The 72,089-nt window shown below is 33.5% G+C and overlaps 2 protein-coding genes across 4 annotated transcripts; both read right to left on the bottom strand.

The window, feature by feature from the left end:
- Nucleotides 1-23,405: 23,405 nt before the first annotated feature.
- LOC128546115 (uncharacterized) lies at nt 23,406-40,428 on the bottom strand. Of its 2 annotated transcripts, none has more exons than XM_053524834.1 (6): nt 40,330-40,428; nt 35,534-35,584; nt 34,344-34,468; nt 26,941-27,123; nt 23,801-23,850; nt 23,406-23,470 (listed from the first exon to the last, which is right to left on the bottom strand). In XM_053524834.1, exons 2-6 carry the CDS (start codon nt 35,581-35,583, stop codon nt 23,441-23,443), a joined length of 438 nt encoding a protein of 145 aa, XP_053380809.1. In that variant the 5' UTR covers nt 35,584; nt 40,330-40,428; the 3' UTR covers nt 23,406-23,440. The 2 variants fall into 2 exon arrangements, with proteins under 2 accessions (XP_053380809.1, XP_053380808.1); XM_053524833.1 differs by lacking the exon at nt 40,330-40,428 and adding an exon at nt 40,233-40,258.
- Nucleotides 40,429-44,749: 4,321 nt separating this feature from the next.
- LOC123549249 (NPC intracellular cholesterol transporter 1 homolog 1b-like) lies at nt 44,750-55,506 on the bottom strand. Of its 2 annotated transcripts, XM_053524831.1 has the most exons (8): nt 55,365-55,506; nt 53,203-53,358; nt 51,690-51,815; nt 51,112-51,256; nt 50,285-50,400; nt 49,261-49,404; nt 48,834-48,884; nt 44,750-45,334 (listed from the first exon to the last, which is right to left on the bottom strand). In XM_053524831.1, the coding sequence occupies exons 1-8, from the start codon at nt 55,392-55,394 to the stop codon at nt 45,179-45,181; spliced, it is 924 nt and encodes a 307-aa protein (XP_053380806.1). In that variant the 5' UTR covers nt 55,395-55,506; the 3' UTR covers nt 44,750-45,178. The 2 variants fall into 2 exon arrangements, with proteins under 2 accessions (XP_053380806.1, XP_053380807.1); XM_053524832.1 differs by lacking the exon at nt 48,834-48,884 and having other exon boundaries at nt 55,365-55,505.
- Between the last annotated feature and the right edge of the window lie 16,583 nt (nt 55,507-72,089).

Genomic DNA, 72,089 nt, shown 5'->3' with positions numbered 1-72,089 from the left:
TATATAAAATTACATTATTTTATATAATATTACATTATTTTACATTATTTTACATTATCTTACATTATTATATAAATGCAATCAAAACTTAATGAAATAAGAATAAGAAAAAACTTAGTCGGGCAAAAGATGAGAGCTCTTAGAGAGGAAATAATGAGAGAAAAAATAAGAAAAGCTACAAATCGGGATATGTATACTGAAATTTATAAACCAATTACTGAAAAAATAGAAAGTCAAAAAGAACAATTATCAAGTCAGTTAAAAGCATTACCTGGAATAAAACAACAATTAGCGTTATTAGGTGATGAAATGAAAGACATACAAACATATCAGGGTTTACCACAGCTATTCCAAGAACCACCACCATTATTACCATCAAAACCGGCTCCCTATACACCAATAGATTGGGGAGATGAACCTGTTGGATGGGTTCCTCAAGATGAACTTAAAAGATTAGAAGATTACGGAAGAGAAACGATGGGAATAACTGAAGAATCAGAAGAATTTCCTGAAGAATCAGAAGAATTAGAAGAATTTGGGGCAAATTTAGATATAAATATCGATAAAGATGTATTGTCAGATTGGGACTTACCTGTATTATCAGAGTTAGCAATAAACAAAGATAAAGATGATTGGATAAAAACAAGAAAAGAGGTTACCGAAAAATTAAAGAAATGTACTCGTAGAATAAATGAACACAGGAAAAAAAATCCAGATGAAATAGTTGAATTTAAAGATGCAGAACCTATGGCTGCAGGTGAGTATGTTTCGGAGTTAAAAACAGACAAAGAAAATCTTAAAAGATATGGTGAACGCTTATCAAAAATGATTAATGACTCAGAGGTATTTGGAAAAGGAATAAGATATCATAACCCATATAAAGTTTCACCAAATGGACAATATGGTAATTTAATTATTAACTTAAATAAACTTTATGGTCAAAATAAATTAATTGCTAAGGATAGAATAACTGGAAAGGAAGTAATTAACACTAAAGTAGATGATGATTTAATTGATCTAATTAATAAAAGATATAACAATAATAAAAAACATTCAATTCATTCAAGAAAAATATTCAAAGAATTAACAGAAAAATCAGGATTACCTATCAATAAAAGATCTATGAAATTTAAAAAAGTAATTAGGGGACAAGGTCATGACGTTTGTCCATGTAATCCAAAAGAATTGGTTGATGACTTGGAGTTAATTTGTGGTTCAATTGATGCTGGAAATAATAATGAAGAACTAAAAAATGAAGGTATTAGAATAATTGATGAACTATTAAAAATGAATTCACTCTTACCAAAACAACATGAAAAGTTATATAAAAATTATTTTTCTTGAATATATAAATGGAACAAAAAATAGTATTAAGTTCTGAAACAGTTAAAGATAATAAAAATAAACCGAGTGATTTTACAATCAGATTTAGTCGTTCTTTAATTTTAGATAAAAATAAAACTTATGTTGTTGGTTTGGATAGTATTAACACTATGACCTATTCTTGGCATAATATTAATGATGAATATGACAATAAAAGAATTCGTTACAATAATGGTAAAGAGTGGAAAGATATTATATTTACAAATGGTTCTTACAGTTACACAGATATTAATAATTATATTAGGGAAACATTAATAAGTAATGATGATTTTGAATTTAATAAATCAGACATTGCTCCAATAAGTTTGGAATTTGATTTAAGTAGTTTTAAGATTTTGATTTCAATTACAGATAATTTTATGTTGGATTTTAGAATGTCAAATTTTCATACATTGCTTGGATTTGAGAAAAAAGCTTTAAGAAATACTGAATGGGGAACTAAAACACCAAATATAACTAACTCTGTGGATACAATTTACATTCATTGCGATCTTATTGATAATTCACTTGTTGATGGTAATTTCAGTGATATTATCTATGCTTCAAGTACTGCAGATTTAACAAGAGCTTATCCTTTTACAAAAGAACCACAAAGAGTTGGATATTCTGAAATTAATAAATATATTATAAATTCAATTAGAATACATATTACAGATGTATTTGGTAGAATAATTAATTTTAATGAGGTTGAAACAAGTTTTACACTAATTTTAAAAGAAATTAATTAAAACTAAAGTTTTAAAACTTTTATTATGAAATTATAAATTTTAGTTTTATATAATGTTCAAAAAAGTTTATGACAAAAATAAAGGAATATTTATTTATGTTGATGCTCACACGGGAAAAGAAATCATACACGGAACAGGTATCTTTGACACTTTAACGAAATTGTTTTCAAGCGGAGTTGCATCTTCAATTAGCACAGCTGGAAAAAAAGCTTTGGAAACAGCAGGAAAAGCAGCACTTGAAAGTGGAACAAAAAAGGTTGGAACAGAAGTTGGAAATTTAGCTGCAGCTAAAATTGTTGAAAAACTTAAAAAGAAACCTGCTCCAGCAGTTGGTAATTTAATTGCCAAGGAATTACAAGAAAAGAATAACAGTAAAAATAATAAGGAGGAGGATATTCATATGAGAATAAATAGAATATTGTCAGGATCTGGACATAATGCTCGTGCTGGAACTTCAGCTCAACAAAAACGTATTAACAGATTAATTTATAAAAACTAAAGTTTTAACTTCAATAAAAACTAAAATAAAAAATAAAATAATATATAATATATACATGTTTAGAACAAAAGAATATTGTGAAAGATATGAATTAACTCCTATTCAATTAGATACAGCTTTAATATCTGTCCTGGGAAATAATGTTAAGCAACAAAAAAACGGTTATCACTTTACAATTAATGATAGAAGTTCATATTTTGATTGGTTTAATGGTTATTTTGAAGTAAGCTTTAAAGTAAATAAGCTTGCTAATGGTAATAATTACGGTGATGGAGATCAAATTGCTTTAATTAATAATGCAGCTTCATTAATTGATCAGTTAGTGGTTAAACAAAATGGAAAAATTGTTTATGATTGTAATAATTTATATAAGGTAGTAAATGTAAAGAGTTTGGTTGAACTATCTGAAGATTATGCAAAATCAACTGGAACAAATGGGTTTATTTATTTAGATACTACTGCTACTGCTGCCGCTGATAATAAATCGGGTTTTGCTTCTAGGAAGTTATTAATCCAAGGTGGTGCTGAGGTAAATGCTAAGATTCCATTAAATAATTATTCATTTTTTCAGGGTTTAGAAACTAATATTTTACCTCCAAGTCAAATTCAAATAACACTACAGCTGACAGATGATGATGAATTAATTTTTAGAGCTAATGCTGCTGATCCAGGTAGAGTAATTGTAACTAAATTAATTCTATGGGTTCCACGTTTGGTTTTTAATGAATTTGGACTTAATCTAATTTCTGAAAGATTTACAAAAGCAAGATGGTCATACCTTAGGGAAATGGTGACACAATCAACTGATACACGACAGACGAACATAACTTTTAGAATAACAGCTGGTGTAACAAAACCACAACATGTATTTGTTTATTTACAACGACCTGATAAAAGTAATGCACAAAGACGGAATCCACATTTATTAGATACATTTAAAGTTGATGCAGCAGATGATAATGTTTGTATTTTGAGTTCTTGTCGTCTTGAAGTTGGTAATGGTGTTTTTTATCCAGAAACAGAATACACAAGTATATCAAGAATATATGATGATGTAATTAATTATTATTATAAACAAAATAATAAGACTACTGGAAGTCTCTTAAATCGATCAAATTTTAAGTTTGTTTGGATTTGTTCATTTTAACTTGGAATATAAAAAGGAAGTAACTACAGAAGATCCTAAGCATATTACATTAACAGCTAAATTAAATATTCCACCAGCAGCTAATATTCGTGTTTACGCAATTGTATTGTATGAAGAAACAGTTGAAATAAATACTATTGGAAATGAACTTGTTATTGTTTAAATAAAATAAATATAATTTATATATAATGAGTATTAAAAACACTGGGGTTGTAAACAACCACACATCAAATTATATTGAATATAAAATTAACATTACAGATGGACAAAAGAAAAATTTAGTACAAGCTTATAATAATAAAATTCCACATACTTTTAGATTAAAACATGAACAATTACGTGGAAACTTCCCTTTACTTTTAACAAAAACACAAATTAATCAAATTAAAAAAGCTGTTGCAAATAAGAAGGGATTAGAAATTACAATTTCAAAAAAACAAATGTCCAGTCAAGGTCAAAATGGTGGATTTTTAGGAGCTTTGGCTGGTTTGTTAGGAAAAACAATTCTTCCAATGGCAGCAAAAATAGCTCCAAAAATATTAGCCCCACTAGGCATTGGTGCTTTGTCTGGGCTAGCCAGTACTGGTGTCAGTAAGTTACTTGGAAATGGTATGATTTCAGTAGCTAATGATAAGAGAAATATAATATCACCATATCTTACACCTAATCAAAGAAAACAACTAGTAGGATCTGGAGTGATTAAATTAACACAAAAACAAAAACAAGACGGTGGGTTTTTAGGTATGTTGGCTGCTAGTCTAGGAATACCTTTGATTACATCTTTGTTGAGTGGAAAAGGATTACAGATTGATTCACAACGGAGACCTTACAGACGAATTCCTATAGTAAAAAAAAATAAAATTTATAAACAAACCTATTTCTAACTTTGAAATTGAACAATGGGTAAAACAATTAAAAATTAAAAACTTTAGGGGTGTATTTAGTAGAAATAATTTATTAAAATTAAAAGAAAAGGTTGAATGTGGAATTATAAATTTGGACGACTCTGTTGGTCCTGGAACACATTGGGTTTGTTACTTTAATACTTTGTATTTCGATCCATTTGGACTTCCTCCACCAAAAGAAGTAATTAAGTATATACCAAATGTAAAATACAACAATGTTCAATATCAAGACAAAACAAGTATGCTTTGCGGATATTATTGTTTATTTTTCATTAAAATGTTACAAGATAAAGTACCGTTGTATGATTTATTGTATAAAATACTAAAAATTAATAATCAAAGAGTAAATGAACAAACTATTATAAATTATTTTAACTAATAAGGACATTTATTTAACTGGAATAATTAATATAATGGGAATATTCAATAATATAAATGAAAAAGTAAATAAAATAGAAAAACAAATAGAAAGGCAATTAATAAGAAAACCTCCATTGTTTTTAACAAGTTATACCCAAGATACCGATGGTGGATTATTTCAATGGAAAACTGTAAATGCTAGTCCTGGTTTAGTTCAAAATGGTAATAATGTAACAATTAAACAAAATTGCATCTTAATTATTCTTGTTGATGCAATAAAATTAGATAAAGGAGAAGCTAAATTACAAATAAAAAATAAAGAAAATGTAATTCTTCAAAGTTACAATGCAAAAAATAATAGAAAAAATGAATCTATTTCTATTAATTATGCTAATAAATTTAAAATAAATGATGTTATTTATATTAATTCTTTAAACGTTAAAAATATTCAGTTAACAATTTATGGTTCTATAATTTAAGAGTTAATTTAAGAGTTAATTTAAGAATTAATTTAAGTTTTAATTTAAGAATAAGCTAATGTATCAATACCATTATCAAGAATATATCTTTTATCGTCATAACATGATAAAGATGTTTTATTTATAACATAACTGGAAAGATTGTGTTTATCAGAGCGAATAACTTTAAAGGTGTGATTACTTTGGGTTGAATTAAACAAAGTATCTTTATAATTTTTATGAACTATTGTTTTCTTAACAACAAGTTTTTTAATTCCTTTACATTTTTTTAATGTTAACTTCATTTTCTAATAAATAAGAATACATTTTACTTCTTAATCCGACAAATTCAACAATGGGAATGCCGGCAGCTTCATCTTTAAATTTTTCAATTACTTTTTTATTATTATCAAAATAAAATTTTGAGTTGTTATCGTAATCACTATTATCAAATAAATCTTTGTCCTTATAAAAATCCTCATATGCATCTTTGGTTTTTATTTCATAACATAATGAATCAGTGTCAGTGAATAGTAATTTACAATTATCCTCGTACTTTTCCTTAATATAATTATAATGAAAATCATACATTAAATATTTTGATAAATCTAGAATGCACATTCCAACATAACAAGGTCTGTTTAATAACAAACTTTTTTTTATTCTATGAATACCAAACAAATTCTTGTTAAACATCGTTGAACTAACAAATGAAGGTTTGGCTATGTATTTTAATAAAATATTTTCATCATGTGTTAATTTAATATTAACCCTTTTGCGTAAATTCTCCATCGTCTTACCGAATACAGAATTGTTCATTAACTTAAAAAAAGTCCTTTTCAAATGAATTTTTTGCTTTAGATCTTTTTGAGTATTAAAATCAATATACTTTTTTAACCAAGGACTTTCGTCAAAAGTTAATATTTTATGTATTTTTGTTACTTTTAACCCTAATTGTGTATATAGTTCAAGATTTTTATAATGAACTACATAATTTTGTTTTTTCATTAAAGTTGGAACTAATTTTTTTACATTATTTTTCCTATTTCAAATTCTGTTTTAATATTTTTACTATAATCAGAAAGCCATTGATCTGGTATTTTAATTTTTCAGGAACTAAAGGATAATCATTGTGGGTTTTATGTAATTCTTTTGGATATTCAAGATCACATTCAACTATAAAGTTAGTTTTACCTTTTGCAATTAATTTCTTAAATTGTTTTTCGGATATAATTTAAAGTTTCCAGAGGGTAAAGGTTGACACATAGCCCAACCGTAAAGGTTATTGGCGTCGAGGTACATAATGTATTTGCTTTCTTCTTTTGAATTATAATCCTTCATATATTTATTGTTTGCTTTACTGTATCTGTTTGAAATATAACTTATTCCTCCTCTCAGTCCCTTTTCAATAAAAAGATACATATCAATATCAGTTATTAAATCTAACTTAATTCCAGTCATTTTTAACATTGCATCCCAAGCTAAACCAGGACTACTAAAATAATGACAAGGATCTAATTTGTAGTACTCTAAACATAGTTTTCTAAAATTTTCAAATACATCAGCTAAAAGTAATACGTCAGTTTTTAAATATAGATCATGATATTCTCCCATTGTTTTAATTTTAAATTTATTCCAAACATTTTTAGCATGTTCATATTCGTTGTCAGATATATGTGTTTCATTTAAAATTGAATAAAACTCTTCTTTAGAAGGTAATTCTGTTTCTTTGAATTTTTTAAATGAATCCATGTAATCATATGGATAAACACCTTTTGTCTTTAATAATTCAACATTTTCACAATTAAATTCAGTTGATGTGTATTTAAATTCTGGAATATTTTTTACTAAGTTATCCAATGATTGAGACATAAATTGGAATGAATCAATAAAGACCAAGTCATAAATGTCATATATCTTTCCATATTGTTAGGAATAACATTAATTTCTTTTTTAAATTTCCCTATTTGTTGCATAATAAAATGACCGTCATAACCTCTTAAATTATGAAAAATAACAGGAATTTTATGTGTTAGTTTAAAATTAATATTACATTCTGAGTAAGCACTTCCTCTGAATTTTCCTGTTATATGACAATGATCCCGGACAGGATTTTCATTTTCCTTATATTCTTTTTCACAGATATGACAAAACTTTTGTTTTTTAAATTCACTTTCATCTTTTTTAGACATTCTTAGTTCTTTGTTAAAGTTAACACTAAATATTTCTTTACAATATTCCTCTTCCTCAAGCATTTTTTCAATAAAACTTATAAAACTGCATTAGGGCCTCTATAAATCTGGGTTGGTTTAGTATATTTATCGTCATAACAACAAACAACTTTATAGCCGTAACCACAATCTATATGATTTTGATATGGTTCAGTAAATGAAGATTCAGTTGATGGTAAAAGCAGTTAAAACTTTTTTAGTTATTGTTTTCAAAATCAGCATAAATTACAAAAGGTACTGCTAAACCTTTATGATAATTTTTTAAATTGTACTTTATTTCCCCTCTTTTGGCATTTTACACCTTGGATACCATTAATAGCTAAACAATTTGGAATATGTTCATTTAATATTCTTTTTTGAGTAAAATGTTGCAGGCAAGATCTACAAAAATGTTTCTTGTTTGTATTTTTGTTTTTGTTATTCATTAATCTATTAAAGTCTTTTATCCAAACATAATGTTGGACTACAGTTCTTGAGGGCTTACAGTCATCATCAGTTATTTTTAATCATTATTTTATCATTAGTAATTAGCAACATGTCACAGTGTTCTTCGTATTGATATTTTGATGATAGTACAATGGATAAATTCCCGTAGGTTCTTCATATCCAAATATATTAAATGATATTTCATTTAAAAACCCTTCTATTTTAGGTATTTGATTTAAATGTAACAGGAAATTTTAATTCCAGTATAATCAAGATCGTTTATATGTTTTTTATATTTTGAAATTTTTTGAGGTTTTTTTTTCAACAGGAAATTTGTAAGCTAAATGACACCATCTAAAACATTCGTTATCATCATTCTTTATATTTATTAATCCTTTCATTGAATTTTGTAATGGTTTTGGTAATTCTAAATAACTCGAAGCAGCCAATGGACTATACTTATATCTATTTATATAACGAGAATCAACTGACTCTATTCTCCAGCCACTTCCTTCAGAAATCCAATTACCAATTCTATTTATTATTTCATCAAAAGCTTGATGTAAAGTTTTTTTATTTCGTTTGTGTTAATAATTTCTAAAGCCTTTGATTGAAAATAAGCTGATTTATATATTGTATCATTTTTTATCCATTTTTGCAAAGTTATTTTTAAAACAACGTTTATTTTTATACCTTTTAAAGTTTTAAGTTCAGATTTAAGTATTTCATAAGAGTCGTTTTATAGTTAAATATAATTGATTCTTTGGATTTGTCTATATGTAATTTTAATTTCAAATTTCTTATAAAATTGTTTTGTAGATCTCTCGATTTCCATCTATATATTATATTTAGAAAAAAAATCTTCAGGCAAAAAAGAATTAAAAAAATAATTAAAAAAAGTAATAAAATAAATAAAGTTTTAGATTATCTTTAAGAAGAAATAAAATATTTAAATTTATATCTTTTTCCGTTAACTTTTGATATTCCACATTTTACTCGGTTTGTCCCTTCACAACACATTTTTATTAACCCAGCATTAATACCAAATTCTTTAGATGCTTTGTAAGTGCTTCTATATATTTTTTCTTCATTAGTATCACAATCGGTTACAATAACATTTTTAGGATTGTTTCGATAATTATTTGGTCTGGGACAATCACATAATCTTTCATCATTTTCTTCTTCAGTTAATAGACAACCACAGTCCCATTCAAATAAAGTTCTTTTACGAAGATAAGGATCTATAACATTTTGTAATTTATCAATGACATGATTTTTATATTCATCGCTAACTATTTGATCAAGTTTTGATTTAATAACATTTCTTCTTTTAAGAACTTTCTTATATGAATTTTTGTCGGGAAATTCATTATTTCTCCTAAAGTGCTAGATAATTTTGGCATAATCATTCTATCTACCTTTCTATTAACCATCTATATAAATATACTTATAGAAAAAAAAATCTTTAAAAACGCACCTAATGAAATTATATTGATTTGAGAAATTTGTTTATATTATCTATATCTTTTGAATAAGATTTTAAAGTCATTTTTTTCTAAATTGTTATCAACTGTTAAAATTTAATACCTTCTTGAAACATTCTGTTTAACCATTCTTCGTGTAATTTGTGTAGTTTTTCTAAATAATCTAAACCAACTTTGTTTTCTTCCGTTCTATTTCTTTTTTGAAGTCTTTTAAAACATATTTCTGGGTCGGTTTTAACATAAACAAATCCATCAATTGGATTTTTTCCGTATGGTTTTATAATATGATCAGTTAAGAAAAGATTGTATACTGCCCACTCGGGGTCATTTTAACACCATTGTCGTGATGTTGTTTTGTAAAAACGTTACTGTTAGTTAAATAAAAAACGTTCAAGGACAGAAACACCATCAAACTGTTTAGCAGAAGATAACATTTTTATATGACTGTTTAAAGTTGTTAACTGAAAAGGAAATAAATATTTGGAAGGTTCTTGAGCAGCAAGTTCAAAAAGGTTATATGAATTATAACTTGCGAAGCTGGAACCTTCGGTTGCACGTGGATCCATAACATTTTGCCATTCGTGAATTGGTTCTGGAATTATATTAAAATTAGGATTATATTCTTTAATAATATCTAAAAACGTACTTTTTCCTGATGCAATATTACCTTCAACTGATATAATTTTTCTCATTTATATAAAATACTTATAGAAAAATCTTTAATTAAAGTTAATACAACTCTTTTCTTTTTTACTTTTATATCCGTTAAGTTTAAATTCCTTCAAAGTGCATTTCAAGAGGTGTTGATAATTTTTTTCTTTCTGCATTTTTAATAGTATTGTAAAAATATCCTGAATAACTTTATTTGGATCTTCTTTATTTACTTTTCCAATCCGTGCTTTTGTTATAAGTTGTTTTATTTGTGATGATGTGTTTTTAAAATAAATTTCTTGTCGTCAAGTTTTAGTCTGTTAGTAAATATGGTAATTACTGATGGAACAGCACCAGCAACTGCTACAAATACAGGGAAAAGCTGGAACAAGTACTAATGCAGCTGAACAACCAAAGACACCTGCTGTAATATATAATCCGGTACTTACCTCCCACAAAATTTATAACTTTTTCTGTAAGCAGCAGCTAGTTTAGTTAAGTGAATAATTAATTGATCTATTGTTTCTATTCCATTATTATTAGAAATAAGATTTTTATTACTCATTTATATAATTAACTTTTTATTTTCTAAATTAAATTTGTTCAAGATCGCTAAACGGAACCCAACTATTAAATTTTTCATTGTAAACCTTTCCATTTTACTAAAGCTTGTTTTTTCTTATAGTCTCGTCTAATAACTTTTTCTATTCTAAAAACTTCTTGTGTAGTAGGTAAAAGTTCTTGTTCATAAAATGAACCTTGAATTATTTCATCATTTAAATCTTTAATAGTGTATGTTCTGGGATTTGTATTATTAATTTTATAAATTATAAATATTTCCTCTGTCCAATTTGGTGTATATCCTTTTTCAAAATGTCTTTTAAGTTTACTTAAGCGAACTCGATCACCAATTTTAAATTTTAAATTTACTCTTTGGTATCTTTAAATCACCATATAAATTTAAAGTAAACAGTACCTTTATTTAAGTTTTTACTAGCTTTGGTTGGTGTCATTTTTATACTAGAATGTTTTGTTTTGTTATATTTATCAACCATATCCTGCAAAAATTTTTTAAATAAGTAAAAAGTATTATTTGCTGTAAAATATTTCCACATTATTCTTTTTAAACTTCTATTAAATCTTTCTATTACTACAGCCTTTCCTTCATTAAATGTATGATACATATTAATCTTATTTTTATTCAAGAATGATTCAAACTTTTTATTATAAGATTCTTTTCTTCATCTACCCAATAAATTTTGTGGAATCCTTGCAGTCTCGGGGCTTTTGTCCTGAATTCTACTTCTAAAATTATTTTTTCAAATGCTTCAGTAACAGATTCTCCCAGTTTTTATTCTTTAATGGAATAACCCAAGCATATTTACTAAATATATCAATAACGGTTAACAAGTATTTTACTCCTTTATTATATTTTGAAAAAGCTTGCATGTCAACTAAATCAGCTGACCAAGTATCATCAATATCATTAACTATCACTCTTCGTTTCCTAAATTTCCTTTTAATTGGTTTGTGTAATTTTTTCTGCTAATTCATCGCTCCAGCGGTAGCTTGGTACAGTGATTCCGGGGTATACTCTACCCCCTTTTCCTGTTTTTTGACTTTTGTTTTTGTCCGAGACCAAGTGTGTATTTCGTTTTAATTATAGGTTTTACAACTAAATGTTTTGCAATCTTTTCTCCAAATGTTTTTGATTTAGTGTTATTTAAATTGGAAAGCATTTGCTTATCACATGTACTCTTTTTTACATCACTATCATAGCAAAAATCATGGTCCATACATACTGCATCCAGTTCGTTGACAGGAGGTCCGTTATCTAAAGGATTTCCTGGTCCACAATAGTTATATCCTGGAAGTGTTAAACCTTTCTTAGGTAATAAAGGTAACATTGCTTTGTGAATATCTAAATTACCTGCTTTGATAGTACTTTTAACAAATTTTGATTTCGTTTTTCCGCAAGATTTACATTTTGCTTTTATCATTAACCTCCTGTTTTTTGTTGTAACATAGTGAGGATTTACATTATCTGTAAATTTTCTTTCTTTCAAACAATATATTTTATTTTGTAAACTCATCTTATATTATATATGTTTAAAACTTTTTAGTCTGTTTAAAACCCATAGGTTTTAAATTGTCCGACATTGGTCAGTCCTGACCAAGGGTCAAAAGGTCAAGTGGGGTCGAATGCTCGCACAAACAATTACTATACTACTATAGTCGATACGATTCAAAAGTAGTACAACTATTTTGTCACGGATAATGGTTTCGCTACCCGATTCCCATTTTCTCAAAAACAACATAAGCATGTTATTGTTACAAATACCGTGCGCGAGTAGTAACAATAAAAACAAGCAAGCCTTAGAGTGGTTTGTTGTCTTAATTCATCACGGTTTAGAGTTCAGATGCGCAGGAATTGAATCACGAGGGCGTTAACGTATACATTATTAACATCGCATTAGTGTTTTTTTTTCTTTTTATATGGTATTATTTATACTTGTTTATTTTTCATCTAACATGATCCATGTTGTATAAAGCAAATTTCAAACATATATTTATAACATTTTTCAGAAACGGAATGAAGTTTATGAAGTAATATATATAGATCTAATTCAACTTGTAATAACATGAAAATGTTGTGTACAATATATGAAGATACATCTGGATAGTATAAACTGAAATGATTGTTTGCGTATACTCCATTACATGTTGGTGCGGCTTTCAGCATTTAAAACTCCTTACTCATTACATGGTGATTATAAATTCGGTCGAGAGTGAATAATATATATAAGTTATAGAACTTGTTTCACAATCGACCTAAAATAAATTAGTATACACTAGTTTGCATCAATGATACTCACACTCGATACATAAAAACGAACTAAAATGTTACCTTCAAAAGATATTTCAATGTGATAAGCTTTTCATGTTCATAATTTTCAGTTCAATTATGTAAAGATAGATTAAGTTATCGTGTTTTTATCTGATGAAAAGTTTGCATCGTTCTATAACTGGCGAACGCTTATCCTTAAAACAGTCAATTTTTATAGGACATTTGCCTATGGTACGTATAGATGACCCCCTATTGTTTTGTAAGTCAGATTTCAGTGACCTGTAAACTGAAATCGGTTTCGGGTAAATATGTGGCGAACGAGTATGCTTACGGATCTCAGCCAGCACGGGATGATTGTCTTTGTTCAGATGGCTCTAGTTACACCTATTTTGGGGGTCAATATAAAAGAGGTCAATGTACTTTCTCCCTGTCGAATAAGACATAACAATAACTTGTTTAAAATACAGTTAAATTGTCTGTTACGAGGTTGTTTACAAATACTGAATTCACAGAGGTAAAATATTAAGTTGTCACGTGACTATGACGAACAAACGCATAATTACAAATATATAATGTCTTAAATCACACAGAGTTGTACGCTAAATCTTTATCTTCAAAACAAAGTTTTTCTTCGTCATCTGCTTTTACAAATATAACTCCACAATCGTCCACTTTGATCTTTTTACAATTTTCAGGTAAGCCGACAACACGAGCCAAACGCCAGCCAAATCTGAAGAAAACAGTTAATGAATAAAAACATTATTACATCAATGCCGCCTTATTTTTCTCTCACTTCACGCCCGTCATAAAATATAGGGACATTATAACAAAAACAAATGTGTACGAAGCATAAAATGTTTGAGTTTACCAGCTGCTTGACAGAAGAAAGATGGAACATTTTGCTACACATTAGAATGTTATGCTGTAATAACAAAAGCCATGTTTAACATGGCAATCCCCGTGCCAAAACAATTTTTCGTTTTAAAGACGGAAAGTGGGAAATATTTTGAAACAATGAATTGTATGTAGTTAAACTACTGTGTTCAATATGTGTGCAATATTGGTAGATTTGGGACATTTCAATAATTCAAACGTTTAAAAATATTAAGATATTTTTCCATATTGTTGTTGGATAACTGTGTCGGCATCTTGTTCAGGGAGCAAATATCTATTTCCCTGTTAGTTCTTGTTAGAAATATGTGTATACGTACTCGCAGACTGACATTCCAGTTTGAAAGCAGGTGATGTTCAAACAGGACGGTGTCTGTATGTTCGATCCAACTTTCACCCTGTATCCTGGAAATTCCGGATGCTCACAAGTTTCCTCCTCATCTAAATACATAAGTTATAGTTAATTTAATATTCTAGGAAAATACAGCTTTTTAATTATTTTTATAGTTTTAACGTATAGAAATACGTTGTCTTGAAACTGTTATATAGTTACGGCCCTGCAAATCACTTGCCCCTCACCGATGTGGGTTCAAACATCCATTCTTCATATGAGGGAGCCGTGTACTTGGCTAACGGAACATAATTGTTGAACATAATTGTAACAAAAAAGTTTCTTTCATTTCTTGGAAGAAAATTTAACCTCATAAACATGTACTGCACTTAATTGTGGAGGCCTTGGGTTAAATCTCTTGTCCCTCATTGATATATAAACTGATTTAATAGGCAGCTATACATAGTGACGTTCAGGTATATTTTTCATGTGTTGTGGCATTTCGTCTTTTCCAGATATGCCATTTAGTTTCTTGTATTATAATATTTCAGGTTTTTATACATAATGGGAGAATAACATAGCCCAAAATAAAACTGTTATCTCATTGCTTTGGATTTTTCTTTGTTTTTTATTGTTTATCACTGGAATTATTTTTGTCCATACTAATTGTGTACGAGGAGCGTTCACATAAGAATGCAATTCGGTACATTTTGATTAGTAGTAAAAAACAACGCCAGAATGATTATATCATTCCTTCAGAACATTCACCACCATGTGATATATACATTTGTATATACATGTAATTTCAGTCTTCTAATCCAATTTTTAAAGACGTTTTCTTAATCTTTTCTAAGAAAACTGTGCAGACACTGGCAAAAATCTGAACTGAGATTTTTACGTGTTTGATACTTTCTTCCGGCAAGGTAATTTTGAGTCTTGGAAACAGAGAAAAGGTCAAAAGGGGCAAGGTCGGGCAAATCCGGAGGGTAGAGAAGCTCAACAGTTTTTCCCCGTTTCAGAAAGTCGTGTTCAATGGCCGCCTTGTGTGAAAACGCGTTGTCATGCAATAGCCCGATACCCCGCAAACTCGTTGCTGGTCTGTGTTTGTTAAAGTATTTCTACAATTTGTGAAAGAGCTTGCGTTTTTAAACTGGACATTTACGCATTTTCCTTTTGGTACGGCAATTTGAATGGCAGGACCTTGATTTGAAAACACAACGGCATACATAACCTTTCTGATGCTCAATGCAAGGCCTTTTGCTTTCTTTGGTAACCAATATATTTTGTTCTGGATATTTCGCATGGGCTCATAAAAATGAACCCAAGTCTCATCGCCGGGAACGACATTTGCAAAAGATCGACTGTCGTATTTGGGCAACTGTTTCTACAATTTTTGGCCATTTTCACACGGGCAAGTTTCTGGTCTTTTCTAAGCAGATGGGGTATCCACCTTGCACTTATCTTCCTCATTTTTAAATCTCGCTTGGGAATTATATGAGCAGGTCCTACTGATCGAGATGTAAGGGCATTTAGCTATTTGCCTAATTGTAAATCTTGCATCAGTAGCTACAATTTCTTTGACATTTGCAACCATTTTTGAGGTTGTTTTGCAGTTAAGGACGGCGTGCATGAAGCGCATCTTCAAATGAAATTACACAACTTTTAAATTTCTTACACCATCGAGAAACTGATGAATAAGACATTTCATTATCTCCGTAAATGATAAATAGTATACTCATGAAATATGCCCTTTGCACCTATACCAAGAATACAACGGTTCTTTATATACGACCGTATTTGGTAAGTAAAAATTGACCTTTTCCCTTTTCCCAACCATTTCAGCATCAGTGTACACAAGTAGACAGTGTTAATCGAGCTACTGAACGGATTCTTACACAAGCTATTTATGTTGTAAAAATCGTGGATACAAACGAGATATAACCCCAGTTGTATTCATACCGTATTTAAACGCTCGTATATTTACACTCCTTAAAACATACCTTAAGTCTCCTTTTTTTCTAACAATAGCTGAAAAACCGTTCGACATTCTCGTTAAATCTGACTTGTGTTCAGTGAAAATAGTACAATGGAGAAACTCAATGAAATTGCTTTGCTTTAGAAAAGCGCAGAATTTGTAAATAGTGATCCATTTTTCATTGAAAATTTGTGTCAAATATGGCATCCCATTTGCACGATATGATTGCTTGAAATTGTATTTTGAGTTAAAGAAGGCGTAATGGGCGGGAATTTCAAAGGCAAGTTGCATCCTTGATAACATGTTTAAATAATAGCAAAAACTGATCACCCGATGTACAATTATTGAATAGGTCAAATGCACACTTTTTATGCAAATAGCGTCAAAAATCAAGTTTTAACCTAGCCCTTAATAGTTGTGACGTTGCCGTTTTTACGGCGATTAATTTAGTTTCGGGGCACCCATTCAATCCATTCAATCCAAACAGTTTTTGTTTTTCATTTAATATAACAGGCCAGTTGAAACCTTTACGGTGATGTCATTTTCAAATATGTAATCCGACTATTCGCTGAAGGAATGCTTACTTTATGCAAAAATGTTGCCAAAATCTTTCTACGAATTTATTGTTTCCGAGCGGAATGACTAAGTAGTGTGTAAAAACTTGTCCACAGATTTAAAAAAAAAAAAAAAAAAAAAAAAAAAAAAAAAAAAAAACTAAAATTATCATATGAATTTATTTATCTGTAATTGAGCGAAAGATTTCACGCGTATATTTTGTGCATCAAAATTTCAGAAAGAACTTTTGTATTTTAGGGAAAAATAAGTTAATCACAAAAAATAGCCTTGTTTAAACTTATTTTCAAATTTCCCAAAAAATGTTCATTTTCAGATACTTCTTCCTACGAATTGGTACAATTTTCTTACATTCTGCCCAACGATCAATCGATTTTAAATGAAAATTAGACGTTTTAAGGCTTACATGTTTCAAAGAGGAACAACTCCATAAAATATTATTATGAACAACTTTCAATTCGCTATATTGTTTTGACACATACTTTTTTGCTTACACGTATTTCTTGAATACTAAAGTCAAATCGTATTTTATCTGTACTAGAGGCTTTTTATTATTCCACATAATCGTTTCTATTCCATAGCCGATTTTGAAACAAGATAACATGTAATATCAGTACTTTAACTTAAATTTCTCATTATCTATACGCTTAAACATGCTTTTATTTTTTTCCATCCATCCATGCTGCATCATCATCAATGTTGTATCCGCTGCAAGTTTAGTCCTATTAATATTTTTTAATCAGGTTTTTTATTCTGACGTGGGGAAAATTGAATTAAAAATTTGATCTATTACTCAAAGCTTAAACAAAATTTACTAATGTAAACTTCCCTTAGAAAATTATTCTGTAATAAACTTACCACTCTCTTGCCTTGCAGAGTAATGGCACGCAGACTTCACAACAGCAAAAACTCCGAGCAAACACACAAACTGTATGGCATGCATTTTCCTTTGGTGCTGTCTAGTTAACTGAGATAATAGCATATACATTTCAATACCATTTATAAGGCAAATGTAACATTTGGAACCGCCTCCAGATATTTTGAACGCCTCTGCCATACCTGTCTACAGCCAGGCGCGTGTAGCCGTCACACCTGTCTACAGCTAGGCGCATGTAGCGATACGGCATACGTGTCACCGGTGATTAATCACTTGGTCAGTCTGTTGTCATACGTACATTTTAGCTAGTCGCAAACTTTGGCTGCTAGAGTTTCTATTTTTTTAGCTCACCTGAGCACGAAGTGCTCAAAGGTGAGCTTTTGTGATCGCCCTGTGTCAGTCGTCCGTCGTCGTCGTCGGCATCGGCGTCAACAATTTGACTTTTAACACTCTAGAGATCACAAATTTGAGCCAATCTTAATGAAACTTGGTCAGAATGTTACCCTCAATAAAATCTTGGATGAGTTCGATATCGGATCATCTTGGGTCAAAAACTAGGTCACCACGTCAAATCAAAGGAAAAGCTTGTTAACACTCTAGAGGTCACAGTTTTGGTCCAATCTTAATGAAACTTGGTCAGAATGTTACCCTCAATAAAATCTTGGACAAGCTTGATATTGGGTCATCTGGGGTTAAAAACTAGGTCACGAGGTCAAATCAAAGGAAAAGCTTGTTAACACTCTAGAGGATACATTTTTGGCCCAATCTTAATGAAACTTGGTCAGAATGTAACCCTCAATAAAATATTGGACGAGTTCGATATTGGATCATCTGGGATGAAAAACTAGGTCACCAGTTCAAATCAAAGAAAAAGCTTGTTAACACTCTAGAGGTCACAATTTGAGCCCAGTCTTAATGAAACTTGGTCAGAATGTTACCCTTAATAAAGTCTTGGGCGAGTTTGATATTGGGTCATCTGGGGTAAAAAACTAGGTTACCAGGACAAATCAAATGAAAAGCTTATTAACACTGTAGAGGCCACAGTTTTGGTCCAATCTTAATGAAACTTGGTCAGAATGTTACCCTCAATAAAATCTTGGACAAGCTTGATATTGGGTCATCTGGGGTTAAAAACTAGGTCACGAGGTCAAATCAAAGGAAAAGCTTGTTAACACTCTAGAGGATACATTTTTGGCCCAATCTTAATGAAACTTGGTCAGAATGTAACCCTCAATAAAATATTGGATGAGTTCGATATTGGATCATCTGGGATGAAAAACTAGGTCACCAGTTCAAATCAAAGAAAAAGCTTGTTAACACCCTAGACGTCACAATTTGAGCCCAGTCTTAATGAAACTTGGTCAGAATGTTACCCTTAATAAAGTCTTGGGCGAGTTTGATATTGGGTCATCTGGGGTAAAAAACTAGGTTACCAGGACAAATCAAATGAAAAGCTTATTAACACTGTAGAGGCCACATTTATGATTGTATCTTCATGAAACTTGGTCAGAATGTTAATCTTGATGATCTCAAGATCCAGTTTGAATCTGGGTCATCTGGGGTCAAAAACTAGGTCAACAGGTCAAACCAAAGGAAAAGCTTGTTAACACCCTAGAGGATACATTTTTGGTCCAATCTTAATGAAACTTGGTCAAAATGTAACCCTCAATAAAATATTGGACGAGTTCGATATTGGATCATCTGGGGTCAAAAACTAGGTCACCAGTTCAAATCAAAGAAAAAGCTTGTTAACACTCTAGAGGTCACAATTTGAGCCCAGTCTTAATGAAACTTGGTCAGAATGTTACCCTCAATAAAGTCTTGGACGAGTTTGATATTGGGTCATCTGGGGTCAAAAACTAGGTCACCAGGTCAAATAAAAGGAAAAGCTTGTTTACACTGTAGAGGCCACAATTATGACTGTATCTTTATGAATCTTGGTCAAAATGTTAATCTTGATGATTTCAAGGTCCAGTTTGAATTTGCGTCATGTGGCATTAAAAACTAGGTCACCAGGTCAAATCAAAGGAAAAGCTAGTTTACACTGTAGAGGCCACATTTATGATCATATCTTAATGAAACTTGGGCAGAATGTTCGTCTTGAGGCTGTATAGTTTGAATCTGGGTCAGGTGGGGTAAAAAACTAGGTCACTAGGTTAAATCAAAGGAAAAGCTTGTTAACACTCTAGATGCCACATTTATGACTGTGTCTTTATGAAACTTAGTCAGAATGTTAATCTTGTTAATCTTTAGGTCAAGGTCGAACTTGGGTCATGTCAGGTCAAAAACTAGGTCACCGAGTCAAATCAAAGGTAAAGCTTGTTAACACTGTAGAGGCCTCATTTATGACTGTAACTTTATGAAACTTGGTCAAAAATGGTAATCTTGATATTTTCAAGATCTTGTTTGAATCTAGTTTGAATATGGGTTATGTAGGATCAAAAACTTGGTCACCAGGTCAAATCAAAGGAAAAGCTAGTTTACATTGTAGAGGCCACATTTATGATCATATCTTAATGAAACTAGGTCAGAACGTTAATCTTGATGATCTATAGGTCAAGTTCAAATCTGGGTCAGGTGGGGTCAAAAACTAGGTCACTAGGTCAAATCAAAGGAAAAGCTTGTTAACACTCCAGAGGCCACATTTATGACGGTATCTTCATGAAACTTGGTCAAAATGGTAATCTTGATAATTTCAAGGTTCAGTTTGAATCTGGGTCATGTCGGGTCAAAAAATAGGTAACTAGGTCAAATTAAAAGAAAAGCTAGTTTACACTTTAGAGGCCACATTTATACCATATCTTTATGAAACTTGGTCAGAATGTTAATCCTGATGGTCTTTAGGTCAATAGGTCAGGTGAGCGATACATGGCCTTCATGGCCCTCTTGTTTAAAGTAGATGTAGAATCACAACGCTATTCTCAAAAATCTTTCGAAAGAAAATTGTATGAAAACACATTCTTTATTAGAATAATCTTGGCATTTACACTTGACCAAAAAAAATGTGTTTTGAGCAACCCAACTCTACCTAGCGAATACATCCGACCAGAGTTTTTGAAGAAAATTGAGAAAAGGGAAGAAAATTTGAATGCTTACAAAGAATTGTTTTAGGCCTTATTGGAGAGAGATTAAAAAAAAAGATCTTTTGCAGTGACAACATATCAAATTATTAGTAAACAATAAAGAATTAATACTTAATATGTTCACATATACATCTTTTGCCATAACACAAAATATTTATTTATGTTGAAAAAGAAGGTAAAGATATTAAAAATGGACTTGTTGCACTTCAGCAGTTGTCGGTAAAGATCAAACTACAGATATGTTCACCGTCTGCATTCCGTTATTAAAAGTAGAATCTGACATGTTTTTGTTTGTTTTGGATTTAACGCCGTTTGTCAACAGTATTTCGGTTAAGTAACGGCGGGGGAACGCCTACATTCCGTCATTCGAGGTAGTATCTGACATGTTCACCGCCTGTATTCCGTCATAAGAAGCAGAATTTGACATTTTCAAGGGGGCCTCCGTGGCCGAGTGGTTAAGGCCACTGACTTCAAATCACTTGTCCCTCACCGATGTGGGTTCGAGAGCCTCACTCGAGGCGTTAAATTCTTCATGTGAGAAAGCTTACGGAAGGTCGGTGGTTCTACCCAGGTGCCCGCTCGTGATGAAATAATGCACGGAGAGGCACCTGGGGTCTTCCTCCACCATCAAAGCTGGAAAGTCGCCGTATGACCTATAATTATGTCGGTGCGACGTTAAACCCAACAAATTAAAATAAATATATTGACATTTTCAAAGTCTGATTCTGTCATATGAAGTAGAATTTGACATGTTCACCGCCTGCATTCCTTAATTTGAGGTTCGTCGCCTGTATTCTGTCATCGCCTGAATCCAACATTTGCTATAGGAAAATTCCACCCTCTAGGTTTCAGTCAGATTGCCTGAGTATGAAAAGATTTAAGACCCTTTGTACATGTATATATGCTACAAACGAGGGTTGATCCAAAAGTATAGTGTTTCCTTTCTGTTTTGTTGTCCGTCCGGAGTCTAGTCTCAGACAAGGTTCAAGGACTTCAATAAAACACGGTATTAATGTAAACTGTTGTCGGAAAATACGATTTTTTTTCGGAAATTGCCTGAGGAACACTTTTGGCATAGGCCTAATCTTATTGCGGGAAATACGACCAAGCATGCTGCGGAAGAGGAATACCAAATTTGGTCGAAGGTCGCGTACTTCAAATCACTTGTCTCTCACCGATGTGAGTTCGAGCCTCACTCGGAGTGTGTCGAAATCTTCATGTGAGTAAGCCATCAAGCCGGCTTACGAAAAGTCGTTCTTTCCAGGTGCCCGCTCCTGGTGAGATAATGCACGAAGGAGCACATGGCTCTTCGTCAACCATTAAAGTTGGAAAGTCGCCATATGACCTATAATTGTGTCGGTGCGACTTTAATTTTAACAAAACCAACAAATAAAGAAGTAAAGATCTAGGCCATAGGTTATTAAAATAGAACAATCTTTTTTGTTAGTAACTTCAGGCATAAAGCTTTACACTAAACTTGCTACTTAGGTGCCTTTCACAGCGACCGAGACTCAGTTGCATCATAGTTTGCTTGAGTCAAGGTCATTAATACACATGTAATCAAAATGAAATATAAAATGTGTTTTGCAGAATAATTTCTGTTACAAATTATGTACTTTAATTAAATATACACGAGTTGTTTCTGCTTAACAACTTTAGTAAGGAATGAGGCATCGGAGTCGTCAAACAGACATCCGTTTTGAAGTGCTTTTATAGCGCTTTTTCAAAGGTGAAACTTTTATCACATTCGACGGGGGATACCAATTTACTGCATTTTCTTGTTAAGCAGGGTTCGAAGAACACTTCAAAACGCAAAGCGAGGTTTTTTATGACAATATTCCACAGTAACCACTTAATGTTTGCTTGTAAAATACTTATCCAGTATTTCTGCAAGCCTTTGTCAAAATTATTACCCGAGTACCAAGCAGGAATAGAGCAGATCAATACTTTTAATTCATTATTCTACTGGTTCCAGGTGCAGATGGGAATGTCTGTTTCGATGGCTACTGTTCCTGAAGCGTTTCGGGTGACCGCGTAAACAGTTATCTAAGCAGAATTTTCAGCAAACTACAAAACAAAATACTTGCAAACTCTTACATTATTTTGAAACTTTTGAAATAATCTCTCACAGTACGATAGATAGATAGATTTATTTCAACATAAAATGTACAATTTACATGGCGACTTACAAAGGTATTGCAAAAAGGACTTTTATGGAGAACTACATTTTAAGCTTATTTACATTTTAAATGTAAATACCGATCAGCATAACGTAAAGTGATTCCCTGCAAACTATATTCATACACTTTAGTATGTCTAAAGGTTTTATTACTGCGTAAGACTGAAAGCAGTTAAAATGTAAATAAGCTTAAAATGTAGTTCTCCATAAAAAGTCCTTTTTGCAATACCTTTGTAAGTCGCCATGTAAAGGCTCTCATGATAAGGCTATGTAGTGGTCGCTCACTAGCTTAGTATATATTACCGATTGTTGCAAGATAGTGGCCGTTTAAGCAGACATGTGAAAAGGTAAAAGGGATGCAGCAACTGAATGAAAATATGTGGAACATATTTATTGTGTATTTATGATACATCAAGCTTGAGCCAATGCTTCTGAATATAGCTGAAAAATAGAAAAATAAATTTCTGTGAGAAAAAAAGAATATAACATTATGTAGATCTATTACTTTTAAGTTTCAAACAAAAGGATGTATCCATATGTTTTTATTGTTGTTGTTGTAATTAGTGTTTTCATTATTGTTGTTTTTTGTTTTGAGTTTTAACAATATGATTTTACATGAACTCGATCAGCATAACGTAAAGTGATTCCCTGCAAACTATATTCATACAACTTAGTATGTCTAAAGGTTTTATTACTGCGTAAGACTGAAAGCAGTTAAAATGTAAATAAGCTTAAAATGTAGTTCTCCATAAAAAGTTCTTTTTGCAATACCTTTGTAAAATATGGATGCCACTCGGTGAAGAGGTCAATAAATCCTACAGCTGGAAGAGTAAGAATCAATGCAAGGCATTTTTGTAATTAACTTGCTAAGAATTCGTAATAACTTTTTTTTATTCATATTTATTTTTATTTCGTAATGACGCTACGTATTTAATTTCAGTGTTTTCACTACACTCGCATTTATACATAATTGTTACGAGTCGTCGGCATGGAAACGACAAAATTATTGACGTCTGTTGTCGAGCAGCATGAGACTGTCATATGTTGTTGGGCAGTATGAGAGTGTCGTCTGCTGTCGAGCAGCATGAGAGTGTCGTCTGTTGTTGGGCAGCATGAGAGTGTCGTCTGTTGTCTGGCAGCATGAGAGTGTCGTATGTTGTTGGGCAGCATGAGAGTGTCGTCTGTTGTCCAGCAGCATGATAGTCTCGTCTGATGTCAAGCATCATCAGAGTGTCGTCTGTTGTCGGGATGCATGATATAACCGTTTGCTGTCAAGCAGCATAATAGTGTCGTCTGATGTCAAGCAGCCTGATAGTGTCGTCTGTTGTCAAGCAGCATGACAGTGTCGTTTGTGGTCGAGCAGCATGTGAGTGTCGTCTATTTTCGGGCTGCATAAAAATGACGTCTGTTGTCGGGCTGCTTGAGAGTGTCGACTCTTGTCGAGCAGCATTAGAGTGTCGTCTGCTGTCAAGCAGCATGATAGTGTCGTCTGCTGTCAAGCTGCATGAGAGTGTCGTCTGTTGTCTGGCTACTTGAAAGTGTCTCATCTGATGTCAAGCAGCATGATAGTGTCGTCTGATGTCAAACAGCATCAGAGTGTCGTCTGTTGTCCAGCAGCATGATAGTCTCGTCTGATGTCAAGCATCATCAGAGTGTCGTCTGTTGTCGGTATGCATGATATAACCGTTTGCTGTCAAGCAGCATAATAGTGTCGTCTGATGTCAAGCACCCTGATAGTGTCGTCTGTTGTCAAGCAGCATGATAGTGTCGTTTGTGGTCGAGCAGCATGTGAGTGTCGTCTGTTTTCGGGCTGCATAAAAATGACGTCTGTTGTCGGGCTGCTTGAGAGTGTCGACTCTTGTCGAGCAGCATTAGAGTGTCGTCTGCTTTCAAGCAGCATGATAGTGTCGTCTGCTGTCAAGCTGCATGAGAGTGTCGTCTGTTGTCTGGCTACTTGAAAGTGTCTCATCTGATGTCAAGCAGCATGATAGTGTCGTCTGATGTCAAACAGCATCAGAGTGTCGTCTGTTGTCGGGATGCATGACAGTATCGTCTGCTGCCAAGCAGAATCAGAGTGTCGTCTGAGGTCAAGCAGCATCAGAGTGCCGTCTGTTGTCGGGAGGCATGATAGTATTGTCTGCTGTCAAGCACCCTGATAGTGTCGTCTGATGTCAAGCAGCATGATAGTGTCCTCTAATGTCAAGCAGCATCAGAGTGTCTTCTCTCAGAGTGTCGTCCGTTGTCGGGTTTCATGTAAGTATCGTCTGTTGTCAAGCAGCATGATAGTGTCGTATGTTGCCAAGCAGCAAGGTAGTGTCTTCTGATGACAAGCAACATGAAAGTGTAGTCTGTTGTCGGGCAGCATGAGAGTGTATTATGTTGTCGATCAGCATCTGAGTGTCGTCTGTTGTCGAGCAGCATCAGAGCGTCGTCTGTTGTCCGGCAGCATGAGAGTGTCGTATGTTTTCTGGCAGCATGAGAGTGCCGTCTGTTGTCCGGCAGCATGAAAATGTCGTCTGTTGTTCAGCAGCATGAGAGTGTCTGTTATTGTCGAGCAGCATGAGAGTGTCGTCTGTTGTTGGGCAGCATTAGAGTGTCTTCTGTTTTCGACCAGTATAAGAGTGTCGTCAGTTGTCGAGCAGCATGAGAGTGTCGTCTTTTGTCCGGCAGCATGAGAGTGTCTTCTGTTGTCCGGCAGCATGAGAGTGTCAAATGTTGTCGGGCAAAATGAGAGTGTCGTCTGTTATCCAGCCGCATTAGAGTGTCGTCTGTTGTCGAGCAGCGTCATAGTGTCGTCTGTTGTCCGACAGCATGGAAGTGTCGTCTGTTGTCCGGCAGCATGATAGTATTGTCTCTTGTCCGGTAGTTCGAGGGTGTCGTCTGTTGTCCGGCAGCATGAGAGTGTCTTTTGTTGTCAGGCAGCATTAGAGTGCCGTTTATTGTCCGGCAGCATGAGAGTGTCGTCTGTTGTCGAGCAACATGAGAGTGTCGTCTGTTGTCGAGCAGCATGAGAGTGTTATCTGTCGTCGAGCTGCATTAGAGTGTCGTCTGTTGTCGAGCAACATGAGAGTGTCGTCTGTTGTCCGGCAGCATGAAAGTGTCGTTTGTTGTCCGGCAGCATGAGAATGTCGTCTGTTGTCGAGCAGCATGAGGGTGTCGTCTGTTGTCGAGCAGCATGAGAGTGTCGTCTGTTGTCGGGCAGCATGAGAGTTTTGTCTGTTGTCCGGCAGCATGAGAGTGTCGTCTGTTGTCGAGTAGCATGAGAGTGTCGTCTGTTGTCGAGCAACATGAGAGTGTCGTCTGTTGTCCGGCAGCATAAAAGGTGTTGTCTGTTAACGTTGTCGAGCAGCATACGAGTGTAATATGTTGTACGGCAGCGTTAGAACCATGTTTTTCTCTTTGTTTATTCCTGTTTTGTTTTTCTTTAAGGTAATGTGCTGATTCAGACAATGATAGCCTTCTTATACGGCTATTAAAAACGGAACAAAAATATTGATGCAATCGGGTAGGACTGACGTTACGTTAGAAACATTTGCAACATTTGTCACCCGACCATTCTTTTTCAGTATGTTTATTCTTGAAATAAATTGTGAGGTGTTCTACATAACGCACTGAAAACTTATTAGATAAAACATGGGATTGTTGTCTCTTAATTCAAACAAATATAGATTTATTGTTGCAACTGTTTTAGAATTTTTTAGTTGTTATAAAAACTAATATATACTTTAGAAAATATAATGACACTATTAAAAATCAAAATAAAAGACTTATTTTCTCGAATTTTTAGTAAGCCAAACATTTAAGAGCACTACTATAAAAATACCCTCTTACCAAAAAGAGCTATTCGGCGTGGGTTTTCATATCTTTGACAGAATTGGAAACTATGAAATATACACATCATACAAACTTACAGTCTGGGTCGTCGGTGTCGATCGTATTGAAGGCCAGGACCAAGTCATCAAGTGTTAAATATCCGTCAGGGATATCTTGAGGAAAAAGATCCCATTGCTTGAAGAAGTAATCTGTGACTTGACTGGTCTCACCACAATAGCGCTGACTCCAAAAACTATGAAAGGCGCCATAAAACACTATTCCTGAAATTTAGTCATGAATATTATACATGGGTAAATTTGTATTAATATATAACACCTAAATTATGTATATTTTGAAATTAACTTTAATTTCGCATAGAATCTATAATGTATATTTTTATTTATTTATTTTCAGATTCTTCAAATATTCATAAGGATTTTTTACATTCTGTATTGGAAACTTTATGTGTTATGACCTAATAACTCTAAACATATATTGCCATTTTTACATATATTGCAATTTTTTCATGTATTGTCATTTTTACATATATTGCAATTTTTTCATGTTTTGCCATTTTTACATGTATTGCCATTGTTATTTCATGAAGAAAGATCTATTTGTTGAAGCAGCATGGCAGTTATCCATTTTCGTGTTTATGAGGCACAAAAAGTAAAGTCCATGATATACAGGACACAAAATATGAAGACATTTTAATGACTGCAATAGATGTTTGTAAGGCAAACAAGTTTTGCTCTGATTTCAAGTAACTGCAGATAACAAGAGGGCTATGTGAAGTAGAGGTATAATACGGCACTTCTACTCACTTGCCCATCAGCCCGCTTTTATGGCGACGTGGTAGAATGTCCGCTTAGAGAAATCAAAGTACCGCATTCAAATCCGGGTCGGTTCAAGGAGATTTTTAAATTTATTTCTAATCATGCAAAAAGATTACAGGTAGTCAAAATCCCATTGTTGTAGCTTCAAATACAGAAAGTAGGTCAGTAGGTCATGGTAAAGGTCAGTGAATGTCAGACTCACTTGAAAAACCTTCCTACTAAGTTTGAGAGTTCTAGATCCAAGTTCTGCAGCGTTATGCGGTTTTAAGTCACGGTGATTAACTTGATATTAAAAGTTTAGATAAGTATTTACGAGAAAAGTCTATACTAAAGTCCCAGCGCTTGGCCATCTGATCTAGTCGGATAATGACTGCATTGAGGATATAAGAATGTCTTTAAAAAAAGACAAACGACGTAGAGGTAATAATGTTTGGCGCGTGGAAAATTCCAAATCAAGGAGGATGTACACGCAGAAAAGATTTTTGATATGCATCTATGAACACATGATTCATTTACAAATACTTCAACGAAGTAGCAAATTTAGATGATCAATAGGCATCCATTCAGAGATAGAAGGTAAAAATGATTTGACGTCCTGTGCTGATTCTAAAATAATTTCATGCCGCGTACAGGGTGAAACCTGGTACACTGACTCTACAGTAACAACCAGCGGCCACTTATTCATCTGTAAGCGAGGTGCGCAACGGCTGAAGACGTTTACTTTGATTTCTCTTGCGAATGAATTACTAAAGACTTTAAAAATTGAATAAATCATTTCAGTTTTGGGTAACAAAATTACTAAATACCCTCTATTTAATAGTTGCCTTCTGATATTCAATGTCACTTAAGGGTTTATCTTTTCAGCGCGCACCTGTTCCATATAGGTCAAAATCCATGCTATTACAGCTACGCCGAATAAAGTTTTATTTTCAAACTAAGCTGAGATTGAAAATGTTTTGAAAGGCTAGGTCAAAGAATTTTGATGTCATTCGGTAGTGTACAAATGTGAGGGGAAATATTTTACGGCAACTTTTCACACCAAAGTATTATTCATCAACATGAGGTAAGATTTTACCTGAAATGGACCTAGCTATGTGTATCAGCACTATGAACATTGTACATTTCATAATTATCAGGGACATGAATAGATATAGTCCTGTATACATTATTCCTGTAATTATATAGTAAGATATATATATCACGGGTGGGAAACGTGCAATGCAATTCCCACTTGGAATACGCTTAACGTCCGGTGCTGGTGTTCCGCGTAAGAAAGACGAAATTGAGGTAATGAAGTTATGATTTTGCTCAGTATGAGACAATAATATTTTTTCTCGAAAAAAAAGCAAAATGCTATTCGACACAAATATGATAATACATCATATATGTAAAATATCCGGTTTGTAATTTATGATTCGGCTCTGTTATCACAAAAGCTCTGGCGACACGAAACGTGAATAAAGTATGAAACAAGTACGAAAGTTGCTGCAAAATGCAGCAAAAGGAAAATCCACGCCAAACAAAGCAGTGTATGTAGTACTGATAGAACAGGAGATGATATAACGGTACTTGTGTCTTTGTTGTAGACAATAGGCAAATAGACATTCTGATGGGGTTTCATGAATGTTAGAGTAAAATCATTGTCTTTATACTGTGAGCAAGATTTTTATTGTTGTATTTAGTGACCTAATTATTGACTGATCATGACCCGTATGCGAAACTGACCTCTAAGTTTCCGTATATGGAATGGAATAAAACGTATCGTATACTCGTACATGTGCAAGGTTGTGCTTAAATCCAGCCTTACGTAGCTGTTCATCTGAAATGTCTGAGTTTCAAACTTAGCTCAGATGTCTAATCAGGAATGTGGGCTGTATATGATACTTTCAAGTTAAATGATGAGAAAAGACAGAGATATACAATGAATGAAACACAACAAATATCATTTAATCCCAGGGGTCTCCGTGGCCGAGTGACTTCAAATCACTTGCCCTTCATCGATGTGGGTTCGAGCCTGACTCAGGGCCCGCTCGTGATGAAATAATACACGAAGGGACATTTGGGGTCTTCCTCCACCATTAAAGCTGGAAAGTCGTCATATGATCAATAATTGTGTCGGTGCAACGTTAATCCCAACAAAATCAATAAAAAAATCATTTTATCCCGCCTAGTGGCCTTAAACTCACAGATTTAAAGGAACAAAAAATATAACCCAAGTGTAATATGATGACGATTACGTTGGTGTAATTGTTTTCTTCACCTCCTACTTTGGAGAACAGCTTCTGAATACGCAGCAATGAATATTGACTAAACTGCTATTATAAGGACACTGGCTACAAAAACTAAATAAATAAAAATAATATAAGAAGGAAACAAGGACATTGTAAAACAAACTGGGATGTAAAAAGGATTATTTGATTATATAATGTATAGCAGCAACTCAATTTCCGGCGCGCAACCCCATTCCTGATTATTTTTTGCCAATCTTTTCTCCTAAAACAACATTTTATTCATGTACATATAATATTCATGACTGTTTTACATGTGTTTGATCATTAGAAGCATCATATTTCCAGCAAAAATAGGCACACATCCCCAGCTTTTATTGTATTTGACTGGCATATCCTAGTAGGTTGTCCCCCTTGAAAATAATTTTATCCGATAATCAATATTGGTTTGCCTAGTGATGTCACTTTGAGCAATAGATTATATAGGAAATTTATTTTCAATGATTAATTTCAAATATATATTTAAGTTTCTGAATATTTTAACACATATGACAGTATACATGAATTTCTCCTCTTCAATTCCATGTGAAAATATTTATTCTAACTGAACATCTTCTTGCTTCCAATTTTGTTTTAAAAGTATCACCATCGCTTATATTGAACATCTAGTGAAAATCAATTATTCTTTGACGTAGCTTTTCTCCTGTTTTCGACTGTTTCAATATTCCAAACATTTTGCTTTCAGTCGGAAATAATGTAATTTATGTTGATTCGTATTGTTCTCATAAACAGTTTGGTGAAAAATCAAAGCTCTGTTCTATTCTGTTCTGTTCATATTTTTTCTATTTTTTGACTAATGAGACAATTATGAACGTTATTATTTCAAAAGACTATATTGAATCATACGTCAGCTGTTGGTATATGCAGTTCCATAAATTAACACCGTTTAAGTTACATCAGAACTTTTAGAAATCCACAAGTTTTTATTTCTTGATACACTTTGAAGCAAGAAGCCTTTACCCTATTACACTTATAATTATACCACTGTATTGTTTATAAAGGCAAGAATACCTACATATGTGTTAATAAGTTGTCAGGTTTTGGAAAATATAATTTATTTCCCTCTAAAGTAAAAGAAATCGAAAAGTTGGTGATATCCGACTTATAACAACTGGACTACACGAGCAAAGGATCACTCTAACCGAAAAAGTATACCTTTTCAGGCCCGTGTGCAGGATTTTTTTGCTGGGGGGGCCCAACCTGGGGTGGGTTCGGGAGGGGTATCCCCTCCCCATTGCGAAATTTTTTTAATATGGCACATGAATAGATGCATTTTCCTGCTACCTGAAACACCTTTAAGGATGCATGAATGTATCATATATTTAAGGAAAAGTCTACTTTTTAATCATTTCATCGAGCCTTTTTCAGTGTATGTATGATTGTACAGTCACAGTGTATGGACTTATTTTTCTGTATGATACCCAGTTGAAAAAAATGTTGAAGTTTTAAGATGATTATTAAGAAGACTAGCTCCTAGACTGTGATGATTTTTTCACATTTTTATGATTTCATGTAGTGAAGTGAGCCAGTCTATATACTATGTCCAATATTACAATTTTAACATCAGTCCTCTTAGAAAATCTCTAGAATAGACTGACTTTTGTCTCTATGAACATAAAAAAGAAAAAAAATCATAGAAATGTCGTAATTATCAGTCTAGTGGCTAGTCTAATTATCAAGGGTATCCTATTTGCAAAATGGCCAAATGTTTTTAGATTTCCAACAAAACAAACGAAATATTATGACAATTACTATTTACATCGTAGATTTCAAATGACAATGAACTCTTAACTGTACCAAAGATCTATAAAAATAAATAGATGTGTATTTTATACTTCTTTGACTGTACAAACTATAACATCACAGCACATATTAAGTGATATTTTTATGTATAAAACCCCTCATAAGTAACGAGTTTTAGATGCGTTTTGTGAGATTTACTGAGAAACTACTTTTAAAACTATGAGAGTTTTTAAGTAAGGTTACTGGACCCAAAAGAGTAAAATTGATACAGTAGTTTCAAATTCATAATTGTTGTAAAATAAAAAGATCAATTTAATAAATTTGGGGAATGTGCCTTAATGTAGAAACAAAATACAACCATCATAATGTTTCAATTTTCAGATTCATTTTAAGATTTACTTAACAAAACCAACAATGTTCTGATCATTTTATAACACTTCCAAAGAGTAAAAAACATAATAGTTTCTCCACCAATCTGACTAAAGTACTTGATCTTCTAAACGAAGATCTGAGAACGACCTATTCACATTCGTCTTCTGTATATTTTGGATTTCCATTATTGCTATTTTTATGTTATCCAATCAGACGACTTGTTCGATTGTCAAAGGATAAGAAAAATATGCGGTTATTCCAGGACTCGAACCCGGGACCCCTCGCTTACAAAGCAAGTGGCCTACCGACTGAGCTAACAGGCTATCTGATACATAACGACATAAGAATTGTAAATATCAAAAGTCAATGCTACATGTAGATTTGCAAGATGTTGTAAGCTAGGCTCTGATTGGCTAGCGAAAGAGCCGTCAGAACGAGGCAATGAATAGGTCGTTTTCAGATCCTATGCGTAGCGTAATATAGGAGATGTACTTTAGTCAGATTGGTTTCTCCACTACCTAATCAAGTACCGATCAAGCGATCAATGAAGCATGCACAGATAAACTTTTACCTCTGACATGCCTGGGGCTAATTTCCACTACCAGACACGGTTTTATGGCTCTTTAGCCTGTGTATTGCTGTCAAATCAAGCCAGTTGCTCTGGTGTATAAATTTGTTAATTGAGGGGCCCATAGTAATAAAAATCGTAACTAGGCAGCCAGCTGGGGGGGGGCGGGCCCCCTGGCCCCCCACCTGGACACGTGCCTGCTTTTCCCACCTTAAAATGCTCCACAAAGTCATAATTTATAATTTTCTATATGTCAACACAGCCGTCTACACACTCGCGTAAAATATATTACACGGTCATGTCCAGATGTTAAATGTAATAAATAGCGGTAGAACGTGGTGAAACAAGTTATGGTTCTTAAGAATGATAACAAATACACTAACTGCAAACATTTATACACCTCAAAAAATTCGTGTATTTTTATCATTACTAACAAACAATTCTTCTTTTTCCTGTTATGACACAAGAAAGGTCACATGATCTTTTTTTGTATCAGTTATCCAATCAGAGCACAGATTTCATGAACTGTGTTTGACGATTGGCACGTGATATCAACATGTCGAGAAATACAGGAAAATATACAAAATACACGAATTCTTTATCGATATTAAATAAAAACACTTCCATACCCTTGTATGGTCGTAAGAGGTGACTAATAGGGTCTCAAACTTTACATAAATGTTGAACAGGGTTTTCCAAACTCCGCCGTACGTCCACATTGCGTTAAGCAAGTTCACTGCATGGACTTAAAACACTTTGAAGGAATCGGCCGGGTTTCTCTCAATATTTTCGGAGTAACCCAGTGTTGTATGTAGTATTTTATTAAAAAAACTTATGTTTCAAAAATGCCTTGAGTCTAAGTTGAAGCCAGTGTATGTATAGTTGTTAAACAGTTTTTTGAATTTTGTTCAACGGAAAATGTGGACTTTTGACGAAGTTTGTAAAGCGCTTTCCATTTTATTAAACAACATTTATGTCCGATTTGGGACAGGAAACTAGTATTCCCGGAGTAACTAATTATGCACCGCCTGTAGCAGCATTGTTTTCGTATTGTGATGAAAGAGTCATTGCTCTTTTATCTTGAACTTGTGACTGTTGGTTTTGTGTCCATTGTTTCAATTGCATATAGTTAAAAGGTCAATGTTCTGTTATTCTGAAATGTTCATTTATTACAGTTCTATGACTTTTTCAAATAAATCACTGATAGATCAAATCCACGACTTCTTGCTTTGTCTGCTAAATTTCAGTTTTTGAAATCCGTATTCCTTTCCCTTGTCTAAGAATGAAATGAGCCGCGCCATGAGAAAACCAACATAGTGGCTTTGCGACCAGCATGGATCCAGACCAGCCTGCGCATCCACGCAGTCTGGTCAGGATCCATGCTGTTCGCTTTCAAAGACTATTGCATTTAAAGAAACCGTTAGCGAACAGCATGGATCCTGACCAGACTGCGCGGATGCGCAGTCTGGTCTGGATCTATGTTGGTTTTCTCATGGCGCGGCTCAAATTCCAAATGTAAATTATAATGGTTTAAGGGAGCTCATTTGTTCTGGAATGTGATTATTACTTTATTTAAAAAAGAAACGAAATAGAAATAAATGACAAAGACCAGAGAAAGTCATTTTCGCAAGTTTTTGGGTATTAAAAATGTTGTAGAAATATTTACTCCTCCTATAGGATATAGATCTACATACCAGTGATCGGGTCACTCATGTTGGAGAAGAACACTTGCATTTCGGTAGGGGTAACTTTCGCATCATTTGGGAATATATCCATATCATACCAAATAGCAAGTATCTTAGAATCGACGTCACATTGACTGCAACAAAAATATTAGACGAATAAAACGTACCATTTGCTAGTACCTTATTCTTAGTACTATATCACATAAAAATAGTCGAGATATTTTCCTTATTTTTATAACATATCCAAGCGGCTTATATTAACATTGTATATGTAACTCTCAAAAACTGGATCATTATATAACAAATTTATTCTTCATGTGTAACATTCGACAAAATTACACGGCAATTTTATTGTACACGTATAACATTAGACTGGATTATGTTGCAGTGTTATTATGCATAAATAACATTAGACTGGATTCTATTAGGGGTACAATACACTAAATAGCGGTTCTTCTTTATTCTATATAAAAATTGACATATGTCCAATGGCCGCAGCACATACGATGACCCATTCTAAATGTGTGTAACTTACATTTTTTTGAAGAATATTGCCAGTGCTGAATAGAAATTAAAAGAAAAGTGGGGGTCATGTTTCATGCAAGAAAAATATTTTCAGTCAAACACACAAAATGTAAAATCAGCTAAAAATGAGACCCCAAATTGTAGTGGTGGTGTATGATCTAATTTTCCATGACAAAATATGTCATGTTATTATTTTATTATGAAAATGCTACCTACATATCAAGCATAGATCTGTCATGTGATTTCAGCAAAAAAATGTAAAGAAAATAAGGAAAATAGTTCTACAGAGCAAACACCTGAGAACTATTTGATCCGCCGTTATGAGACTACCATTTTCATTCGCGCCATTTTCCTATATAGTGTCTGTATGCCTATGAATATAGCAGTGTTATCAGTACTCTGTTTACATTAAATATCGAGGGCACAAAAATTGGTTTAGGTCAAAATTAGTAATCGTTTGTAGATTTAAAATCGCATAATTCAACTTTTGAATATAAAAGGAATGGGAATTTGATTTGTTCGTTGGATTTAATTTCGTGGATTTACTCAACTACGATATCCACTAAAATAAGTCCCCCACGAATATTCACGATTTCATAGTGTTCTAACACTGTAAAGCAATGTTATCCTACCTGTATAACACTAGACTGGATTATATAGCAACGTTATCCTACCTGAGGACAAGAGGAAGCAGTACAGACAAGGCAGCTAGTATTCGCAACATACTGAAAATAAGAGAAATATAAAAGCAACAAACATTCTATAAATAACATGAATTTGTTAATAATTTATTTTTTTCTTTAGAATTGGGTCGCTATTATCTCTTTTACTTGCATTGAAAAATAAAAGCAGCGAAAACCAGCAATTAAATATGTGCACATAAAATAGATTTTCATTCATTTCTTCAAATGCGCTTCTTGACGTTTTGTCTAAAATGATCAGATTAAAATCTGGAGACGTCACAGTTGTATGACGACTATATAACTGTTATGATGTCGATATCAATTTGATCTCGTTTTTCGCCTTCAAATCGTCTCGGTTCTGAGTGACCTAGTGAAAGACTCAGTCTTCAAATACCTTTTCAGAACATGAATATCTAATGAACAACTGTGGACCACTTCATCGGTCCATTTCATTTTGTTAGAAAGATCTCAATATATGTGATATATAAATATAACAAGAAATATCTTTAAAAATGATGGTCGGCGAATTGTAATAAGGAAAGAAGTTTATGAATTTTTCATCTAACATTCATCTTTCATCTAACATTTTTCAAATTGCAAAACTAAACACCGCACTTTAAAAATTTAAATGGTTCTCTTTTAATTTTTCGCAAAGGTTTCGTAGGGTTGCAATTTTGTTTCGTTTATCCTTAGACGAATAATTACAGCAGTAGTTTGATGAAGATTCATGAAGCGGTTCATGAGAAGAGGTCATTAAACGTGATTATATTTTTATCTAAATTGGTCCCTATCCCCCTTGCAACAAAATAGCAGCAGACCTTACGATATTGTTACACATCGAGTTTGATAAAATCCATTACATTTTAGTGGTTAATGCGAAGAAAGGCATATCTACTTTTAGCCATAGAGGTCCCTAATAGGGCCCAAGTTCCTATATGAATAAATTTGGAAGAGGACCTTATAATGATGCTCCAGACCAAGTATGACAAAGATCCACCAAGCTGTTCATGAGACGCTGTATAAAGGCATTTCTAGTTTTAGCTCTAGCAGCCCCTAAATGGGGTCAAATGTCCCAGCTGAACAAAGTTGGATGCGGGCCTTATAAAGATGCTACAAATCAAGTTTGATTAGAATACATGAGAAAAAATCAATTAAAGGATTTTTTTATTTATTATTTTTATTTATTTCTAGAATAGGCCAACTGATCCCGCTTTAACAAATGCATATTCGCTATTCATGAATCTTTGGACAATGACGTCACACCTATAAAAAAAGTGAAGGTCAAGCAAAACATACAGTTGTAATTATTTCAATATTTCTGTTTTATAAGCAAAGTTTGACGGTAGTCATATCACATAGATAAACTGTATGCAGCGTACCTTTATTTCAGTGTAATGAGATTCAGTCATTATATAGCATATATATAATGAAACAGATTTCAACTGAGTTCAATATTTGCATACCATACTAAAGAAAAATATTCATATATAATAAATCAGTTAAATAATTTATAACAAATATATCAAAGCAAACACATACTCATTTTAATATGCAATTTGAATAAGTCACAAAAGCAACAAACCTTTTCATATATAGACGACAATTGTAACAAGGAAAATCTTTTAAAAAGCACTTCTCTACATAAAAAAACTCTTATCACACCCTTATTCATGTGATACGCGGACCGTATTCAGCTCTTTCTTTAATTTGATATATGTTGGTATAATTTGAACAGGTTTTTATCATATTTATTTAAATTACTTATCATTTTGAGATATATCAATATTCTTGCTAAATATACTGAGTCAAAGTTAGCTTTGAAACTGTGAACAGCGTCGTTTAGGATAAACGCTTTGTCTACATTTCACTCAGCGTAGCACAATCAACAGAGTGAAAGAAATTGACACTCTCGTCCAATCAGGCAGAGTGTTGCATAAATCTTCCATTTTGATAAATTAGCTATAATGCGTTATCAAGCAGTTTGATTTGCAATCTGAAGTCACGTGGCATAGGTAACGAAAACGAATTTAGACGGCGTCGCCGAAAAAATGTTAAACTTTCAGCACAAATAAAGTTACGGTTTCAAGTGACTAGCCTTCATAAACGACTGCAAGTGGTAAAAGTTAGCCACAATGTAATTTCTATGATTACTATACGGCAACTGCTAACTTGTTCTCCACGTTTATACAAACTGCCTCCTAAAGAGAATTTCACATGAATACTTAACATGTTAACAAACTATATCTTTTAACGATATAAGCCAGCTAGCTTAAACATTTGCTTTAAGTCCTTGTTGGAACATGTGTGGCAGACGTAACTTTACAAAGTATTTCCTCTTGAAAATTTAAACGCGTCTATAACATGTTTATTGTAATAAACTAAGTTATATTGTATTATTAAACCATTCTCGCATGAGAGGTCTACCATGGTTCCCGCCTCGGGATTTTGACGAACTACTGATGGATGAGAATGTATTAAACAGTTAAGTTTCACCAGGTCTAGGTATCGCACAGTATTAGAACGCTTTGAAGAGTAAAGAAACAGAGGAATAGTGTAAGATAAAGTGCATAGACAGCTTTTTCGTGGCCGAGCGGTAACGCACTCCGTTTAAGAGTTAGGTCCATGGTTCGGAAAACAAGTTTGAACATCCCCAAATCATAGAAAAAAAGCATTGTTTTATATGAAAAATAAACAGCATATAAAGCATGTATATTATTCTATAAAACCATTGTCAACCCCCCACCCCCCGAAAAAAAATACTCATAAATGTATTCTTTCATAAAAACTACTTTTTTCACTGGATCCGCCCATGTGTTCGGTCTCGGTCACAAACAATCCCGCGGGCTTCTGCAGACGTTAATACACAAAAAAAACGTGTATTATCCCTATACTGAATTCCGGAAAGGGACTGCATGAAGGGGCCACACTTCTGGACAGTTCAGGGCCCTTAAAAACTCACCAGTTTTAAAAAGCTGTTATATGTCTTTGTTTTGATGCATTTGCAACAACGTACCAGTGTTTAAACTTAACATAACTAGGTAAAACATCGTTTTCGACAATTGTTTACATTTATTTATTTACAAATGGCATTTTTTTGTAAAGGGGGGACAACACCTTTAGATTATTTTAAGTATCCAATTCCATGGGACAGAACAGTAAAACATATATTGGACAGATAAGTTGTTAGCTCGTTTACTAATAATTTCTGTTATTTGTGGATGTACTGCTAAACCTTACGGCATACAGTACTTTTTCATTTTGATTCGATTCGCAAGGCCGTAATGTTTTATTTTTAACACTGTATTTAATTTCTTATTTTTCAGCTGGTACGAAAACAACTCATGTCATATCGACTGAATTCCATATTTGATAGTTCCAAGTTTTTTTTAAAAAAAATCAAAATTCGTCAATTCAAGAGAAAATAAACTTAGGTAATAATGTTTTGTTGTTGTTGTTGTTTGTTTGTTGTTGCTTTTGTTGTTGTTGTTGTTGTTTTTTGGGGGGTGTTTTGTTTTATTTTTGTTTTTTTTAAGTTTTCCTGTGATATTCTAAAGCACAATGTATTAGTTAAATAAATGTTATAGCATATCATTGCCCAGTCATAGATTTAAGTAATGACTGTCGATTTTATAGAAAAGTAAGTACAAGATATTGAACCAGAAATCAGAGGAAAACTTACAAAATATATGCAATACATTTTATTTTTTTTTTTAAATAAGTAAAACTTGGCAAAAATAAAGGTATTTCTTAAAGAAAATCGACTTTTTTATTCTTATACGCTTTTGCTATGATTTAGGTATCAAGTGTCTCATATTTCTACGAAGGTTTAAAAAAAAGGAAGCTATTTTGAATATTTTACAAGTGTGTGTCTGTTTCTAAAAATTATAGTTAAACAAAATCAGGGTTTTTTCAAAGACGGTTGTACCAAGAAATGTTTGGGGAAAATTAAATGTAGATGATTTCCGTCGTTTTAGTCCATATAAACAATGCAAACTGCTGTACCGATAGGCTCATGTACCGTCATAGCCGTTACTAAACGTACAAAAACCAAGACATTTATCGACATAAAACCGATACTCTACTCGTCATCCAACCATTCCTCCTTCTACTTGTGAATACGTATTGAAAAATCGATTTCTATCGTATTTCTGTCCGACTTTTTACGACACATTTATATGTTCACAAAAAAAAACGAAATAATTCTGTCCATCTGTGAATCAATTGCTTCAAAGACCCACTACAACGTAGTGACCTACTTTTTTTCTCCCACAAGAACTTCATGAAAATCATTCTTATAATGCAGGTAATATTCAGCCATACTACAAGTTTTCAGGTGGACAATTTAGGCCCTTCCTGAATAATTGTGTTCTCCAACTTCATATGCAAATTTATTCAGTCAATCTCTTTTCAGCATAGTTTTTTTAACATAGATGAGTAACTTTCTTACACTGTAGAAACAAAATTTGATCAAAATTTAACTAAATACACTGATTACTGTACATATTGATACAATAATTCAATAACATGTTAAGACATTAAACACATTGCCTTGGCCTAATATATGGTACTGTCAATTTGTAACTAAATATTTGAATATCTCTTCTATTTTCCATGCATATCATGTATAATTTCCATATGAATACAGTGATTTTGTGACGCGTCTTTAAAGCTTCAAAATAAAAAACTTTACCTGCAAAACATTTATATATATATTAGTTTGCTTTCTACATTTCTCATTCAATTGCATTTGCATAAAATGAGTTTAATAATATGAAAAATGAACTTACTTGTCTGGTGGTCCAAACCTTAGTGCGAAAATTATACAAACTTAGATAAGAATTTGTTGGGAATCAAACATATGACTGAAACGTAATTGGAAACAAGAACTTTAGATGTCACACTTTTTTAACATAAAGTCTTGCTCACTGATAAAGCCAATGCCAATTGCCGATTTACATTACATTTAAACAAGTTTGCAGATCTACTAGTTGTTTATACAAGACAACGATCTAAACGATTTTCATATACAAGTCGCTGATCTACTAGATGGCCATATAAGTCACCAATCTACTAATGTTCATTAAAGTTACCGATCTACATGTACTAGATGTTCATACAAGTCACCCATCTACTAGCCGTTTATACAAGTCGACGGTCTAGTAAATGTTTATACAAGTCGACGAGCTGCTAAGGTGCTCATACAAGTCGACTGTCTACTAAATGTTCATACAAATCATCCATCTACTAGACGTTTATACAAGTCGACGGTCTACTAAATGTTTATACAAGTCGACGAGCTGCTAAGTTGTTCATACAAGTCGACTTTCTTCTACATGTTCATACATGTAAGTCGCCAATCTACTAGATGCTCAAACAAGTCGCCGATCTACTACATGTTCATACTAGTCGCCGAATAGTCATAATCTAAAATCATCATTTGTCAGAGTTTTGTTACAAGTTTTCACGACCTTGTTGTTTGTTAACCCAGTTGAAAGTGTCCCAAGTGACATGTCTTGGCAAAATTATATAACCCTGAAAGTGCAAGAACTGCCGGAATTGACCATTCATGTGGTTCCATTTGTTCTGAAAGTCTGGCAGATTGACAGGATTTTTTTTTTGAAATGGCAATGCTGCCAGGAATGTTTCATATACATAGTGCGTGCACCTTGATGCATCAGTGGGTCGAATCATTAAAAGGATATACCCAAATACCCAATACCTTTGTATGAGAGACAGTTACCTAGACCCCACCGAAAAAAGTCTCATCCCCCGACTGTTAAAGATTGAACACCAAACATGCGGTGTGTTTCATATCTGTCGGGTCATGATTTCTACATTCAGTGGGAACATTGTCATGAACTAAAAGCGTACGACGAAACAGATTATCGTGACTGTAGTCCTGCCGAAAAAGTTCATCGGTCATAAACTGATTACGTTCATTAAGTTTTCAAAATCATAATACAAACATCACTTAACGTAACTTGTTTTGCAAACCTAACTAAAGTTTTCAATAAGAGTGATTCATACCCCCTCCCACCCCACGCACCAGATGAAGTTACTGTCTTAAATGTAAAATAGGGAGATAATTTAAATCTATTCAAAGAGTTGCGGTTTTTGAGCTGTACATGTCTCCACTCACTGTCATCTTTCATTACATCAACTTACATTTTCTATACAAATAATTTAAAGGTAAAGACTATGTTTAAACTAGATGTGTGTCCATAGGACACAGGTGCCCCCACTCCTGCCACTGTAACATGGTTTAATGACTCGGGTTAAACAATTTTTAAGATGTTTGCAACATAAACTTTTAAGAACCTTATGTGTATTTTTCACTTAGTTGGCCATAACTCTGGCCTAGCTGAGTAAAATCCTAAAGAGAACACTTTATAGGCTATAAAACAATCCTCTAATGTTTTATGATTCTAGGTCAAGTACATTTTAACATACAATGTACATGTTTCACAAACTTTTTATTTTAGTTAGTCTGTACAAGAAGTCTGGTCTTGTGTAGTGAAATAATGACTGTAGGTAAAATATTTTCGGAGCTACGCGCGACAAAACATTAAAATGACAAATTTTTCCTAGGTCTGGGGCCATAACTCCTACAATACTGAATGAATCCGGACGCGAAACCCCAGGTGCACAACTGCACATGCTGACCAATATTCTTGTAAACTTTGGTGACTCTAGGTCAAATACTTTTGGAGCTACGCGCGACAAAACATTAAAATGACAAATTTTTCCTAGGTCTGGGGCCATAACTCCTACAATACTGAATGAATCCGGACGCGAAACCCCAGGTGCACAATTGCACATGCTGACCAATATTCTTGTAAACTTTGGTGACTCTAGGTCAAATACTTTTGGAGCTACGCGCGACACAACATTAGAATGACGAATTTTTAACTAAGTCAGGGGCCATAACTCCTACACGACTGAATGAATCCGGACGGGAAAACCCAGGTGCACAACTGCACATGCTGACCAACATTTCTGTAAAGTTTTGTGACTCTACGTCAAATACTTTTGGAGCTACGCGCGACACAACACTAAAATGACCAATTTTTACAAAGTCAGGGGCCATAACTCCTACACGACTGAATGAATCCGGACGCGAAACCCCAGGTGTACAACTACACATGCTGACCAACATTCCTGTAAAGTTTTGTGACTCTACGTCAAATACTTTTGGAGCTAGGCGCGACACAACATTCCCGGAAGGACGGACGGGCGGACAAGAGCAAATCTATATGCCCCCACCACTCATGGGGGGGGGGGGGTACAAAAATGGAAATTTAAGTACAAACATACTCATATTCAACATACAATAGTTCATGTCCTCTTATTGCTTATCTATCATTATTTTGAGACATAAAATTTTTTATAAGTGGTAGCAATGTTATAGCTTAAATGTAAAAAAAAGTTTCAGAACTGAGTACAGACGGTAAAACAATTCTAAATTCATTTCAGGTAGAGTTATTTTCCTTATGCTCCGCATTTTCTCTTATTGCAATCTATCCTAAAATTCAGAATTGTCAAACTTATTGTCTTTAATGTTTCGGGACGGACGGACAGACGGACATGCTAACGGGGAAAATTGTGCGGGGTAATTAACTTAAATATAATAATTTATATATCCCATTCGATGCTGAACTGGGTACGTCCTCATCTAAATGAGGGAAAATGAAATACAAAATAATGTGTCTTATCATATACATGTATGATAAGCTTATTACATACAAATAGATGTAAATCCAAAACATGTAGAATCTATCCCAATCCTATGTTTTACTTAATTGAAATTCAAGGGCAAAAACAGATTGTCCATATTTAGAATGTTAACAAGATGACGTTTTCCTCGCAGAACAAATCGTCACCTCAACGCAAGAAATGGATAACTCCATCGACTTGAAGGACTTATTCACTTTTTGCGCTAAGGTGACGAAATAAGCAATTTGGATGATGAGATTGGTAACCAGCTTCTGTTCACGGGAAGGACTAGTGATTTTGGTTTTAATACTATTCAGTCCGCTTCTCTTAAACATAATAATTAATAACATTTAAATAACGATTATAGTTCTGTCAAGTATGATAATAATCCTTCCAAGTGATATAAGTTTGAAGTGAAAGCGTGTGAAATGACAACATACGTGCAAAATCCAATCAAGAATATCTTTATTTTCTCCGTAAATCATATAAAGTAATACATACATGTATAACATTTTTTGCTAAACGAAACACGGGTTATAGTACACGACTGAAATAAAAGTTAAAAGCAACTATATGACCTCCCAATAAGGAGGTTACATAAGGCTTATAATGCATGAACTATGTCTTCTGCACAGCAGACGACAAAACGTGCGATTGAATATAAATGGGACAGAAAGTTTAAACTAGTGTTGTTATCAGTTCGGTTTTGTCACGTTTTTTATGGTATTGCATCTTTCAAATATTTTCTTTCAAAACGTACATTTATTACACGACCACAGTCCGCATTTTGTGTCACGTGACGCGCTATATTTTTGCTGCAAATGTCTATAAAGAACGTGAAACTTTATTTTGAACACTTATGAATGACTTCGATCATCGGGCATTTCTTACTATGGCGGAACCATACAGTAAATGCATACTTTGTATCTCCATTTAGTTATTCACTGAGCAAAATGTGCTTATTGTTTCAGACGGCTTAACATTAATTTAAGAAATTATTTTGAACTGGTAACGTAGTGTATAATCGATTAATTAAAACACCTGTCATTTGCAAAATTCACATCGTGCAGTATAAATGCTTTCAACATAGCGCAAGGACTGAAATCCATCTTGAAAGCAAAATTAAAAATTCGTTTTGCAATCGAATTGACACAAATGCAAAATATATTTGCAGTTGAATTCAATTACAACGGCAATTGACATTAATCGTGATCTGAAACGAAACAAAGATTGTATTGCCAATTTCGAACTGCAAATGCAAAATATTTAGCAGTTTGCAATTCAAATACAAGTCGCAAAGGAACTAAAAGTGAACTTTATTTTAAAACTGTCATTGAACATCTTTGTTGGAAGCAATCATGGATTATAATCTGTATTGCAAATTAAAAATCCATTTTGCAATCGATCTGCAAAATGCAAATCATGTTTAGCGGTTTTGCAATTTCGAACTGCAAAGGTTCACATAGTTGCGTTGCAATTCGAATTGCGAACTGCAAACTGCAGACCAAATTAACGCCTATATAAAAACATTCCATTTCACCAGTCAATAAATTGAAACATTGTCTTCACTTCAAGTAACATATTTGAGATATACAACATTAACAATAATCATCAAAATATTGGCATGGGAGTACAGAATCTATACTAATCTACATTTTATCAAATAAACTGTAATGAGAACACTTTTTTTTCTATTCTACGTGGTGTTACGGCATGAACCCTAACATCGGGACTATAGCATTTACCACTGATTCGCTTGAACTGAAACTTAACAAATGTATATAAATAATATTATAACATAAACATTCTTTGAAATAAACGTATTCAGAAATAAAACAACTGTACATGGTTGAACATCAACACAAGTTAGAACGTAAATAACAATAATTTTCTGATTATACAAATTAAGGTGTTCAACAAAATTTAAAAATGAGTATCAATAGCATCATGTCCTTCTCCAGTCTCTTCCTTCTCAGGCAGATATCCATTTATTGTTCCATATTTCACTGAACTGTCTGTTCCGTTAGACAACGCGTTCGAGGAATTTTTATTCTGTAGCTCTGCCTCTGCATTTACAGTCTTAAAATCAAAATAATTTGTGTTAATAGGGAAACAAAAAAATACATGTAGTAGATATATGTGGTGATATTTCCAAATCATATTTCTATAAACATTTGCGTCACAACATAATCTTCCGTATACTTTCTACACAGAAAAAATAGCTATCTAAATTTTCTATTTTATCAATGAACTGATCGTTTAATATTTGTACACAGTCTGAAATTAAATACCGAGAAGGCATATCTAACATCACTGATATGCATATACAGCTGAAACTCGATGCCTCGAACTCGCTAATCTCAACATTCCGGCTATCTCGAGGACATTTTCCTGTCCAGTCCCGAAAACATGTGCCTAGAGTAACATTTTAAGTCGAATTTCGGTTATCCCGAAGTATAACGTTTCACTGGTTGGAATTCAAGATACCAAGATTCAGCCGTATATTTAATGGTGTTACAAAGTGTATCGCATCAGAATCATTTAGATGAATGAAACCATTGCTCCTGACAGACATCTAGCTAATTATACACCTCCAAACCTAAGTGTTAAGCGTACAATATATTGTGCAAACTATTTGCATGCTGCATGGACTGCGGAAATCCAATCTGATAAAGTAAGAAACCAAGAATGTGTTTCAACATTAATGACAAATGTTCCATGATAAGGATGACAGAACATTGATTGACAGAATCTAATATATCAAGTCAAATGGGGCTACATCAGTGAAAATAATTCAGAACTAACTCCAAAAATATGCAAATCGTAGACTTGATGTTGATGATGCATAGCTCTACTAAGTCTCATTTCAATGGGGTGGAAACTGTAAACAATGGACACGTGTAGTTATATCACTGTAAAGTCAAAAACAGGGACATAAGTAAAAATAACTGAAGTCAATATGGGTACGTTCATATATCAAGTTTCATTTAAGTCTGATGGAAACTCTAGGTGGACTTTGGTCAAACTGGACGCAAACTGAATGCGAGCTTTATCACCTAAAAGGAAAACTGCTGTTTTTTTAAACAATATTTATATGCTCGAAACATGGAGGAAAACACAAGACGCTCCTCTCACATATTCCACAGACTTCGAAGTGGTAGGATAACCGATACTGCGTAAGACGACTGAGTTGACACCAAGAGAATTGTAAATTGCCATGCGCAATTTGGAGCCTGACATACCACAAGTACCTGAAAAACCTGACTAGCCGACAGATAACGTTGTTTGATTGGGGCGGTCATTTTACCTCACAAATACTGATTTACTCTTCGTCTGAAGAAGATGCTGTGGACATATAAACTAAAATTTCAATTAAGAATTATCGGCAAATTAAGTGCATTTGACACTTGTGCAGTTTAAGATGGGAAGTAGAACTTTTAATCCATAAACAGAGGCTCTCGTTTCGACTCGGGCTTTGATACACGTTACATAGAGCACTCGTGATTAGAAGTTGTAGCTAACTTACATAAAGTCTTCTTTTGGCTCTTTATCATTTTTACCTACATGTTAAAATAATGTATTAATTACTATCTATATATTTCTCACCAAATGTACTTAGTGGCATTGTTTTCGTCTAATTCTCTTCTTATCTATTTAGTTGTATATGATTCGTATGACAATTCAGTCACTCTATAGTTTGATTTTTTTTCTTCCTTTTTTTCTGTCATGTCTTATCACTAAGTGTAAATGTCTTTGCAGTGTTCACATATTTACACAATCTGTTGTTATGTTTTATTAAGTCTTTTTCTGCTTTTATAAATACTTAATTTCATGCAGACATAATTACAATATTGTTGCTTTTTTAAATGTAATCCAACGTTTTCTTGTATATTTCTCATATAGGGGCCTAAGAGTTTTTATGGTTTTGCTGCGTAGATTATAAATAAGAACTTCTTCTGGTGTGGCCTAGAAATTAAATTCCTTTCATACTACTACAAATACATTATGTCATTAATAATAAGTTTGTTCATAATATGAGCCGCGCCATGAGAAAACCAACATAGTGGGTTTGCGACCAGCATGGATCCAGACCAGGATCCATGCTGTTCGCTTTCAAATTCTATTGCAATTAGAGAAAATGTTAGCGAACAGCATGGATCCTGACCAGACTGCGCGGATGCGCAGGCTGGTCTGGATCCATGCTGGTCGCAAAGCCACTATGTTGGTTTTCTCATGGCGTGGCTCATATGTTGTTTTAATTCATGTTCTAAGGATACAGATTTTAAATAAGAAGACCATGTTAGACTGGCTATTGCCAAAATAGTTATGTATCATTTGTTATAAACAAATGTTATATTATTACTTTAATTACCTAACTAACTAATGCGTTAATTATTAAAATCTCTCTTGAGAAGGAATAGGGGTAAATTAAGGTTGACAATAAGTCACATTTGATGAAACGTGGACCTATTATTACCGAAAAATTAGGCTTTGATACATTACCCAAGGGGTACAATCTAAAACGTTTCCTGAAAAACCACTTGAAGAAATTTAAACACTGACTTTGAAACTATTTCTTCCTAAGTGTAGGGAAAACTCTATGACTGAATCGGAAATATTTTGGATTACATATTTACGTAAACCAAGGATGTACTATTTCCTCCAAATTCTTGAGGAACATAAACATACATTTCAGTCGGACCAGTTTAGACATTAACAACATATGTATATCAGCAACATTTAAATGTAAACAATCTAAGGATTAAATGGAAAAACCAAAATTGAAATGACATTGTCAAATTTAACAAATGAAACACAAACATGCATTTCGACCATCTTAATTAGTGCGCAAAGCAAATTATAAGCCAACTTTTCATCGACACGTAATAATTGATAAATTGGATTACACACGGGTTAATGGTCTTATTGCGTATTTCTCTACTGAAAATGGATTAACATCCCATTTAATTCTAAACGTTGTTGGATTGTTTTACCAATTTATGCGGTTAAATAGAAAGGCAAATACTTACTTAAATATTTTTGTATGTAAAACAAACAATTGAAACTAAATTTTACCAAGACTGCTTTATATATTTTTTATATATAAAAATATGCACTTAGAAGGAAAACTTTTGCTAAATGTTTAATTGTTATCATTATTATATGAAATATTATTTGAAGCTAAATTTGCAGTCAAATTTAATGATTTAAAAACAAAGTATTACTGATTAAAATTTCATGGAAGTCCTAGTAAGGTTTAGGATGTTTAAACGTAACAAAAATTTAAAGCGATCTAAACAGAAGGTGGGAATGGAAACGAGAAAAGTACAGTTTATTAGATTGATACCCAATTTGAAGCGTAGGACAAACAACGTGTTAAAAATTATCCTATTAAACATTACAACACTGTTACTGATACAGATATATAGGACCGGTGCTTGAATAATAAGGCCATCAATACTAAAAGCCCCAGTGCTTACCACATATCCACTTACATACGTTTTAACAGAGCATGCTTTTTGTGTTTTTTGTTTCTACAATTACAACACCACAGTGACTTATGTTTACATATACCAACCATCACGTTCTGTCCTTCAGTTGTACAATTTGTACTTTGCGAAGTTTTATCCTTTCGGAGTGAAACACAAACATACTTTTTAAAACAGTTAAACAAAATGCGTAACAAATACTCCAGTTAAATTATATCACAATACTTAATATCAATGTGAAATCCATTTTGACATGCGCAAAAGGCGCAGTATTTACACATTTTTAAAGGCTCTCCAGCTGCTTGTGTTGGCTGCTTCTAAACTATTGTTTAGTTTTTGTCAGGATTACTCTGTGAAAAAAAAAAACCCAGTCATTTTTGCAACTTGGTAGCAATACTTTAGACACGGCCTTGATGGCCAAAGTGTTACATTACGCTAAAAGAGACATATTTACCAATTAGCTCATCAAAATATAAAGAAGAACCTTTTGATTAGGGAAGATTGAAATACACTTACATTTTCTAAGCTAGGAGTGAATCTCGATGTGGATGTACCGTCCGGACCAGCGTTATAGTACGGTGACGGGCCGATGATGCTCAACACAACCGGCAGGAAACATAAACCATGGAACAATCCAAATATCACAACAAGAATGAACACCTGAAGAAGACAAATAAAATGTATATTAAAACTGAAAAAAAACAACAATGAACTTGATTGACCTCATTCAAAATGCTAAAAACAAATCATGGCTCGGTGCAAAAGAATGGTAAGTATTTCTTTATTTCATAGCGGTTTGACCACGTTATCTGTACATTCATTCCTTTAAAGAAAAGAAATATTGCAATAGTCTTTGCCACCCTTCCAAAAGATTCTAAAAACACATTTGAGCCGCACCATGAGAAAACCAACATAGTGGCTTTGCGAACTGACCAGCATGGAGATCTCAGACCAGCCCTGCGCTACTTAACGGGTATCTCTTCCTAACTGCTAAAAATGGCTTTGAAAGCGAACAGCATGGATCCTGACCAGACTGCGGGGATGCGCAGGCTGGTCTGGATCCATGCTGGTCGCAAAGCCACTATGTTGGTTTTCTCATGGCGCGGCTCATTTACCGATTATCATTGAGAAAATAACGAGTACACAAGGCGGGCAACAGTTTATCGAAACACAGTTCAAGACCCGCAGAATGTAATTTATTTAATTACGACAATGGATTTAAATCAGGTGAGACAATTATCCATTTTAATTCACGCTGTTTTAGAAAATGCAGTTTACAACTTTAATTGTAATTTATGATTGCTAGTGGTAGTTTATTATAAAACCTTAATAAGAAAATAAACTCGATATTAAGAGTGGCAAACACTTTTGAAATTCTTACAAAATCATGACATACACATGTTTTTACGACGACGTCCCTACATTTTCAATCCATAAAAATAATTAAATTTATACACAAAACTCTTACGATGCAACAATATCAAGAAAATTAGACTTCTGTCTTATTAGATATCAAGGAAAATATACTTTTTATACTTACAGCAAAGAATGCCGAGAGACTCTGGCCAAAAATGAGAACAAAAAATACAAGAAAGGTTGTAACAGCGCCATGCATAATTGCTGGTCCTATCTGACACAATGTGCTGGTCGCTCGTTCTACAATACAACAAATGATTGGTATTACATGCACTGGTACAACCTCAATAACTCCATAACATTTGTATGAAATGACAAAATTTAAACACGTGGACAAGAACACCCGATGAGAACTGATTATATTTTAATGCTAATAAATTTGAATTCCTACCTTAAATGTGATAGTTGATTTGATTTATCTCAATGAAAAGTAAATGTTAGGATGGAATCTGCTGAATTTAAAGTATGCTGTTGGGAGAGCAACTGCTCTTGAATATTTTTGTATATAGACATTTTTTTTTAAATATCATAAAAGAAAGGTTTAAACAAGGTTATATAGAAAATATAATGACGTATGTTGATCTATTTCCTGCAAAAGAAACACAGAATGTGTGATAAAAAAAAACATTGCGTGTTCCTGGGGAGGCGAATATTCTATATGATGGTTTCAAGTCATTCTTCTTCCGTCTCTGCATCATGTGGGAAAGTATCACTTACTTCTGAATGACAACTGTGTGCAGACTCTAAAAACAACAGATAGGTTTAAGCGCTTGGGCGTCACAAGTGTGTAACATTCATCGAGCTGAACAGTCTACGTGCAGACATTGATGAATCATTTGTAATAATGTATCAGACTGAAAATAATTCAGCCCGGACCGGGAATCAAACCCGGCAGCTCTCACATCTAAGGCGGACATTCTACCACGTTGCTATCAAAAGAAACAAGCTTACCTTTTCTTGTGCCAGTGACCGTCATAAATGTATAACCTATATGTGCGGAGAAATCTACAGCCAGTCCAATAGAAATAATAAGCAGAACAACCAGATTCACATCCAGGTAAAAATCCCAGAGATGTAAGCAACCCATAATATCAATCTGCAAAGACAACATTTATGAAACAGTGTTTTGAATATAAACTTATAATATCAATACATACGAAGGGTATTTTCTTATTTTGAACGTGATCTTGAAATTCCGCTAAAGCAGGTGTACCAAAAGTCTATTTAAGGAAATGTATAATACAAGGCTTCTGTAATGCAATTTCATCCATGTAAACAGTTATTAGATTTTCCTGATGATACATCAATTCAAATTCTTTAGCTATGCAATACAGCGAATATATAAACAAATCCATAGAAGAGCGTATCTATCCATTAAAGCATACATAGCATTCGTTCATACAAGACCATATATTGCATGTATGAACGTTCAATTAGGCATATAGCGTGTATTAATTTATTCATACTCACATGTACATTATTCGTGTTGGACCCTTTAAATATAGATACATGGTGATTATTTTACATACCGTAGTAAGACAGACACACACGAGGACGAAGAAACTTGTGACAAGATCCACTATCAACAGTAATGTAACAATGAAAATTGCAATACCCGCTAATACAAAATTCCTTATAATCTCCGACTCCACATACTGAAAGTAGAATTAAATTGTTCGCCTTATATGAAATGTACCGCGAAATTAGGACCGTTGTGTTCGCCTTATATAAAATGTACTGCGAAACTGGGATCAAGGTGTTCGCCCTATATAAAATGCACTGCGAAATTAGGATCAAGCTGTTCGCCTTATATATTGAAATGAACTGCGAAATTAGAATCAAGTTGTTCGCCTATTATAAAATGTACAACGAAATTAGGATCAAGTTGTTCGCCTTATATTAAATGTACTGCAAAATTAGGAACAAGTTGTTCGCCTTATATTAAATGTACTGCGAAATTAGGATTAAGTTGTTCGCCTTATATTAAATGTACTGTGAAATTAGGATCAAGTTGTTCGCCTTACTAGTATATTAAATGTACTGCGAAATTAGGATAAAGTTGTTCGCCTTATATTAAATGTACTGCGAAATTAGGATCAAGTTGTTTGCCTTATATTAAATGTACAGCCAAATTAGAATCAAGTTGTTCGCCTTATATAAATGTACTGTGAAATTAGGATCAAAATGTTCGGCTTTGTTCGCCTTATATGAAATGTACTGCGAAATAAGAATCAAGTTGTTCACCTTATATTAAAAATAATAGCGAAATTAGGATGAAGTTGTTCGCCTTATATAAAATGTACTGCGAAATTAGGATCAAGTTGTTTGCCTTATATAAAACGAACAGCGAAATTAGGATCAATTTGTTCGCCTTATATAAAATGTACTGTTAAATTAGGATCAAGATGTTCGGCTTTGTTCGCCTTATATGAAATGTACTGCGAAATTAGGATCAAGTTGTCCGCCTTATATGAAATGTACAGCAAAATTACAATCAACTTGTTCGCTTTATATGAAATGTTCTGTGAATTAATGTTGAAACACAACTTAGTCCCTATGTAAGATGCACTATGAATATAAAACCAAATAAGATCTACTATGTTTTTCGCCAAATATGAGAAGTACTGAGAAAGTAGAAACAAGTTGATTGCCAAATATAAGATGTACTGTGAAATGGCACATACAAATTATATATCATATCAAAACTACTTATTTTACATGTGTTCAATATTTTCATTGTTTTGTTCTCTACGATAAAGCCAGTGTGAGAAAATATCTTTCAACATTTTTAGCCATTCTTCTGAAGCACGGGAACGTGTATTGATTGAACATATCGATTTTATTTATCATAAATAAAATGCTCATAGTAGTAGTGTTTCATTTCAGTTTACAGCGAACATTACATGTATTACGTAAGTGAAAACATTGTGAAAGTATCTCTTCATCGTACAATAGCTTAAAACCGTTGCTACATCTTAGAATCAGATGATTTCATATTTAAGATTCTTGACGTTAAATGAAGAAAGCATAGCCATCACTTACTCGTATAACTTCGGTAAAAATATGGAAGACAGAGTAGGAGAAGCATTTTCCGCCTTCAAGATTGGCATTGTCGGCAATCCGTCGGACTTCTTCCATGATGCGTTCATTCTCCCATACATCTTGTGACACCACTTGTTGCATCGGGAAATATGTCCACTGTGAATGTACAGAGAGAGTGTATACGATTTTAGGTATCTGAACTGGAACTAAAACATGGTAGAATATATACAGCAAGCCAATTATAAACCATTGTGTTACCGGCTGACTCCAAACTCAACCACAACTAGAATGTGTCTGTAAGACACAGAGTGTGCCCCCACTGGTACATTTGTCACAAATAAGGGGCAATAATTCAAATGTTTGCAGTCTTAAGGGAGTATAGCCTCAACAAACATTTTATATAAAGGACTCATTATTCTAGGACATACGATCGCTAACAGTAAAGAAAGTAACAGCTGAAAACCAACAGAAACAAACCAGTTCGAAGCGCTAGATTTGATTAGTAAATATGAGAAAGAACTGGCTCTTTCAGTTCAAGGGGAATATACAACATTTTAGAACGACTGTACTTGGAAAAAATCACACGTCATGTTTCAAAGAAAAAACATTACAAAAACAAGAGCACCGCCTTGCGGGTGCTGACGCTCATCTGATTTTTTTTGTGTAATAGAAATATTGTCCTACCCATGATTTTCTAAGTCTAAAAAGGGCCATCATTCTTGCAAATGGCAGGATAGAGTTATGTTTCTTGATGTACAGTGTCCACTTATGATGGTGAAAAACTGTTGCAAGTTTTAAAGCAATAGCTTTGATAGTTTATGAGAAAAGTTGACTTAAACATAATACTCAACCAAGAAAATGATTTTTTAAGTCCAAAAGGGGCAATAATTATTGCAAAAAGCAGGATGGAGTTATGTTGCTTGCTGTACAGGGTCAGCTTATGATGGTGAACAAGTGTTGCAAGTTTCAAAGCAATAGCTTTGATAGTTTAAGAGAAAAAGTTGACCTAAACATAAAACTTAACCAAGAAATCTGATATTTTCTAAGTCCAAAAGGGGCCATAAATCTTGCAAAAAGCAGGACGGAGTTATGTTTCTTGCTGTACAGGGTCAACTTATGATGGTGAACAAGTGCTGCAAGTTTTAAAGCAATAGCTTTGATAGTTTAGGATAAAAGCTGACCTAAACATAAAACTTAACCAAGAAAACTGATTTTCTAAGTCCAAAAGGGGCAATAAATCTTGCAAAAAGCAAGATGGAGTTATGTTTCTTGATGTACAGGGTCTGCTTATGATGGTGAACAAGTATTCCAAGTTTCAAAGCAATAGCTTTGATAGTTTAGGAGAAAAGTTGACCTAAACATAAAACTTAACCAAGAAATCTGATATTTTTTAAGTACAAAAGGGGCCATAAATCTTGCAAAAAGCAAGATGGAGTTATGTTTCTTGCTACACAGAGTCAGCTTATGATGGTGAACAAGTATTCCAAGTTTCAAAGCAATAGCTTTGATAGTTTAGGAGAAAAGCTGACCTAAACATAAAACTTAACCAGGCAACGCAGACGCCGACGCCGACGCCGACAACCGCTCAAGTGATGACAATAACTCATCATTTTTTTTTCAAAAAATCAGATGAGCTAATGAAATGTAGAAGGTTGTCCCTCCACAGAACTGAAACATTAAAAATATTTCACTAAAATGGTAAGAACAAAATGGGTCTCGGTGAAGGCATAAAGCATTCGTCTAGCAGTAGTAACAAAATATCCAATGAATGTTTCAATACACCGACAAATTATTTCCAGGGGGCATCTGTTTTTGTTATATTTCATACTTAGAATGGAAACAGATCTAATTAATGAGTGATTGAATATATGAATTACTAGGTGAGTTAAATGACTATCTACTGGTCTAAACTGATAGTATTAACACGTTTCATGTCAAGCAGTTTCACTCCTGCTTTTCTTTAGTAACTCGTCCTTGACCTACAAACTGTTTGGAACTTTCACTTCATAGTACAATCCCATACTTAAACGACTCAAAATCGATCAAATTCTTTCTATATTTTCAATATAGTCTATCTTTGTAAGGAAAGCATTTCATGACAACGAGTGATATTATCTGCATATCAACCCAACTTTTGCACGAGTTTTTCTTAAAATCCTAACCTTCACTTCCGGCACTTTGTCATCAGTCATCTCTATGTATTTAGAAAATGGTATGCCGAGAGCTGTATCGAAATAGTCTTTAAGGGTGATGTAGAATATGGTCTTATTAGCCGGGACACTGTCTGAAAGAACAAAGAATAAATAAAAAACAGTGATTGCAATGTCACCCAGAAAACACACAAAGTTAAATGAAATGCCATATCAACGTCGGGATAACATGAGAAATGTTCCTCTCAATCAGATCAACACAGATTTATCTTTTGGATGAGGCAGGTGTTTCTCCACTAGTGTAGTCAGATTCAAACTGACCTTTCTGGCAATATATGTACAAATATTCTTCCGTCGATTTGATAATTTGATATATTTCTAAGTCATTTGCTCAAACACTGAAAGAGTATTGAGTATCAACCTGCGTTGTATAAATGCCCGCCACACCCCACCTCGTTGTAATTTGATTTCAGTGAAATCTAATATGGTGACTTATTAATTTTCTTTTTGTTTTAGATTAGGTAGACAGAACCAAAGGTATGTGCAGAGTTTGATTAAATTCTTTTATGTGAAACTCGATAAAATAGCAGAAGTACCAACTTAAAATTGACAAAAATATGCAAAAATAGCCCTTGGGTCTGCTGAACAAGTATTCCTTTCTTTACAAAATCATTTTCTTTTGATTTCTCTGAGCATGTTTCAAATAGATATACTGTTTTCCGTTATAAAAATGCTTAGATATCAGATTTATGCTGATTATTGTACTTTACTGAAATATATTTTAGGATTATAGAATTATTTTTTTATTTTTCATCATTCCCCATGTTTTAAAGTACCTGAAATAATAACCGGAGGTATATTTTCCGTACCCCACCCACTACATTATACTCATGAAAATAATTATGGACTATGAATGTATATTTAGATCTTACAACTAATACATTTCAGTAGTGTGTACTTCTATCTAGATATATATTACACACTCCTAGCATATCTGTTTTTGGTGACCTTCAGAATATTGATACCATATGCCTATACTCCGTGGTGCCGTGGCTTTGCTTTATTTCCGATAACATTCAAATGTTTATGCATTTAAGTAGATCCGATTTTGCAGTCTTGGTAACCAATATGCAGCTTCAAATGTAAAAGCATTTGGTTGTGAGTTTGCTAAAACATCATTAAAAAGGCAATGAGATTGCTAAACTTTAGCTCTAGGGCTAAATCATTTTGTTATGAAAATCATTTGTCTGTATAAAGTGGATGGAAGTGGAAGTCCTGCATGCGTATACTTTAAATATTCTAATGTATATGTTACCTAGATAGAACTACATATCCGCAATTTATTCCTTATATCTTATCTGCAGTTATTATCTTTTTCACATCGTTATACTTGATCAAGTGCTGCATAGTTGGAAGTAATAGATCTCTGTAACAATAAAATCGTCACTTAACAGCAGCTGTTTGAATCACAGACACTTAGGGTCAGGACCCCCACATACCCCACTCTCCTCCGCCCCTGATTAAGTTTAGCGAATATTTTTTAATTGAGCATAGGCGACGATCGTAAAACGCATTTTGTAACAATTTCAGCGTTTTTAAAAAAAGCATTTTTTACCATCAATGCTATTAAAATAAGAAGACGTGAAATAATAAATTGCAAATATAAATTTGTGTTATTAGGTACGAAATGACTTCAAAAATGACTTCAGATTATAGAATGCAAATTTCTGCTTGGTTTATAATCAACTGGCATACAAAGGCAATTTGAGAAAACTATAATAATAATACTTCGTAAAACAGTTAAATATTTCATAATGTTCTTTCTGGTCTGAAAATATAATAATAATGAAGATATATGAAGCAAAAATAAACCAGTTTGTGGATGACACGCAATTGTTCGCGAAAAATGAAGACTCTTTGTACCATATTTTCAAAGATCTTAAACTATATGAACGCGCGTCGGGGGCAAAATTAAACAAAGAAAAAACTACAGGTCTATTTATTGGCAGATTAAAAGACAAAACTCCAAACTATAAAGAAATAAATTGGACTAAGTCTTTTGTTAAAACGCTTGGCATTCATCATGGCTACGGCATTGACAACGAGGACATCTGGAGAAAAAAAATCAATAAAATTAAATCATGTCTAGAAGTTTGGAAATCAAGAGATCTCACTTTTAACGGAAAATCATTGATCATCAAAACCTATGTTTTTTCAACTATAATGTTCGAATTAGAAACACGCGGTATACCTGAAAGAAACGCAAAAGAAATAGAGCAAATAATTTTCAATTTTCTTTGGGATAATAAAAAGCCTCTGGTTGCAAAAAATACACTTAAGCGTGAAAAATATTCCGGTGGTCTCAATCTTTTTAGTATATCAGACCTGAGCATGGCTTTAAATATAAGAATGTTATACAAGATTTTGCATGCAGATGTTCAAAACTGGAATAAAGAAAAAAAGAGAAAGAGAAAAAAAAGAAGAAAAAAAAATAAAAAAAAATAATGAAGATATTTTTTGTTTATTCAGTTTATGTCTGGTTATGATCGATGATGATAAATGATGATTATTCCACCGATGATCAAAGTTGAAGACTGATGATCATGATCGACGATGATTTAGGATTATAACTGATAAATGATGATGTTGTTGGTGAAGATTGTTGAAGATGATTGTTGATGATGACTGACGATGATTTAGGATGACTATTACTGATGGATGATAATGTTGGTGGTGAAGATTGTTGAAGATGATTGTTGATGATGATGACTGACGATGATTTAGGATGATTATTAATGGTGGATGATAATGTTTTTGCTGAAGATTGTTGAAGATGATTGATGATGATGACTGACGATGATTCAGGATGATTATTACTGATGGATGATGATGTTGATGGTGAAGATTGTTCAAGATGATTATTGATTATGACTGATGATGATTTAGGATGATTAGTACTGATGGATGATGATCTTCTATGTGAAGGTTGTTGAAGATGGTTGTTGATGATGACTGATGATGATTTAGGATGAAAATTACTGATGGATGATGATGTTGGTGGTGGAAATTGTTGAAGATGATTGTTGATGATTACTTATGATGACTGAGGATGATAGATAAATGGAACATTTTATAAAAGCTACTAAAGAAGATGATTGATGATGTATGCTGATGAAGACTGATCATGATAAATGATAACTGATGATGATACATGATGATAACTCAAACTGTTAGTGATGGATAGTCGATATGCCCTCTCTCCCTCTCTCTCTCTCTCTCTCTCAAAATCTTTTAATAAAGATATTTTTGGTTCGTTCAGTCAGTTGTTACCGTTTCTAGAAGAAGACCAATGGTAATTGGTTAATTATAGTGTAGCTGCTCATAATGAAACGACTGAATGTGATTATGATGATTTATTAAAATGATGGTTAATAATAACACATGATGATGGCGATGATCAGTCTGATGAAAATTTTACAATGTTTACTGATTTAGGTACAGTAGACAATCGTCTATCCGTATGTCGTTCGTAAACAGTTTGCTTCAAATGACCTCTAATGAAACCACAATGTCATCTTTGTGAAACTTAACACGACTGTTCCATTTAAGGTGAATATTAATACTACGCCCTTGCATTATGCAATCCTCAATTGAACATATGCAATAAAAAAGGTTATAAAACAGAGCTGGTGTGCCTTAAGGCAATATTAACATACTAGGCCAATATTGGCCATCGGGCTTAATACCTCTCCTAGTATGCCAAAATCGCCTTAAGGCACACCAGCCCTGTATGATAACCTCTAAGTATTCCTTAATTTCGTTTCAGATGATATCAGGGGAGGTAATTACATGATAGGGACACCTCCCTTGTTGAAACTTTATAGCCTATTTCTACATCATTTTATCAATACTTTTATTTGGGTTATTTATTTATTTTGTCATCCATGATCATTGTTGTAGCTTGTATTAACTGCTGGCAGCTGTAGCTGTAAAATGCTGTACAAAGCTTCTGGCAGGTGTAGCGGTTAACTGCTGTAACTCTGGCATCTGTAACAATAAACTGCCACACAAAGCTACCGGTAGTTGTAGCGGTTAACTGCTGTAACTCTGGCATCTGCTACACAAAGCTATCGGTAGTTGTGGCGGTGAACTGCTGGTAGCTGTAGCTGTAAACTGCTGTACAAAGCTTCTGGCAGGTGTAGCGGTTAACTGCTGTAACTCTGGCATCCGTAGCAATAAACTGCCACACAAAGCTACCGGTAGTTGTAGCGGTTAACTGCTGTAACTCTGGCATCTGCTACACAAAGCTATCGGTAGTTGTGGCGGTGAACTGCTGGTAGCTGTAGCTGTAAACTGCTGTACAAAGCTTCTGGCAGGTGTAGCGGTTAACTGCTGTAACTCTGGCATCCGTAGCAATAAACTGCCACACAAAGCTACCGGTAGTTGTAGCGGTTAACTGCTGTAACTCTGGCATCTGCTACACAAAGCTATCGGTAGTTGTAGCGGTTAACTGCTGGCAGCTGTAGCAGTAAGCTGCTATACAAAGCTTCTGGCAGCTGTAGCAGTTACCTGCGGTAACTACTAGAATCTGTAGCAGTAAACTGCTACACAAAGCTGCCGGTAGTTGTAGCGGTTAACTGCTGTAACTGCTGACAGCTGTAGCAGTAAACTGCTGTACAAAGCTTCTGGCAGCTGTAGCGGTTAACTGCTGTAACACTGTTATCTGTAGCAGCAAACTGCTGCACAAAGCTAGCGGTTAATTGCTGTAACTGCTGGCAGCAGTAAACTGATGTACATTGCTTCTGGTAGTTGCAGCGGTCAACTGCTGTAACTACTGCAACTACTTACTGCTCACTTCCCACTGTAAATTAACCCTTATTGTTTTTGTAGATCACAGGTCAAGGTCAAAGTTACCGGGACTGAAAACGGTTTCCACTCAATAACTTAAGATCAATTTGGCCTAGAGTCGCCAACCTTTTAAGGAGGATTGCCTGTTGTCAGTCAATGACTCCTGTCGTTAGGTCAAAGGTCATGGTTACAGAGGCATACACTGAAATCGGTTGCTGCTCAACAGTTGAAGAACTCTGCGGCTGTCAATCTTTATAGGATGGGTGCCAGTGCATGACACCTGTCGTTTCTAAGGCAACAGCATACAAAATTACATACGAACTATCGCCGCCAGGCCGTCATGGGAGCACATTGTTTAATGTTGAATATTCGTTTTATTCAATTTAATCAGAACCAGTCTCGATACCATATCAAATTTCAGAACCGGACTAAAACCTATAAAGAGTATCGTTTTTGTAAAAGTAATCAACTTTATAAGCTCATGAAACGGGACGTTTGATCGGATCACCTGCTGTGGCGGGCGGATGAGCGGTAACCAAGTTTTACCTGCACTCTTATTTCTGTAGTTCTTATCCAACATTCACCAAACGGGGCAACAATGTCTATAAGCATGATATCTCGACCGAGTTGTTCGATAACCTGGCAGACGGATCTAGGTCTGTAGTTACGGCCCTTGAATTACTAAAACTTGCGGCATTTGACGGTGTCCGCTCTCTAGCTTGAGCAGTTCTTTTCCAATGTTCAACAAACGCGGTCACAATATCTATGGGCCAAGTTTGATCAGCAACTGGATCCTCTGTGTATCTCTGGAGTTTTGGTCCTTGAATTACGCAAAATTACAAAAATTGACAGTGTCTGCTTTCTAACGTGAGTAGTTTTTATCCAGTGTTCACCAAACTTAGCCATAATGTTTTGGGGCATAATGTCTCGGATAAGTTCGATAACCAGCTGGATATTTCTAGTAAATCCTAAGCTACGGCCTTTGAATTACTGATTATAATTACTAAAGCAGTTCTTATCCAGTCTCCAACAAAGTTAGTCAGAATGATTATGGAAATATTATCTTGGCAAGGTTTAATAATAAGACGTATAGTCTTTCATGCTCTAGATTAATAACCTTGAATGAAGTCTGACAGCTAGTCTGTGTGATAAGTAGAGTATTTTAAAGGTCAAAAGTAATTTGATGTTATGGGCGTAATTGTGACAGTTTGCCACTCTTGGTAACATTTTCCATTTCTTGTTGCGAAAACGTTATTGCTCTTAGAAAAAGAAAGTGTTGTACAATTTATTTCGAAATATTACAGAGGTTTATTTATTAAAAATCAACGCAGCTGTAGAATCCGGACCGGGAGTAAAAACATTTCAGGTATAAGCTTCTTGTCTGCCGTTTTGAAATGCAATATAAATAGCATTCATTAAATTTTGGTGCTTTTGTAAAGTCTGGCTTAGTTTAGTTTAAACATATTTATTCCCAAAATAGAGTACATGTATTTATACATATGACGTACTGTAGTGAAGACAAAACAGGAAAGGATAAGAATGAAAGACATGTCTTATAGAATTCTTCTCCTTTGTCTGGTTTGAGCCCGGCATTAAAATCCCCTAGCTATAAGTCCCGGATATAAAATAATTAAATTGTTACTGATATATTCAGTATCATAGAGGTCAGCATTACGATTTATCCTTCCTAATGACGTGCTTGCTATGGGGCCTTAGAGCTGGTCAAGCCAAAAAAATTAATATATAAATGTTATATTGGAGATTGAATTTACCATAAAATGTGTGCGAGTTACTTAAATAAATGCATTTTATTTATCAATTCCTATTTTGTGAGTTTTTTCAAAATAAGTGAAGGTATTAGAATCCATAACAAGAGCTGTCGGCTGTCGGAGGACAGCAACGCTCGACTATTCAACAGCCTTGTCGACTGAATGAATACGAAAGTCGAAAAAGGGGCATAATTTAGTAAAAAAGCAAAATAGGGTTATGGAACCTGCATAGTGCTTATCAGCTCATGACAGTGGACAAGTGTGTGAAGTTCAATCCATTCCCATTAGTGGGTACTTAGATACCAGCTTACATATAAGAATTTAACCAAAAACTCCTATGTTGAAAAAGGGGCACAATTTTGTAAAATGCGAAATTGAGTTATTGACCCTTTGCACTGAATGTCATATCATGACAGTGAACAACTGTGTGAAGTTTCAATTCTTTCCCATTAGTGGATACTGAGATACCAGCTTACATACAAAAACTTAACCAAAAATTTCTATCTTGAAAAAGGGGCACAATTTTGTAAAAAAGCAAAATGGAGTTATGGGACCTGCTTTGTGCATGTCAGATCATGACAGTGAACAAGTGTGTGAAGTTTCAATCCATTCCCATTAGTGAGTACTGAGACACCAGCTTACATACAAAAACTTAACCAAAATTTTCTATGTTGAAAAAGGAGCATAATTTTGTAAAAAAGCAAAATATAGTTATGGGACCTGCTTTGTGCATGTCAGATTATGACAGTGAACAAGTGTGTGAAGTTTCAATCCATTCCCATTAGTGAGTACTGAGATACCAGCTTACATACAAAACCTTAACCAAAAATTTCTAAGTCGAAAAAGGGGCACAATTTTGTAAAAAAGCAAAATAGAGTTATGGAACCTGTGCAATGTAAGTCAGTTCATCACAGTAAATAAGCGTGTGAAGTTTCAACCCATTCCCACAAGTGGTTGCTGAGATACCAGCTTACATACAAAAACTTAACCAAAGCGGGACGCGGACGCGGACGCCGACGCATGGGCGAGTCCAACAGCTCTACTATTCTATGAATAGTCGAGCTAAAAATATACTTAGTATTGGAGACATTTGGAATGATGTGTTATTGCTAATTATTTGGAAGCCATAATTCATGAAAAACCCTGTGATGGATGATCAAAAAGTAAGTCAAAAAATCAAAAGAGCAATAAGGAGATGCCGATGTTTGGCAGAAAATACAACTTTTTAACAGCTTGAGAAAGCACTTTCTTTTTTGCTTAAATTCTAGATAAAAGATTTTATGAATTTCATTGAATTTGCAGAATTACTTGTTGCATAGAGTTTGATTTCACAGAAAATATCTACTTTTCTGTTGGCAACCCTTCTATTGGACAGAAATTTGTTCTCTAATACAATAATAACTGTATTTCTTAGACAGCAGCATGTACTGCAGTGAAACTAAAACATAGGCACCTTTGCTCATATTAAGCCAATTGCCAAAAAGCCATTCCAATGCTATACCCACTTTCTCTAAATGCTTTGTGCTTGTTGTCTCACTGTATTACTTCGTCTTAGTACTTTTGTGTTAATAATCAATGTATACAATTATGACACTATACGACTTTAATTTTGAGAGACTGAGTTCTGGGAACGAGGCTATCCCTGCATGAACTTTACCTTTGTTTTTAACACTTACCCTGCTAAATTTCAATATGGACAGTCAACTGTTTACCAAAACGATATTGACTGAAATGCGAACAGTACAGATGCACGGATGTGCAGCCTGTTCATGATCTACACTGGTCGCAGTCATGTCCAGCATGATAAGGGTTAAGTGGGGTTGTAACTTGAGAAAGAAAGTCACACAAGATTTAAATGAAATTAACTGTTTTATTACAATTTAACATGCAGCTATTGAAACAGTATACGCTGAGTAACTAATACAGACACTTGAAGATATATATATATATAAACGTCTATTAAAAATGAAAGAAATTTAGTTCGGTTGTGTGAGCTTATTGCTGCAGGAAACTCCAATAGCAGTAGTGTCTTCACAACTATGGACTCCAGTATCGTACGTTGAACCAAGTACATAGTAATATCCGTTGTCAAAATTCGTGGTGTTGTAAACTGCTCCTCGGTAGCAGCCCATGAGGGAAGTCTCGCTGTTCCACCCAGCACAATAAACATTCCCCAACAGTATGGGCCCCGAACCAGGCCCATAAGACGATGCTATATCGCCAGTTCTGGAGAAAAAATCAGAATATCAGTATATCTGCAAATATATTATAGAGTAATAAAACACGCATTTTTTCTGAATTCGTACACAAACGATACGGTTCACTTAAGCCTTAAATGGTCCACACAATTTGGATTTTGTTTTCAGTTTGCAGGTAACTGTTTCTTCTTACCAAAATCTATATTTTCTATACTAGATTCAACTTTTTTGTTGAAACACATTTGACATTTTATCCAAACCATGCCACTGAATATTTGCTGAAATCATACAAGTTGTTTCCAGTATTTAGGACATTGAAATGTTTTCAGTAACGAGCACAGTGAAGGACCACAAAGTAGTTTAATTATAGTCCCAGCTTCTAGAATTTCATAAATACTTTTACTCATCTGATTGGCTATTATACACATAAAACAAATCATTCGTCAAATTAACATGCAAGTGAGAAAACACTTATTAATAATGATTATAATTTAATATCACATGACTACAATAAATAGTCACATGCATTATAATTTTTGACAAGTATTTAATATAATGTCCGGGCGTACATAACTTTAAAGTTACAGAGTAACGTTATGTTCGGTCCAATACAGCGTTAAAGTCCATACCTTACTATAAGCGTTAAAGTCCATACCTTACTATAAGCGTTAAAGTCCATACCTTACTATAAAAAGTAATACATTAACTTTGAAAGTACTCATAAGAGAATCTAAACTTTCAAAAGATAAAAAGAAATTATATAAAGTTTAGAAATTAGTCCTATTAATTAATAAAAATGCACGAGCTGACGGCAATCAAGAACTTAAATACAATATTTAGAATATAATTATTGCAAACAAAAGGTAGTCGTAACTTAATAGAAACAGGAAAAAAATCAAGTTTCTAAAACTACCACCTTTTGAAATATGACCAAAGAAAGTATTCGAGTTTCCGCGATTACCAGCTTCAGTAGCCGTTTCCATGGTTACGGCACATCGACTCAGTTATTTCTAAATAGGTGAAAACGTTTTGTAAGTTGGGTAAATTAAATTCGTTACACACGAAAGCTCCTTCAGTTATATACTGGTACATTTTGTACAAGAGATTTTCAGCTTCCTTCGACGCATAATGCCGGACATACAATATGGGATTTCCCCAGCTGTATATAAGGAAGTTATGCTTATGGCTATACAGTAGTAAATAAATTCTCTATATGTTCAGTATAAAATTAACAATCTTCTGAGAGCTGTAACACATAGCCAGGCCCATTTTAAAAAAGAATTACTAACCTTATGTTCTTAATGACCTATAAACCACCAAAAACACCAAGAAAAGTAGCATGTATCCTCTAAGAGAGATTTTTTGTCTGACAGGTCATATCTTCCAAACTGACAGCTAAAATGTGGGTATGATAAGGTTTGTTTACATTTCTAAATATTCAAAACATCTCCCTGAAAATGCTACCACAATGTCCACAATGAAATAAAAACAGGAACTGGCTTACATAAAACATTAACATGCCACTTTAACTGGGAACAAATGAGGATTTTTTCTTTCCGCCATTATCCGGCTGCTTGATTACCTATTTAGTATTATTTGGACCATAACTTCACATGGGCAGATCTTGCATCCCATTCTAATTCTGTAATACTGTAAATGCAATTTCAATTAGAAGACAACGATGATGTAAAGTTATAAGATTTATTTGTATCCGATATATACAAACCGAAATTTGTAACGCCCCTTGATATTTTTTTTTTTTTTTTTTTTTTTTGTGCAATATTTTTCGTACATTTATAAAATTCCTTAAACGGTTAGGAACATATGTTGACTGATTTACACACATTATAACGAAACTCGTTTGATGTCTATGGACATTTCTCTGTGTTTTTATGCGTGACTATTTAAATTGTATTGATGTTGATAAATGAATGAAAAGATATCACAATCTTTTTCAAGACTATGTTATTTATAGTATACTGTTGTAAACACATAAGAAATTTTATAAATATACTGTTTGCACTATGAAAGATATTACAAAAAATACCGAGGGGCGTTAAGAGTTTCCTTAGGTGTAATTCGTCTTTCAAGATTTTTTTTAATTTTACCTTTTTATATTGATTTCTGGTAATGTATCTTTTCAAACAATGAATCTTTCGTACGGAATCCTGTTTCCGCCATCGACTTTTCGACAACCCAAAAACGGAAAACTTGAAATTAAGCTCTAATTTATATTTTTCGTGCTTAAATTTACCGCAAAAAAGTCAAAATCTTAAAGTTTTTGACCCAAAATTTTTCGTGAAAAACGTCAATTTTTTCGACCTAAATCAACGCAAAAAGAAAATTAAAGAAGCAAATTTTCAACTTCTCGTGCTAAAATTTCCTCGAAAATTGAAAAGTCGAATTTTTTGAAACGCGAAAATTTGTCGGCAAATTAAATTTATCGACTAAATTTTGTAGGGCGAAAAGTAAAATTAAAGTCTTAAAAATTTTTCTTTCTCATTCTTTGGCCGAAAATTTCGCGATATTTCGTTTAAATTTCATTTTGGGACAAATTTTTATGGCATAAACCCTAAAAACCGGTAAAAGGTTTTCAAAAAAACTGATACTATCCCCTTTTTTCAAAAATGTCGTTGAAAAAAATTCGGGCATTATTTTTATGCAAAATCATACAAAAGGGGAAATATTGGTACTTTTACCCCGGGAAAAAAATTTCATATCAGAAGCTTAAAAATTAAAATTACGTTTCCTATCGAGGGAAAAAACCTAGTCTCGGGATTTTTTCCCCTTCTTTCGAAAAAGTTTCCTTTGTATTTTCAGTTTTGACTGTAAGCCTAGTGGTTTTGCTCTTGTTATATTACATAATTTTTTTAAACGTTCATTAACCCCTTCGGTACATACCTACACCTCCTGCCCCTTTTTAAACGATCATCCCTTTGCCTCAGTTTGTTTCTCTAATAAAAATTTTCTGAACCGGGGAATGCACAGTTTCTTTTCTTATTTCTTACAATAGTTTTTAAAAAGACCAAAATAAAACAAAAAAACCGCAAATGGGCTCTAAAGCAAAAAAATCACAAACTGTATGTTATTTACATTTTTGACTATCAAATATATATAAGCCCCACAGTATTTTCTGCTTAAACATAATTAATGGTCTCAAATTTCCCTGTCGTGATATGTCTAAAAAATTCTAAAGTGCTTTTTTTTATCCCACGATAAATCTGTAAGTTCTTGATGAATCCGCTGAATCAATGAAATTGTACTGCCCCGGGGAAGGAAAGCAGCATTTTAAAATATACACGCAAAACAAGGGCATCATAGGGGACTTGTAATACAAAAATTTAAAAGGCAAGTATCTACAAACATACCCTTTTTTATAGGTTCCCGGGGGTAGAACTCGAAGAAGGGTCAAAATTAACTGTGTCATTGTAACTGAAATTCCGTATAAATTACAATAATAATAATAAAAAAAAGACGGGTATCAAAAAATGACAAAACTGTTATATGGGTAGGGTCGGGGCCAAGAAAAGCTGCCCTGACCCCGTGGAGCCGAAATTGCTCCAAGGGGTGCATTGGACGAGAAAAGGTTTGGCTTGGGCTTCAGACTTCATTGACTGCTCTAACAAGTCAATATTTTGAGAATTTTCCCTAAATTTTTGCCTATGACCTTGACCCCTAGTTGACCGTACAGCCACGGGGCCATTTTTCTTATTTTGGCTTGCCCTTTGCAACAAATTATCATTATTAAAATCAAATCAGGTTATGAAGATATAGTCCTAAAAAGGACCACCCTGTATTTAATATATGAAGAAGATGTAAAATTTCCAAAAAGTACATTTTGAGACGGTCCTCCGACAAAACCCGCGGTGGTAAAATTATCAAATTACGTATCCGTTTAGGACAATGTTAAAAAATATTTATAAAAGAAATCCCTTTAAAATATCTTGTGTTTGGAACATTCTACAATTTTTTAAAGTTAATGAAAAAAACGGACATTTTAGTACGGAATCGCTTTTATCCTAAATTACGTACACGGTAACATATTTGTCTTTTTTTGTCACAAACATTCAAATTTTGTCATTTTCTTTCAAATCAATTTTTTATTTGCAGTTTTTTCCCCCCAAAAAAATTTTTTATAAGCACTTTTTTTCTTTTTTACTGGAAAAGGGTTTTAACCCAAAAATGGAAACCCGACAGGGCCCAGGGGGAAGAACATTTGTTTTAAATTCGATTTGACAATACTACTTCTTAAAAAAAAAAATTTCAGTTTGATCCTCATTTTTTCCCGCTTTAAATGAAAAATTAATTTGATAATTGTTAAAAAAATGCCAAAAAGATTAGGCTTTTTCTTTTGAACACCGCATTTATTAAAAGTGAACACCAGTTGAGCCGACAATGCGATCGACATCGCGACAATGTCGTTTGTCGATCGCTTTTCGCGCGCTACATATTGTTGTGATTGTATTGCTTTGTCTGTTTTGATTACATGTCGCTCGTGCTATTGCACAATGCGACCAAACATCGCAAAATTCTTTGAGAAGTACGGAAACGTTTAGGGGCCTCGAAATGTCGTGAAAGAAAACGCAAAATCGAATATTTCGCGAAAAATAAACATATTTCATAAAAAGCGTTATTTTTTATTGACTATTCCCTTCATTTTTTAAATTTTAATCATTTTTTTTCGAACCCGCGTAAGCTGTAATGATACCTCGACATTTATGTCGATAAAAACCATCCATTTTTTTTTTCTAACGAAAAGTTCTCACTTTCCCGTTAATGTAAAAAGTCACTTCAATGCAGTGAGCGGGGTGAAAAGGTGTTTTGGGGGTATGATTCGTTGTATGGGGGATCGGGGGACTCGTCAAAAATTTATACGAAACACATGCTAAAATAAAATAAAACGTGGTTCTCTAGAAAAAAAATTTGGTTTCACATTGGGCATTTTCGAGTATTTGACACCAAAATTTTTTACTCGGGGGGATCATTTGCCTTTTAAAAAGAACCGGCAGAGGTTTTAAATGCAGAAAAAAATTTTTTTTGGTTACGAAATTTGAAGTCCCTTTAAAATTTGCACCTTTGACAGTAGTATGAAGAGAGAATAAGCATACACATTTTGGGTTTTGTCTTGAAAAAATAACTTACACCAAACACTTTTTTTATAAACCTTTTTCTAGTGCATGTTCTTTCAAAAACAGCAACAAAAAAACCCTTTAAAATAGATAAAGAAATTAGAAAAAATAATCCCATAAAATATCCACATTTTACTTTCAAAACAGAGTCCGTCAGGTGTTGTGAAATGAGACAATTTTTTGATTTTTTTCTATTTTTAGGGATTTCATAAATGAACACCAAGACACTTTTATATTAAATAAAAAAAAATTTTTTTTTCAAAAAGGATCAGGTTAAACAGGATTTCGTAATAAAAAGTAAAAATTAAATTTTTAAAAAAAAAATAAAAATGATATTTTTCATAAATGTATTTTTAAAAAAACGTTCAAAAATAACAACACTTTCAAAACAAAATAAAAACAATTTTAAATATTTTTATGAAGTACATCAGAATACAGTCAAATTTTTTTAAAAGATGATTAAGGGAAAATAAAAAATAAAATGTTGAGTATTAAGACTGCTTTTTTTTCCCTAAATATCTGTTGCATTGCATTTGGGGACCAATGTGTTTGAAACACATTGCTCTCTATGTCATCTCACATGGATTGGAAAAAAATACTATAAGTGGCCCTTAAATAGTGTATACTTTTCCATCATTTTTTTCCATGTTTTATTCATGACAAAAAATATGGAATTTTTTTCTTTTTTGTGGTACATTCATATATCTTTTGTGTGTTTCAAATTTTAAAAGGAATTATGGAAACGTTACTGTTGTTTTTTGGGAACCGTTTTTTTAACACTCCCGTCCCGAAATTGAAAAACTAAGTGTGATTTATGTTGTAAAAAAGTACATCAAACCTGCCCTAGGGACTTTATATTGGCGGAAAGCCAGGTTTCTAGGCAGGGTCAGTGCAACAATCTCAAATAATTTCCAAATTGGTTTATTCTACTGATTGAATTTCCCACTGTTATTTGTTTACTAGCATGGTATTGGAAAGCCCCACCCAATATAAAAATACTTCTAGGGGCCCTAAAAACCCAAAAAATTCCCCTTTTTTCTAAAGAGACAATACTATAATTCGGAACTATTTAAATAAATAAAGAGGGTTTTTTCATATCGCATTTATGTCAAAATATTTTTATAGTTAGCGGATCACAAAAAAGTGTTAAACTTTGGGGAAAATAATCTATGTCAATAAAATATATCGACTTGTTGGATAATATGTTGATTTCCGCGTATTATTCGTATTTGCGTTCTAAACGACTTGAAAGGGGTCCAAAAAACGTTTCCGTAAAATGTATGTGTCGTATCGCATTGTCGTGCGCCAAAAATGCGGGACACGATCGCTACAATCGATACGAAGCGCCAATGCGATACGACGGACAACAACGGACCGGTACTGCGACAAATCGTGCAAATTGCCAACTAAAACGCACGACACTGCGAACGACACGCACTTTTTGACGAATTCAAATTGCATTGTCTGGCGTCGTATCTCATTTTTTGGGTTTTTCGCTTGTGTTTGTATCCTTGGTCGGTTGGGGATCGCAATGTCGTCATCGCCTTTGAGGGGCGGGGGAAAACATTTTCACATGGCACTAAAGGATTCCGTAGCATGATAGCAAAAAAAGACCACACCCCCAACTTAAAAACCCACATTCCATCGGCATGCCCCCTGATTTTTAAATTATTTTAAAAAGAAAATGCTTGGGGTGCAAACTTTAAACCCCATTGAATTATTTGAAAAAATTGATATCGAATTTCAGTAAACAGTATACAATAATATGGGGAAATGATTTTTTATTTTAAAAAATAGAAATGTTTTTAATCTACTACTAGTATATAAAAAGAAGAAAAAAAAAAAGAAAACAATTGCACAAAGAAAGTAATTTTTTCATTTCAAGACGTATGATCTTTATTTATATTCTGTGATTTTTTCAAACCTTTGTATTTTACAATTCAAAACATGATTTAAAACGTAAAATTTTAAATATTCCGAAATTTTTTTTTTAATTTAAATTTTTATTTTTTTTAACGTTTAGTTAGAAAGTAAACACATAATTTTTGAAAAATCCCTTATTTTGTGACATAACTCCATAAATTAAAATTTTGGGAACTTCTTTAGAAATGTACTTGAAAAATTAACCTCTAAAAAGGGGTTTTAATTACTAATACCATGAAAAGTAATTTGGGGTTTGAACCGGATAAAAATTAATTTTTTTTAATTTTCGTTTTAGAAGTTTTGAGAAATTTTCGTGGGCCTTTGGTTTTGGGAAAAGAAGAAAATTTTGGTTGTGCCCAGAGTTCGGGCCTTTAAGGGAAATTACTTTTATCTGTTTTCTGTGTTTTTTTTAAAAAAATTTATTTTGACAGCTTTAAAGGGGCTTTGAAACCTATATATAATGGCTACTTGTTGACTCTGCTATTTTTGAGCCGCAGTAAATTACCAGCATTAATTACCCAATATGTGAAAACTCAAATTCGGCCCTTCCTTATGTACATTTGTCTAAAAAAAAATTTGATAGCCATTTTTTTTTACCCTTGTACCCAAAGTAAAAAATGCAAAATTAAAATTTTCAAAAAAGGGATGGAAAACCTTTCACAACTAGTCAGCAAAAATTCACAAGAAATATCTGTATTGCTAAAAAATTTACCACAAACATTTTCAGAAACCTTTTAGAGAAAGTTCCCGGGGGGAAATACCTTTTTTTACAATAAAAACATCACAGGAAAGGGGCAATTTTGGCCTTGTCCAAGATCTGTTAAAGTTGTGAATGACCATCCCCATATTATACTGTATTCTTTTTTTCTT

Source organism: Mercenaria mercenaria, chromosome 15 (assembly GCF_021730395.1).
Source record: "Mercenaria mercenaria strain notata chromosome 15, MADL_Memer_1, whole genome shotgun sequence".
In the NCBI taxonomy this organism is placed as follows: domain Eukaryota; kingdom Metazoa; phylum Mollusca; class Bivalvia; order Venerida; family Veneridae; genus Mercenaria; species Mercenaria mercenaria.
The sequence above is the reverse complement of the archived record's forward strand: the minus strand, read 5'-3'. Positions and strand labels throughout refer to the sequence as shown.

What these genes read in the sequence shown, in the direction of transcription:
- LOC123549249 (XM_053524831.1), bottom strand. Translation starts at nt 55,394, where the DNA reads ATGACTGATGACAAAGTGCCGGAAGTGAAG. An exon ending in ACAAAGTGCCGGAAGTGAAG is followed by an intron (nt 53,359 to 55,364) that starts GTTAGGATTTTA and finishes GTACATTCACAG; the next exon opens with TGGACATATTTCCCGATGCA. An exon ending in GGTCACTGGCACAAGAAAAG is followed by an intron (nt 50,401 to 51,111) that starts GTAAGCTTGTTT and finishes GTTGTATTGTAG; the next exon opens with AACGAGCGACCAGCACATTG.
- LOC128546115 (XM_053524833.1), bottom strand. An exon ending in CTGCTTCCTCTTGTCCTCAG is followed by an intron (nt 34,469 to 35,533) that starts GTAGGATAACGT and finishes TTTTTGTTGCAG; the next exon opens with TCAATGTGACGTCGATTCTA. An exon ending in GGCATCCATATTTTACAAAG is followed by an intron (nt 23,471 to 23,800) that starts GTATTGCAAAAA and finishes TCTATTTTTCAG; the next exon opens with CTATATTCAGAAGCATTGGC.